The sequence below is a fragment of the Erythrolamprus reginae genome, chromosome 5, assembly GCF_031021105.1.
Source record: "Erythrolamprus reginae isolate rEryReg1 chromosome 5, rEryReg1.hap1, whole genome shotgun sequence".
Lineage (NCBI taxonomy): Eukaryota > Metazoa > Chordata > Lepidosauria > Squamata > Dipsadidae > Erythrolamprus > Erythrolamprus reginae.
In genome coordinates, this window is record NC_091954.1 from 71,412,334 (window position 1) to 71,482,065 (window position 69,732).

The 69,732-nt window shown below is 38.5% G+C and overlaps 3 protein-coding genes across 13 annotated transcripts; 1 reads left to right on the plus strand and 2 right to left on the minus strand.

The window, feature by feature from the left end:
- Window positions 1-3,955: 3,955 nt before the first annotated feature.
- AIRE (autoimmune regulator) lies at window positions 3,956-33,526 on the minus strand. 7 transcript variants are annotated; one of them, XM_070753051.1, is made up of 14 exons: window positions 24,565-24,629; window positions 21,736-21,886; window positions 19,801-19,975; window positions 19,256-19,405; window positions 18,414-18,485; window positions 17,758-17,876; window positions 14,754-14,869; window positions 12,926-13,022; window positions 11,662-11,817; window positions 8,742-8,863; window positions 7,546-7,642; window positions 6,456-6,524; window positions 5,984-6,072; window positions 5,055-5,139 (listed from the first exon to the last, which is right to left on the minus strand). In XM_070753051.1, the coding sequence occupies exons 1-13, from the start codon at window positions 24,576-24,578 to the stop codon at window positions 5,992-5,994; spliced, it is 1,419 nt and encodes a 472-aa protein (XP_070609152.1). In that variant the 5' UTR covers window positions 24,579-24,629; the 3' UTR covers window positions 5,055-5,139; window positions 5,984-5,991. The 7 variants fall into 7 exon arrangements, 3 of the variants coding, with proteins under 3 accessions (XP_070609153.1, XP_070609151.1, XP_070609152.1); XM_070753052.1 differs by lacking the exon at window positions 24,565-24,629 and adding an exon at window positions 25,504-25,554 and having other exon boundaries at window positions 3,956-6,072; XM_070753050.1 differs by having other exon boundaries at window positions 3,956-6,072.
- LOC139167920 (uncharacterized) lies at window positions 28,073-33,389 on the minus strand. Of its 2 annotated transcripts, none has more exons than XM_070753058.1 (2): window positions 32,985-33,389; window positions 28,073-30,645 (listed from the first exon to the last, which is right to left on the minus strand). In XM_070753058.1, the coding sequence occupies exon 2, from the start codon at window positions 30,611-30,613 to the stop codon at window positions 29,744-29,746; it is 870 nt and encodes a 289-aa protein (XP_070609159.1). In that variant the 5' UTR covers window positions 30,614-30,645; window positions 32,985-33,389; the 3' UTR covers window positions 28,073-29,743. The 2 variants fall into 2 exon arrangements, with proteins under 2 accessions (XP_070609159.1, XP_070609160.1); XM_070753059.1 differs by having other exon boundaries at window positions 33,157-33,382.
- A 652-nt stretch (window positions 33,527-34,178) lies between the features above and the next one.
- On the plus strand, window positions 34,179-56,301 carry SCLY (selenocysteine lyase). 4 transcript variants are annotated; one of them, XM_070753054.1, is made up of 14 exons: window positions 34,206-34,257; window positions 34,765-34,816; window positions 37,916-38,040; window positions 38,569-38,681; window positions 39,412-39,512; window positions 39,739-39,925; window positions 41,828-41,955; window positions 42,981-43,145; window positions 44,812-44,918; window positions 52,320-52,356; window positions 53,301-53,384; window positions 53,998-54,100; window positions 54,635-54,710; window positions 56,059-56,301. In XM_070753054.1, exons 3-14 carry the CDS (start codon window positions 37,946-37,948, stop codon window positions 56,201-56,203), a joined length of 1,341 nt encoding a protein of 446 aa, XP_070609155.1. In that variant the 5' UTR covers window positions 34,206-34,257; window positions 34,765-34,816; window positions 37,916-37,945; the 3' UTR covers window positions 56,204-56,301. The 4 variants fall into 4 exon arrangements, with proteins under 4 accessions (XP_070609154.1, XP_070609158.1, XP_070609155.1 ...); XM_070753053.1 differs by lacking the exon at window positions 34,765-34,816 and having other exon boundaries at window positions 34,179-34,257; XM_070753057.1 differs by lacking the exons at window positions 34,765-34,816; window positions 56,059-56,301 and adding an exon at window positions 55,531-55,649 and having other exon boundaries at window positions 34,179-34,257.
- The last annotated feature ends 13,431 nt before the right edge of the window (window positions 56,302-69,732 follow it).

Here is a 69,732-nt window from a genome sequence, read left to right on the forward strand (position 1 = left end):
AATCTAAACTGCTATTTGGAAAATGATTTCTTACAGAGGTATTACACTATAATGCTTGCCATGAATGATGTACAATATATATGGTCAAAAAGAAAACAAACTGCAAATAATTATGTATATGGAGGTGTGACTTTATTAGTGGCATATGTGTCTACATGATATTTCTGGAAATACCCTACAGATTTTTATTGGTTATTTGAGATTGCAACTTCATTATTCAGTATCATTGCTGATAGCTACATCCAGGAAACAGCTAAAATGAAAGAAAATATACTTAATAATTCCAGATCTTGTTGTTTCTATGTATAAGATTGAACTCTTACAAGTCAGACTAAAAACAGAATCCGACATGACAATTTACCTATACAGTATTTAAATAAGAGGCAAAGTCTATAAATAATCGATTATTTGATGTAAAAATCAATTTAGGTTGCTCAAGTTTTCTGAACTATAAATTGAGACTTAAAGTAATATTTAAACAGAGCTGTCAGTGGTGAAATAGCATTATAATTTTTTTAATGAAATCCAAGATAATTACAAGCAGGCTTTGTTCTTATGTTTCTCTTAGAAATATATCAGTTCCTCTGTTATTTTCCTTTGCCAGCAGAAGCAAGTGAGCACAACATTACAGGAAACACTATTTTTTTTAGATTTACATGGTGCCTGAATTTGAAATTTGAAACACTGGTGTTGCCCTCTGCTGGATTATTGTATGCTCTGTTTTGAAAAATACAGGTTTGCAAGATAAAGGTTATCTAAAAACATGTGGTTGCTCATGTAACATGTATGAGCAGTTTCTTATTTCTACATCTTTTATGGGCATACTTGGCAATGTTTGATTTAAGGAGGTGCCTAAAGGTGCAATATATTCTCCCTACAAATATCTACATTATAAACATTTTGTAATGTATGAAAGAAATTTAAATTGGAGAGGCTTTTAAATGATGGTACCTCAGCACCAGAAAATTGTCTTCAAATAGACTGATCTGAGATAATATATTATGTCATTTTGAATAGTAGTCATTTTATTTTCCTAGCCCATTTTGTTATATCATATACAGTTCTGGTGTATCAATTTTTTCCCTTAAATTATCCAGAGATTTTTTCTATTGAAAATTACATTGTATGTAGTCACTATAACTTATAAGGTCTCTGATGTATTTACCCAGCTGGTAGATAATGGCCTACTGGAGCAAGGGGGTATAGAAAGGTTATGTATTATTTGAGTATCTAGTATACACTACTTAGCAATAAGCAATGTATTCAGAGCAATTCAAATTTAAAGTATGTTTATTTAGTTCAGCATCATTTCAGATTGTCCTAAAAGTGCTTTTCCAAAAAGCAACTTGAAATTCTTGGTGTCAGGCCCAAAGCATTGTGTGAAGGCAGAGGTTTTGGCCTGACACTTGGTTTTCCCCTTAAAAATGTTTTGCTTCACATCAGAACTGAAGAAGCTTCTTGAATGAAAGGGCAAACGTTTTCAAGAAAAAAGTAAGAGAGTCCAACTGCCTTTTGTGAAAGCGTGACCTGGATGATTCAGAATCTCTATAGACACCATTTCAGACTGCACAAAAGATTAGTCTATAATCCTGGAGGAGTTGGATGTAGAGAACCATTAGGTAGAGCTATGTAGAATTTTCCAGCTTAATATACCGTATATACTCGAGGATAAGCCGACCCCAGTATAAGCCGAGGCACCAATTTTTGCCACAAAAACTGGGAAAACGTATTGACCCGAGTATAAGCCGAGGTTAGAAAATGCAGTGGCTACTGGTAACTTATAAAAATGGAAAACAATAAAATTACATTAATTGAGACATGTTTTAGAATATTTATTTTAAAGAAAACCAGTAAACTAGCTCTGTAAATTTAAAAGAGGGTAAACAAATTAACAATATTAACAATAAATTAAAAAGTAAAAAAAGTAGCTCGATCAGGAAGCTAAAACCTAAGAGTTAAAATCCTTCAAAACTGGATTCCTTCTCATCATTAATTGGATTTACATTATTGTTCTGTTTTTATATATGCTGTGAGCCACCCTGAGTCCTTGGAGAGGGATTGCATACAAATCCAATTAAATAAATAAACAAACAAACAAACAAACAAATAAGTGTATCCAAAGAAGAGCTTCAGCATTAGCTGCTGTGAGGTTATCAGCATAGAAAACCAAATAGATAGATAGATAGATAGATAGATAGATAGATAGATAGATAGATAGATATAGATAGAAAGATAGATAGACAGACAGACAGACAGATAGAAAAATAGATAGATAGATAGATAGATAGATAAATAGATACAGACAGATAGATAGATAGATAGATAGATAGAAAGAAAAATAGTTAGATAGAAAAATAGATAGATAGAAATAGATACAGATAGATGATAGATAGATAGATAGATATAGATAGAAAGATAGACAGACAGACAGATAGAAAAATAGATAGATAGATAGATAGATAGAAAGAAATAGATACAGATAGATAGATAGATAGATAGATAGATAGAAAAATAGATAGATAGAAAGATAGACAGATAGAAAAAGAATTCCTGTCTAGCTCTGCCTCATAACACATTATTAGATCCTATCCAAGCAAGGACAGCAACTACCACAAAATACCATTTTTTAAACAGTTTAAATCCTTTCAAAGGAGGGGGAGGAGAATCTGACAGCAGGGGGCCTTTTTAATCCGACTCACCATTGCAAATGGCTGCCTTCTTTGCTTGAGCTAGGGAGAGGAACTACGGCGTGCCAGAGGGGACAAAAGCTGGTGCCTCCTCGCTCTGGCTCAAGCAATGGCGCCCTCGTGTGGTGACTTTGTCAATGACCCGAGTATAAGCCGAGGCTGTGTTTTTCAGCCCATTTTTGGGGCTAAAAAACTCGGCTTATACTCGAGTATATACGGTACATCATTCAGAATTTTGACTCTCACTCATTAATTTATAATTATCCTTTTTGTTCCATTATAATATTCACCCAAGTGCTACTCCTGCACAGTGACCATAGAATTATCCTACTTCTTGCTGTATCAGAGAAAGTGAAAATAAATATTGTATACATTGTATGTAGAATACGTTATTAGCAGAAAATCTTAAAATACCCTCATGGATATTTACTTTTACAATTATATGAATGTAATAGGTTGCAAAGAAACAGGAAAGCACATATTTGTAAATATATTTGTTATACCAGTGTATATCTGTTTTATTTATGTTTAATAGGATATTTTACATTCACTGACTAGTTAACTGGCTTTTCTTTTCTTTTTTTACTATCAAAGAGCTTCTATTATTTATTAATAGCAAAAAACATAGTTTAAACTAAGAACGTTCTATTAATCTCCCAACGTTATAATTTAATTATTGCGGACTAACTTCCAGTATCCAGTTGTATCTAATCTTAGTCAATATAATTGCTAGAAAATAAAATGCCAGTCTACTTAAATAAATTATTTTCTATTTTGATGATAGGCAACTTGTCTGGATTTCAGCATTTTGCACAAACCAAGAAAATTGTGTGCAAGAGTTACAAAAGTAAGGAATAAAACTGATAATTTTACATTCAACTTTTCAAAAATGGGGGAAAAAATTCAGAAACCCTTAAAAGTTTTGATGTATTTTCATTTCACTACAGAGTTGAGATTTACTATTGGTTATCAGTTCAATATTGCTATTTGCAACAACTCAAACTAAAAACTACAATTGTTGCTGAAATTATATTTCATGGCACAAGCACCTGAAATTTTGTATTAATTATGCAGTAGGTGTTTTCCCCCCAGAATAGTAAGATTATTTATTTATATTTCATATTCCATAGCTGTCCATTTCCATTTCTATTTATCAAAACTAGTGTACTGACTTTTCAAAATTTTGTAACAATAACAAGATGAAGAATAATAAGGAAATAAAAGCTTCCAAAATCCCTTCTATGCTTTATTGAGTGGGTACGAGATTATTTTATTTTTATTTTTTTTAAATAATCTTTATTTAGTTTTATTAAGAGTAAGACAAAACAAAGGCAAAGGGGAATCAATAATACATAGTAATTAGCGTTCATATCAGGTAACATCATAATCATATTGATATTATTGAAAAAAGGGGGAAAAGGGGAAAAAGAAAAGAAAAAAAGGGGGGAAAGAAAAAGAAGGGAAAGAACGAAGAGAAGAGAGATAGAGTAGACGATAGAAGAGGAGAGAGTGAGAGAAGGAATGATAGAAAGCCTAAAGGGATAAAGGGAAAAGGGGGAAGAATTGGGATGAGAGTGTCTAGCCATTTGGCTAGTGTCGGAGTTTATTACGATGTCTGTTTCCATGGTGTATTTGGGATATTATTTCCCATCTTAAAAAAAATTATTTCTGTTTTGTATTGAGGGTCATTAGTTCTAGTCTTTAACTGTTGTATGTAGGCTTTATAAGTTATTTGTCACAATTTTTGTATTTGTTTGTATTTTATCTTTCAATGAAGATTGATTTGTTGAAATGTTATATTTTGTAATGTTGGTAAATATATATTTTTTGTCTTAGCCATTTATACCACTTGTCCCAGGCTTGGTAGAAATCTGTATCATTCCTATCTTGTATTTCCAAGGTCAATTTGGACATATTTTGGCATATTCCATGGTTTTAATCAAGAGGTTTAATATGGTTGGAGTTCCTTTTTGTTTCCAATACAGTATTGCGCATATATGGTCCTTGCAGGGGTTATAATATGTAGTATAATATAAAAGTCATTTTTCTTGAAATTTTGTCGGGGGATTCCTAATAGGAATAATTCTGGTTTTAGTTGTAGGTTTAGATTAGTAATTTGATCTAAGATGTTTTTAATTTCCAATAATTTTGAGCAATTTCACAGGTTCACCAGAGATGGTAGTAGGTCCCTGGATTTTGCCTGCATTTCCAGCATAGAGGGAACGTACAGTATTTGGATATATCTTCGCGAGGTTATTATTTTAAAGCAGAGAGATAGATGAAAGCAACAGCTTAATTTAATTATTTATATTAGACATAGGAGCAGTACTAGAAAAACTGGCAATTTTAGGGTATATTACAATCCATCTGTTCCAAAGTCCGGAATGCTTGTACTAGAAGTACTAGATGAAATTATTGAAACCTCAGCCATATCTGGAACTCCATTAGATGCCTGGGGCAGACCAATAAGATAGGCACATTTATTTCATGAGTAGTATGGCACCAGATCTTCTTTATCAAGTTTTGGCATGATAGAATAATAATAAAACATTCAGAAATTTAGAGGTCACTTTATAGTATACAACTTTTTAACCATGGCAAAATATAATATTACAGTAATGTCCAAAAGTTATAGATCACATTTACTGTAATAAGATAAAAACCCCATCTAAAGTGAGTAATGTGTTGAGCCCTTCTTCTACCAGGAATGGTCCTACGCCTGTCCTAGTCATTAGGAATTCCTGAGCTGTCTCAACTTTTCTGTCACAGAAGGCAAATTAAGTCCCTGGGAACTCCACCACCACCTGCAGATTTTCTGAATGTTTTAGTATAATATGCCAAGAGTTGCGAGAAATTAATAGAAAGATTAATTTGTTGACCTGTTCAGTTACATAATTAACAATAAGCAGGAAGTTCTAGTTTAGTTACTACAATTTGAACTTGGTTGTTAAGCAAAGCGGTCACTAAATGAAATCGCTGCTATGCTTATGATGTTACTTCAGCTTTTTTTTTTTTTTTGCTTTACAGACCCATGAAAGTTGAAAATGCAAAGATTGGTCTGAAGGTACTTTTTCATCATCATTGTAATTGTAAATAGTTGCTAAATAAACACTATCAATATATTATGACAACTAAAAACCACCCCATTTAAGAGATCAATCATATTGGTATAAATATGAAATTAAAATATATAAAACATGAAAACATTTTTGAACATTGTGTTGAACTACAATGAGATTATATCTCATGTTACTGAACAATAGCACTGGAACTAGATATTGGAAAAATAGTGCCACCTAGAATATTATGAGAAAAATCCTTGGGTGCCTGATAATGAACGAGGCATGCTCTGGAATGCCCAATGCAAAATCCCATCAAACGTATTCTGGAAGATTATAGAGAAAATAAAATAATCAGAATCTGAATATAGAAAGAAGAGAATTCATAGGAATAAATTACACAATAAAGGCAAATGTAAAACTATTTTTACAATTAAAAAAAACAGATTCACTGTTCCTGTGCAGGGTAAACCACATCCAATTCTGATCTGCTATGAGAGTCCAAGCAATGGGATAAACTTTGGACGGTTGTCTTTTTTCAAGAAATTTGCAAATCATTTTGTGGCTGAATTTGTTAATCACGCCAAATGCTGAATATTACCAAGAAGGATTTGATTTTTGCTGAAGTTTGCTGATGCATTATAAATTCCACATTAGATATTTTATAGAGCCAAATAAATAAACCTACATCATTATTTACTTGATTTACCTCCCCTAAGAGTGAATCCAAATCATCTTTGTTCAATGCAGGTTCGGTTCCAGCAGAATCTTCCAGCACCTAGAATTAAAAATATTACTATGCCATCTTATATTTGTCTATTTTGAATAAGTTACACATATTCAAAATTCAAAATAACCCTAGCAGCATAGTGGCAGCAGTCAACAATAGCAGTGTTGAAACAGCAAGAACTTTCTAAAATTTCATTCCAACAGAAGCAATGGATGCCAGCATTCAGTAACTTAGCCCATTTGCAATACACCTTAGTTGAAAAAGTTGCCCTGTGATGCATTGTTTCACAGTTAAAGCTTACAGACACAAAATTTTAGTAGTACAGTGATCCCTCATTTTTTGCAGGGGATGCCTTCCAAGACCACCTGTGAAAAATGAATTTCCGTGAAGTAAATAATTTTTTTAATGTTTTTAATGAGTATTTGGACTTTTAAAACCCTCCCTGTATTGTTAACAATCTACTGCTTCTGACAGCTGAGAGAGACCGGCCTCTCTCAGTGGTCAGCAGCGGTGGTAGCAGCTGAAGGAAGCCGCGCTGCAGTTCCCCCCACACACACACACACAAACCGTCCCTGTCCCGGTGTTTCTAAGCCATAAATCCCCTTTGAAAAAACCCGTGAAGTAGCGAATCCGCGAAAGATGAAACGCGAAGTAGCAAGGGATTACTGTATATAGGTACAATCAACTTTGCAAATGGAACTATATTTACTTGCAGATGTTTTTCTACCTTATCTCTATGTTCCTATATTTGTTGTTGATTTAAGATTGTAAACTTCAAAGATATTGAAGCAATATTTTTTTCTAAAAAACCAGAAGGTGTTCAGCATACTGATGAAGACTAATAAAGAAAGTCTACTAGATTTAATAATTGGAGCTCAGGGAAGTTATGCCTATTAAAAGAAAATTAGATTGCAACTCTCATTAATCTCAGATAACAATGTATAAGCCAATGATGGGAATTGCGTATCACATCTGAAGCATGAAAAGTCATGAAGGTCGTCTGTGTATATACCAGAGTGTCTTTAATCCACTGGGCATAATAAGGTTGGGGGGAAAAGGAAAATCTGACCTTTACTGCTCGTAGTGTTTGAGCATTGGAGTGCGAGTCTCCTTCCAAGCCAATAACTGTAGAGTTGTCAAAACAGGACTTACATACCAGGATTCCACTAGAACACAATGTAAAAATAATCTTAAGCATTCCCTCAGAGCATAAGTTGATTTCAGATTCCATGGTTGTTAAAGTGGATATTGCTATGTTAGATTACAAGTAGATTTGAAAATGCTTTAAACCCCCACCAACATCACCACATTTTTCAGAGTATAAAATGCTCTGGACTAAACGACAGACTTACCTTTTGGGGGGAAGAAAACAAGAAAAAAAATCTGCTTCTGCCTCTGCCTTTCAGTAATTTGCCTCCTTACAGTAAACAGAAAACAGCCTGTTTCCATTTCAGTACAGCCCGATTAGCACAAGGGAGAAAAAGTCTGCCTCTGCCTCCCAGCAATTTGCCTCCTTGCAGCAAATAGCAAACAGCTGTTTCAGCTTCAGCACAGCCTAATTGTCAATTGTCGGCCTCCTGACGATCAGCTGTTTCAGGCTGCAAGGAATGCCATAAGCAATTGCCTCCTCCAAGTACTCCATTTTCAGCGTGTGGTCTACATTCAGTATGTAAGACACATTCAAATTTTCACCCTCTTGGGGGGGGGGGAGGAGTGTCTTTTATATTCTGGAAAAATATGGTAAACCTTTTATCTAATCAAGCAGCATAAACATTTGGACTACAGTATTCTACTTTATCATCTTGTTTCTGATATGTAGGGAGATTTAGAGTGAAGGTGATGTGGTGGAATAATAATAATAATAATAATAATAATAATAATAATAATAATAATAATAATAAATAATTTATTGGATTTGTATGCCGCCCCTCTCCGCAGACTCGGGGCGGCTAACAACAATAATAATAAACACATGTACAATCCAATAATAAAAAACAACTAAAAACCCCTATTCAGTTAGGTGAATTTTTACCTGTACTTTGTAAAAGGTGGAGATCAAAGTTTTGTCTTAACTAAAACTTTAAAACTGTCTTGGAAAAAATATGTCTTTAGGGGCTATATTAACCACATTAATTTAGTGCACCTGACATAAATATTTGCCACTCTCCATCCTTCTCTTCCTTATTTTCAATGGTAACAGCTGGGGGCCATGGCTTGACATATATAAGAGATAAATGAAGATTTATTCTTGGGCACAATTAATACCTGATTTCATCTGTGTGGGCAGGAAAATGGCAGCGCCAGTGGAAAGCCCTGAAACATTTATTGCAGTAGATCACATCTCCTCCTTTCCGGCATATACCGCATTTGTCACCAATGGTTAGTTTCTGGAAAAAATACAATTTAAAGTAATTTTCTAGCAAAAAATGGTCCTTTTTTAATTTCTTGAGAATAATTTTGTACTTTACATACTACTTTTCTATCCAGTATTTAACAGCTCTGTCGTAATTGCTTAGAAGTCTACTTACAATGCCATTCTTAGCTTTATAGCACACAATAAAATGACAAAAAATAAAAATAAAAAACTTAAAATTTTTAAAACCTGAGCAGTAATAGGTTGAAACTGCCTGGTCCACTCCCACTGCCAGGAGTTGATCCTGACTAGCTCAAGGTTGACTCAGCCTTCCATCCTTCCAAGGTCAGTAAAATGAGGATCCAGATTGTTGGGAGCAATATGCTGACTCTGTTTAGAGAGGGCTGTAAAGCATTGTAAAGTGGTATATAAGTCCAAGTGCTATTGCTATTTGGAATCCAGGGTAATTTAAAAAAAAGCAGAGTATCATTTCATTGCAACAATTGAATATTAAACACTAGAAACAATTTCATGACTGCTTGACTGTTTATTATATTTATAATCTATCTTTTCTAACAGAAGTTCCAGGAAGCATGTATGCGCTTTCTGAAGCTCTTCCTATTTTTCCCCACAACATTTTCAGGTAAATTATATTGAGAGACAGTGGCTGGTCCAGTGAGTTTTCATGGCTTTGCATGGACTAGAACCTAGGGCTCCCTATTCCTTAACTAGTACTCTACATTAGATCTGTTTGATTGAACCTAGTTTATATAGGGAAGAAAACAATTTAGAATTTAAAAACAAGTACAAACAAAACCCTGGGATCAGGCTACCTCAAGTTACCAAAATGCTAGAATTACTAGATATGATAAGGTGAACATCAAATCATAGTTGCCTTAATAGGTCTACTGCACCTATTTACCTCATCCCATGGATGAAGAAAGAGGGATGGACTCTTACGTAGATTTATAAGAGTGGCACCCTACAGTTCTTTCAAAAATAACACAGGAAAGAACCATCATATTCACATTTTAGCTTTCAATTCATTCTCTAGAAATGACCCATGGTGGCACAGTGGTTAGAGTGCAGTACTCTTGACTGCCAGCTGACTGCAATTTGTTAGGCGCAAGGTTAACTAAGCCTTCCATCCTTCTGAGGTGGGTAAAATGGGGACCCCAATTGTTGGGGGGAATATCTGTAAACCCCTTAGAGGGCTGTAAAGCACTGTGAAGTGGTATATAAGTCTAAGTGCTGTTGCTATTGCTAGCAATTGCCTGGACTAGTTCCTGTACTTTTGTTGGCAAGATTTTCAGAAGTATTGCCTGATTCCTAGTGCTGAGAATGACTTGCCTAAGATCACCTAGCTGGCTTTGTGCCTAGGTTAGCACTAGAACTTACAGTATTCCAGTTTCTATCCTGAAGTCTTAATCATTACATCAAATTGGCTCTTGTATTCTATTTACTCAAATTTGCTTAATATTGAGAAACATAATTTTAGCATTTACTTAAATTAGTTGTACTTAAATTTAACTGAAACAGTTTCAGAGTTTCAGTTAAATTTGGAACACAGTATTCCAAATGTGGTCTCACCAGCATTCTATATAGCGGGATCATAATCTCCCTCTTCCTGCTTGTTATACCTCTAGCTATGCAGCCAAGCATCCTACTTGCTTTCCCTACCGCCTGACTGCAAAATGGGTGAACAGTGCAGTCAGGCGGTAGGGAAAGCAAGTAGGATGCTTGGCTGCATAGCTAGAGGTATAACAAGCAAGAAGAGGGAGATTATGATCCCGCTATATAGAATGCTGGTGAGATCACATTTGGAATACTGTGTTCAGTTCTGGAGACCTCACCTACAAAAAGATATTGACAAAATTGAACGGGTCCAAAGACGGGCTACAAGAATGGTGGAAGGTCTTAAGCATAAAACGTATCAGGAAAGACTTAATGAACTCAATCTGTATAGTCTGGAGGACAGAAGGAAAAGGGGGGACATGATCGAAACATTTAAATATATTAAAGGGTTAAATAAGGTTCAGGAGGGAAGTGTTTTTAATAGGAAAGTGAACACAAGAACAAGGGGACACAATCTGAAGTTAGTTGGGGGAAAGATCAAAAGCAACATGAGAAAATATTATTTTACTGAAAGAGTAGTAGATCCTTGGAACAAACTTCCAGCAGACGTGGTAGATGAATCCACAGTAACTGAATTTAAACATGCCTGGGATAAAACATATATCCATCCTAAGATAAAATACAGAAAATAGTATAAGGGCAGACTAGATGGACCATGAGGTCTTTTTCTGCCGTCAGACTTCTATGTTTCTATGTTAGTTTTGGATTTGCCCCATTCTTGTTCCTACCCCAGTGATGGCTAACCTTTTTGTCGCCGAGTGCTAAAAGCGCACATGCCTGCACCCATAATGCAATGTGTATACACCATCCCACGTGCCCCAACCACCATATGTGCAATTCCCATATGCACTCCTCCCCTGCGCATGAGCATATGATCCCCCCATACGCCCCTCCACCTGTGCATTGCCCACCGTGCATGTGTGGCAGAGACCCAAAAACCAGCTGGCCAGTGTAAGTGTATGCATGTGTGGTGCATGCATGTGTGCTGGAGCTGAGCTGGGACGACAGCTCGCGTGCTCGCAGAGAAGGCTCTGCATGCCACCTATGGCACATGTGCCTTGGTCAGTCATCACGGTCCTATCCCTTTCATCTCTTGGAGTGTGATCTTCAGTCTGCCAAAGTTAAGAACACACCCCTGCTATCTGACTTTTGCATACACTGAAATGTAAAAAATCCATGGAAAGAAAATTTACTGACCAGTTGTTTCTCTATTCCAGCATTCTGTACTGTGGATGGGGCTGCCACGGACATAGAGAGCAAAGATGGCAGGGGCTGCCTGAAGGAGGCACACAGAGGTTCTTTGATAAGGACTCTCCTCCCATCTTCAGTTGTTCTCTGGACATAAACAGCACCCTGAGGAGATAGGAAAATTAAATAGCACTCCAGTCCTTATTCAGCTGCAGCAGGAAAACATTTGTATGGAGAAGGAATACAAACTGTACAAACTATTTCAGATCTGACATATGCTGATCTCATAATGTTCTTAAAGTGACAGAAGTTATTTAATTACATTGTACACCAAATATCTATGCACAGCTTTGAACAACATTCGTTCTCTGTTTTCATTTTTCAGAACGGAAACTGGAACTGTGACATAGGAGCAAATGGACAGTCAACCATTGGGAAAAAAAGCAGATTTTAGAACTACTTAGATAGACAGCCTTCCCCAAATTAATATGCTTCTGACAGCGTTCCCCGTAAGCTGCGCACGTGTGCAGGCGCGCGCCCCAAAATACCCCCCCTGAGAAAGAGAGAGAGAAAGAGGGGGAGAGAGATAGCAAGAGAGAGAAGAGAAAGAAAGCAAGAGATAGGAAGAGTGAGAGAGAGAGAAAGCAATAGGAAGAGAGAAAGAAAACAAGAGAGAGAGAGAGAGAGCAAGAGGGGGAGAGAGATAGAAAGAGAGGGAGAGAAAGAGAGAAAAATAGAGAGAGAGAAAGAGGGGGAGAGAGAAAGAGAGAAAAATGACTCTTGATTTAAAGCATATGGTAAAAAGCACCCAAATAATAACAGAGAGAAAAAACCCCAGCCGTTTGTGTGTGTTTTTGTGCGTGTGTGTGTGTGAACTCTTGAACCATTTCCAATAGCTCACCTGTTATTGGAAATGGTTCAAGAGTTCACACACACACACACAAGGGGGGAGGAGACAGGGATGGAAAAAGAAGATAGTAATAATAGTAATAGATTTTGGTTTTGTTTTATTATTAATTTCTTTTAATAAAAAAAGAAGGGAATTTTTTTCTTATTCATTCATTCATTCATTCATTCATTCATTCATTTATTTATTTATTTATACTTCTATGCCGCCCAGTCCAAAGGGACTGCCGCTCAGACACTATACTTTTCCGCCCACACCAAAAAAAAATTAGAGGGAACATTGGCTTCTGATATCTGGCATGATAACTCCTATCAACTCCAGCCAGAATGACCATCTGACATGGAAAGTCAAAAATCATCCTTATACCTGACTATGAGTAAAGGACTCTCTATTCTTCTCCTCTTCAGTGCCTTTGTCCTCTCTGGTTTTCCCAGATGAGCAGGAATCACACCTCCACGTCCCACTGATGAGTGTTCCAAGGTAGAAAAACAGGTGGATAATCAAATATACAAAGTAAAAAAGAAGGAAAAATAAATTAACAAGCTTCTTAAATCTTGTATAATTTGTTTCTTTCATGCAAAGTAGTTGCTGGCTGAAAATATTTTGCTTTCTTTCTCAATCCACATTTTTTGAGGCAGTTTTCAGTTGAATCACATTCAACGCTGCTATAAGGGCAGCATTCTCCATTATATTTAACTTAGGGTCTCACAAGGCACATGGAATTATGTCTATCAATATCTGCTGCTGTTGCTCTCTGTACGCAATACCTGCTGTTCATGCTGGCTATCAGATTCTGCCCATCTTGACCTTCCTCACACACACACTGAGTTAGTACTGTTCTCTTATCCTTAAAATGACACAAAACAATGCATAAAATTTCTGTCCTGTCTTACTATTTTGCAGAGGTGGGGAGAAGTGGGATGATTGTAAATATAAGGAAAATGACACTAAAAGCTCTATTAGTTGCTTTATTTTCTGGAGTGAAATGAGTGAGGGTAGGGCAAAGGAGTCATGTTGACATGGGCAACTATAGACACAAAATAAGTATATAAAGTCAGAACTATGTTTTAGAATATTTTGTTCCAGCATACTGTATTTTCTGAGTATAAGATGCACTTTTTTCCTCCCTTAAAGAGGCTGAAAATTTGGGTGTGCCTTATATTCTGAATGTAGGTTGTGTTTTTTTAGAATATTTTTTCAGCCCTAACTTGGTGTTAATGATCTTCCCAGCTCTTACCCATTTGCAAGCTCTTTCATTGTTACTCTCTGCGAAGAATGTTTTCAAAGCCCTGTCTTTGCTAACCACTTGATAGCTGATGAATAGCCTATCATTCTATATGTCTAATAGTATTTGTTTCTTATTCTTGGTTTGCAAATGGTTCTGTCATTCAACAACAACAACAACAACAACAACAACAACAATAATAATAATAAATCCCAGGAGACAGCAGAATTGAGGAGAAGCAGCTAGAGAAATTAGTGAAATACGAAGATCTAAAAATCGAGCTGCAACGACTGGCATAAACCAGTGAAAGTGGTCCCAGTGGTACTTGGAACGCTGGGTGCAGTACCAAAGGATCTCAGCGGACATTTGAAAACCATCGGAATTGACAAAATCTCCATCTGTCAATTGCAAAAGGCCGCTTTACTGGGATCGGCAAACATAATTGGCCGCTACATCACGCAGTCCTAGGTGCTTGGGAAGTGCCCGACTGGTGATGAAATACGAAATCCAGCATAGTGATCTCGTTTGCTGTGTTGTACTGACATAATAATAATAATAATAATAATAATAATAATAATAATAATAATAATAATAATAATAATAATAATATATTAGATTTGTATGCCACTCCTCTCCGAAGACTCCTTTGTTTGTAAAGAGTTCAGTCTTTTTCACAATTATTCTTCATTTTTTACTTTGAGAAGGTATTGATAACTATATTTTTTTAATTATAACCCAAACATTTGTCATCTTTTATTTGTTTAATAATAATAATAAAAGCCCTTCTATAATCAGCCACCTAAAATTAATTACAAAACTCAGTGAGAATATGCTAGATAGGATTACAAAACTAAGTTAAGGAACTAATTGTAAAGGCTACAAAGAACCATAATGACACAAGAAAGCAAATGGCTGTAAATCTGTATCCAAAACTATATTCAATTTTAGATGGATAAAAGTTGTTTTTACCTTGGAATTTCTGTCAATGGTGGTATAAGGCAACCAAGATGAAAGGCCTTAGGGCATCCATCGCAACAGATCAGCTCTCCACCATCCCTACAGATGGCACATTCATCATCATTTTTCTGGCCAGCAAAATTGCAGATTGATTAAAACAAAAGAACATTACAATTTGAATCAATTTCTTTCCATACAACTGAGGTTGCTTTTGCTGATCGTATTAAATCACCAGACCTTTGTTAAAATTATCATTTCTGTTGGTACTATGTACAAAACAGTTGGGTTTGCAATATATAAACAAACTAACAATGAGTGTTTGTTTGTAATGTAGTACTATAGCTTTAAGAAGTAGTGTTGCAAATTGCCATAAGAGGGAGCCAGAAAACTTGATTCTTTCTCTGTTCTTTCTACTGATTCACTATGACTGATGTAATAAGCTCTGTGTGTTCAATGGTAATTTAATGTATTTGTAAGCGGTAATGTATGTCTGACATGTAAGACAAAGACAGGCTTGTAATCTTATTATATTGAGAGATATTGATTGATCTGAATGTGAATGACTGGACTGTTTAACTTGACTGTGCTATTTTTAAAGTAAACACTATTTTATACAATTTAATGTACAGTGGAACCTCGACATACGAGCAGCTCTACTTACGAGCTACTCGAGATAAGAGCTGGGAGGGGAGCGACATTTTTGCTCGCCTCCCGAGCTCACATTCGGGATACGAGCGCCAAGGAGCTGTCTCGGCTTCAGGAGACAGCTCCTTGGCGCTCGTATCCCGCGTGTTTTAAAAGGTTGCAGCCGGCCTGGGGGGCTGGGGGGGGTGCTGGCAAGCCCCCCAGGCCGGCTGCAACCTTTTAAAACACGCGCGCCGCTTCGCAGCTGTCTCCTGAAGCCGGAACGCTAACTTCCGCGTTCGGCTTCAGAAGACAGCTGCAAAGCGGTGCGCGTGTTTTAAAACGTCAGAGCCGGCCTGGGGGGCTCGGGGGGAAGCCCCCGAGCCCCCCAGGCTGGCTGCCATGTTTTAAAACACGTGCGCCGCTTCGCAGCTGTCTCTGAACGCTAACTTCCGCGTTCGGCGGCAGCGGTTTTTGTTGTTGTTGCACGGATTAATTGACTTTACATTGTTTCCTATGGGAAACAATGTTTCGTCATACGAGCGTTCTGACTTACGAGCCTCCTTCTGGAACCAATTAGTCTCGTAAGTCGGGGTTCTACTGTATCTGTCTTGTATGACTAAATAATTACTCATATCTTGTGGATACCAGCTGGAATCCCACATTTTCCTCTGTGCATGTCCTTGAAAACCCAAGAATTCTGCACACTCCTTAACAATTTCTTAGTTTACTTTTGACCAGTAACCTATTTTAAATATCTTCAAGATCCATGAAGATTTATTTACCAATAGGCTTACAGTCTTCCTTCCAGAAATCAGTATACCAACGTATGTAAAGTCCTGTATAATGCCTGATGTTTTGTAAAGCCTGAGTCAGATATTGCAGAAATCAGTTGTCCAGTTTCTTTTGTAACCCAAGCCAAAGCAGCCATGGAGGACAGTGAATATTGACCAAATGCCATCCTCAGCAAGCCAATAGACACTCACTAGATGCAAACACCTGACAGCATGAACGTCACAATCATGAATAAGATGTCCTAATCTCATTCATACTCTAAGACGTGTGAGGGAAGATGGAGAATATTGTTTTAAAACTGGAACAGCTAAGGACAAATTTTGGCTCCCTTCTCCCTGAACTGGGAGTGAAACTAAAACTGCACTGTAAAAACCCTCAAGCATAGATAACAAGTCATACAGAGCCCTGAATCTCTGCAAGCTTACTGATTATCTCTATTCAGGGAGAAGCATAAATCTAAAAATTATTCAGATGAGAAATAGGGTAATTATATGGTTTAAATTACTTGGGGAATTCCATCCATAAAAATGGCACATTATCTAAGAAGGGAGAAAAAATACATCATAGCCAAACTCACATCTTTGAATCTGATACCAGTTTAAGTAGATAAAGGAAACTGGGACTTCCCACTCTGATGTATTCAGCAAGTTATACATTGAGTATATACTAGACGTTAGGAAAAATCTAGACTATTAACTACTAGTAACACACAGGACAACTCCCATCATGCCCTCACTTGTTTCCTATCACAGGAAAGTTTATGGAATTTTTTTGTTTATATTAGACTATTGTCGTACATACATAGTCCATGACTTACAAACATAATGGAGCCCAGAATTTCAGCTGTAAATCATCAAGGTCATAATCCAAGGCATTCACATGTTTGGATTATGACTTTTGTTTTTGCCGCAGAATGCCATGATCATTCAGTGACTCAACATATTCCTATGGGTATTTTTTGCCAGAAATCAGTCAGAAAGACCAGAAATCTGCAAATAAATAAATAAATGAATACAATATAAACCACAGTCATATGATCATGGATTGCTGCAACTGGCTATAAAATTAAGCTGCAACTGGCTATAAAAAATAAATCCCTGAAATATGCGTATGGGATTGCGGGAGTTTGTGCACCTGTCAGAACTCCAGAATTGGGTCGTAAGTCATGATGGGGTTTCCAGTGTAACTTCGAATGGATGCTAGGTGACTGGTTGTAAGTTGAGGACTTCCTATACAGTAAAGGACTAGTGTAGTCAGTAGAAAATTAGTACGAAAATATTTTTCTTGCTGTTATTCACCTATTCATATTGAATAGTCATATTCACGCTTTCACGTTCATTTGAAAGTTTTGCATCTTAATATAGATTGGCAGATGAATGCAACACTTGTTGAAAAGTACTTTCGTATTGGTGCCATATAACAGAAGCTCTTGGATTTCCTATTTATCTCATGGATGAAAACTCTGTGTGGTCACCATAACCTTGCCATAATGAGACTGACTCTAAACAGAAAAACAAGCCCAACATAAATTACTCCTTACTACTAAAAATTTAAAGAGAATAAGAATAATAATACATCATTATATATACTCAGGAACCTGGGGTTCTTTGTTATTCGTGCTGGGCTTCTTTTCATAAGCTTTATTTTCTCCAAGTTCTTCCGATGTGCTTGATGTATAACATTCATTCACAACTTTAACAAATTTCTTAGCATTGCCTGGAAAAAGACATATTTGATATCATGAAATCATCCAAAGGCAGCTTAGATCAACTGCTACAATGAGAAGTTGACTCAGCAAAAGTTACTGAGTAGCCTTTAGTTACATTTCTTTTTCAATTTAATGTAATATATAGGCCCCCTGGCTGAACAAATAATTTGTATGCTGAACAATACCTTATCCATTCAGAATTCTACTGTCTTGGAATCATATCTGAGTGAGCAATACCTCAAGGCATAATATAAAGATAATGTTGGATAGATTAGTCAAAGACTAGCAACCAACGACTTCAAAATTAAATCTAAAACTTGACCAAGTCATGTGATATTTCATTGACAAGACTCCAAACGAAGATGTGAAATTCTTTATTCCTTTTTGCGATCACAGAGAGACATTTCAAAATCTAATGAAATCTGATAATGAAACAAGATTGTTCATGGTTTTAAATTTTATTTTCATTGGTAGATCATTTCACAGAAGTAGCTGAAAAGCTTGGATTAGCATATTCAGCAAGCGTAGCAAAGCGATAAACTTACCATTTGGAAGAGGGTATTGTTGTACCTCAGCATTTTCTGATTTCTTCACAGCTTTTGTTTTAGGAAGAGGCCCTGTTGATTTATAAGACAGTTTGCAATATCAAAAGCAGAAATTGTCTTTTTTGTTTGTTTGCAAAATGCACAATACAGGTAGTTCTAAACTTACAACCACAACTGAGCCTCAAATTTCTGTTGCTAAGAAAGGCAGTTGTTAAGTGAGTTTTGTTTCATTTCACAGCCTTTTTCTCCACAACTGCAGTTGTTAAGCGAATTGTGTGGTCATTAAGCAAATATGGCTTCCTCCATTGAGTTTGCATGTTGGAAGCCTGCTGGGAAAGTTACAAATGGTGATCACGTGACCCTAACACAGTGCAACTGTCATAAATAAATGCCGGTTGCCAAGTGTCTGAATTTTGATCACATGACTGTGAAGATGCTGTAACAATCTTAAGTGTAAAAAACAACCATAAGCCACTTTTTCCAGTGCTGTTGCAAATTTGGTCACTAGACAAATAGTTGTGAGTCAAGGACAACCTGTAACAATTAATCTTATTATATGTTATTTATTAGGATGATAGTAAGAACTATACTTTTCTCAGAAACTTGAGAGCCATTAGTAGAGAAAATAAATGTAAAAATGTTTAATTCCAACTGCATGCCTTTAATCTTATAAAAAGAGAAAAATGCAGTATGATGTTATTACAATGGATTCCTCTTCTGAGATGCTTAAGTATTGGGGAGGGGAGGGATTTCCTTAATTCTTTAAATTCATTCTTTTTATATTTTAATTAAACTGCAATATACCACAAGATACAGTAAAAACACAGTAAATAATTTTATACCAAGGTGCAGATCAATTTTCCCTGAAGGCTGAGTTAATTGCAAAGGGTCTTTTTCTTCTATCTTTCTCTTTCCCTGGGATTTGTGCTGAGTCACAGTTTTTGGACTAATGGCAACTTTCTTTGTTTTGCGATACTTGCCGAAATCCATATCTGAAAATAAGGAAAATACTGAGACTGACTGAGATTCTTATCTACAATTGTGGAAATTTATCTCCAACCACATAGAAGGTAACTTTTTCCTTAGCAAAGACAGATTACATGCTACAAGATAGATCTTCTAAATGGGCTACCATCATTAACTCACATTTTCATCATTGTATGAAGTGGCTGGTTTTAAATTGAACTTGAACTTTATCTTGTACTAAAAATACTTTTATATGCTAGACATGTCCCAAGTACACCAATTTTAGTATGAACCACATTCAGCCAATTAAATACAACTTGGATTACTCCCATATTTCCCAATTTCTATACTATCTTTATTTACAACTTCTCATTGTCCCGTATACATTTCATTTTAAGGCCATAATGACAACATCTTATACCTTTAGGAAAGCTGCTCCAAATAGACTGAAGCTTGGAATACTTCTCCAAGTTGTACTCTTTGAAAAGGACTTTCCAGAAATCTTCTATGGAAGATAAATCCTGACTTAGCAACCATGTCAACATGGTATAAAAAGCCCTGTGGCAACCTTCAGTTTCCTTCAGGTGGAGAGTGTCCTTCAAGACAAAGAGAGGAAAATGCAAAATTGACCTATGGTAATTCTGAAGTATATTTTACTCCTTTAAAATGCTTAACGTGCAACGTGCAACATATATTATTTCCTGTAGTCCATCATCTTGAGTAGTAGCTAATTAGGAATGGTAATAGCTTCAACATCTGAATATTCTATTTTATAAACAAAGAGTGAGAAATAATTTTGATGCAATTTATCTAATTTGCACATCACAAACTAATACATGAAATTAAATTTTGATTATTTCTGAATTTTGCAGTATAATTTAAACCTGGCCTGAAAGGGTATATATATTTTGGGATGACTTTTAACCTTAACATATAGTATACTAGATGTTTTATAATCTATGGTATTTAGATGTACAAAAAGCCCTTCAACGTTGCTTCAAAACAAGATGAAAAGCAATTAAATTAAATTAAATAAATAAAAAGAGATTTAGTACACAGAAAATTTCATGCAAAAGAAATGTATATTGGGGAGATGGTATAATAAATACCGGTAGAACCCAGCATGATACTTAACGAATACAGTATTTATAAATTTAACCAGTTATTTGCAATATAGTAAAGAAAGGGTTAAAATTAAATTTATTTTGGAGGGAAAACTAGAAACTGAGGAAAATGGAATGCAAGTTTTTTGGAATTATAAGTAGTCTTGTGCTTTAGAGTGGGGAAAAGTTACCAATATTCCTCAGATTACACTCTACTAAACCAGTGTTTCTCAATTATTTTCTGTTACGCCACCCCCTAGGAAGAAGTAAACATTTTGCACGCCCCCAACTCTCTCTCGGAATGATTCTTTGCAATATTCAGCATATTTTCGCTGAAAAAACTCAAGCGGCTTATCAGAGTGATTGAGGTGTAATGTATTTACGTGACGCCTTAATTTGTTTGGCTTCATGTTGTCCACTGCCAACATTTTTAGACACAGTAAACATACCCGTCTTTCCTCATCTCTCACCATACTCACAGTGAAGCCAAGTACTACATACGCTTCACTATATTTCCTCCTCTTAGCTTTCGGGAGACTTATGTTTGTCTCATTATCTCTCGTCCCTCTCCTCCTTTCTTTTCATCCCTGTTAAATATTTTTCCTTGGTGTTTCTTAAGGATTTGTTATATGCACTTCATATCTCCTACTCTGTGCTGTGTGTTATTGTTCGGTGCAAAACCCCCCTATTCCCTGTGGCAGAAAAAGCACATTCCCCCGGGTCACGACCCCCCCTGGCATCGCTCTGTGGCCCCCCAGGGGCCCCTGCTCCACTATTTGAGAAACACTGACCTAAACTAATGTCTTTAGAGAGGCATTTCTTTTTAGCCATTGGCAGTTATTTAAAACTATATCCATCAACTTTGGTGTATAAATTGGGAGACAACACTTTTATTCATATTTTGATATTAAAAGTTAGTACCCAGGATATACAGTTACCGACACTGTTGATTTTTCATCCTACCTGCCCAAATAAAAGTTTATACAAAGTAGTCTAATAAATCATCATGTATCAATAATTTGCACAGAATAAAAGAAAAAAATGCAGTAATGAAAAATAAAAACACCAAAGCTAAAAAGTGAAAGATCAGCAAAATTGTTGCTGAACATGAGCTATACATAATATTGTATAAAACAAAACAGCAAATATGCAAATTATTGTAACACAGTAAATGAATGGCTTAAAAGAAACTGATATATTCCAATATGATGTACTGAAGAGCTACACAGTACCCAGATTTGTCCCCCTCTCACCTTGAACATCTCTTCAGTGACAATTTCATGATCAGCAAGCCCATGAAGTAATGGGAAGACATCATCCACTGCCATCGAAATCTCTGTGCGATAAATCTTCAGTAATTTTCTCAAATCTCCTTCCACTAATGCTTTATTGGAATTGAACATCCTGGAACAGAAACATATGTACAAAAGGAGTAAAGTAATCTTCCAAGTGTATTTCTGGAACAAATTTGCAGAAATCAAACCTTATTAAAATGCTTCAACATAATTTAAACCCCAGTTATTCGGAAGGATCATCACTTATTTTATGAAGCTTTCTGCCAGCCTCACTAGCTTTGGAACATTAGACTTGCAAACATAGTTTGCAAAAAGATAATGTTTCTTGCCTATAATTTGTCCTTTCCAATGACTCCTTGGTTGTCATTTTTCATTTCTTTCAATATTTCTAAGTATTCATCTTTGACATGCTTAGCTAGCTGTCCACGTTGTTGGTCTCACCTCCTAAATGGCAATCAACACAATATCGGTTTTCTGTAGTTCCTTGTGCGCTTTATATTGCTCCATTTTGAAATAAGGATAGATGAGGAGGGAGGAGGTGGAACAAGAGCAGCAAAATTTGATTTAAAATACAAACAGAAACTCAGTAATAACACTCTGATGAATCTGAGAAATAAAAGCTGTTTCTAGTAAAGCCTATTTAGACTTGTTTAATTATTTGAAATATCATGTTTCTTTCAGAGTGTTTCACTCCACCCTGTGCCATCTGCACACATTGTGTATTACCTTACTTGATTAGAAAATGAGAAGGTTGTACTGTGGATGGGGAAGTGTTGGGACCCCACCTCACCCCACACCACCCATGGTCCTTTACATTTCTGATAAGGCTGAGGCTCCATAACTTGAATGAGAGACTTGCCAATTAATTTTTTTGCAAAGATCTTTGCAATGTTGCAAAGATATGGTTATATTCAGGAATATAATAATATTGAGCTCCTATATTCATGTCATTTGAGAAGTTATTGTCATAATTTAATTAAAACACAAATACAAGAGGGCAGGCCAACAGCAGTCAGTCTAGAGCAGTGATGGCTAACCTTTTTTGGACCAAGTGACCAAAGTGCAAACCTCCAAAATGCAATGCGTGCGCAGCCCCCGCATGAAGCCCTTGTACTTGCACACGCCACCCCATGTGTGGTCTGCCCCCCACGCATGCGTAGCAAAGACCTGAAGACCAGCTGGCTGAGAGGAGGCATGCAAGCATTCACAGTGGAGCTGAACTGGGGCAATAGCTTACGTGCCCACAGAGAAGGCACCGCATGCCATTCGCCATCACAGGCCTAGGGCATTCTTCCTTTAGTCTGTGATTTCCATACAGAATTGGAATTCTGGAGCTATAGACTTCACACATTTGAAGGTACCAGAATAAGAAAAATCAGTATAGAGAGAATATGATTAATTGGAAGTGACCTAAGAATAGCATCTAGTGGTTTATATCCAGTAATGGTCGGCCAAAACCTTTACTGCAACACTGTGGGTGTGGCTTATTTTGTGGGTGGGGCTTGCCGGCCATGTGACCAGGTGGGAGTGGCTTGAACAATCATCATCGTTCAAGTGAACTGTTAAGTCCTCGACTTACAACCTCAACAGTGTCACTCGCTGGGATGACAATTTGCTTCCCGCGCTCTCCTTCCTGGGTCGCCCCCCCTGCCTCAGGCTGGGTAGCTAGGCGAATGGGTGTTGATCAGCTGTTGAGAAAAGAGGGGGAGGAAATGGGCCTCCTGCAACTCCTGCCGGTGCTGGTCTCCCTGCCGCTTTCCGAGGAGGAGGATGGGAGGGGGGGATGGTCAGCTGGAGCTGGGAACACAGCTTCATTTCCGCCAGTGGAACTGCATTCCACCCTGTCCTGCCTGCTGCCCACCCAATTATATTCCGAATAAAGATGAACTTCTCAGTACCTGTATATAGATAGATGTTGGCAGATGATCAGCAATATTTGCAGATTTGAATATCGTTATAGTTGCCAATTAAACATTTGTGATTGAATATTATGGCTTTAAAGAAAGCTAACTCCCTCTCTCTTTGGCAGTTTTTCAGCATTAAATTATGTTTTATTTCAGCTGATTTGGAAACAAATTGCTCAAGGAAGAAAGGAAAAAGAAAAGCTAGACTTTTCAGATCTTTTCCATACTATTTTAAGTCTTCGGAGTCTTCGGAGAGGGGAAGCATAGAAATCCAATCAACCAATAAATAAATAAATATTGTTAAAGCAATTTAATAATAATGCAATGTTAAAGTGTTTTTATTATAGTAATAAAATAATGTGGTAAAAGCTATTTGTTAATAATAAAATCTTAGGATCATCTATGCATTGACTCATTTTTCAGAATTTCAATAGACTTCCAAGAATTTTAGTGTTTTAGAAAATCTAATTCTACTTTATTGTTTTCAATCCATGAAAATCAGGTGACAACTAAAAGCTGTGAGTAGTATTCTTTTATATGGTCAGAAACTTCACTTCATGCAAAATAAATATACAATTACTCCCAAGTATGTAATTGGTTTCGAAGCACTTTAAATTATTCTTGACAAAATTTCTGGACTTTCCATGGTATTTAATCATTATATTTCCACTAAAATGAAGCTAGCAGAAGTACACAATTATGATCACCAAATAAATAAAAGTATAAATCTGAAATCATCCTGAGGATTGCTGATATATTTTTTTTATATCCAAAAATGTCCATTCTATTTTAGAAAAACTAACTTGGGTAATTATTTTTAACAGTGAATTCCTTTTAACCTCTACTCCAATAATGCTTTGTTATCTAATTCTCCATTTATTACCTTTCTGCAAACATATTAGCTTAATTTTTCTCTCACTTAAGAACCGTATTTTTCGGAGTATAAGATGCACCAGAGTATAAGACACACCTAGATTTTAGAGATGGAAAACAATTTTGAACCAAATGGTGTAGTAATATATTATTTAATAAAATACCAGTGTAGCAGAATACTTTTTACAACCTTCAAACTCAACAGCTTAAAACCTGTACAACTCCCAGAATTCCTCCTCTAGTCATGCTATCTCAGGAATGGGAGTTGAAGTCCACAAGTCTTAAACTTGCCAAGTTTAAAGACCCTTGCACCCCTTATCCCTAACCCAGGAGTCTACAAACTTGACAGCTTTAAAACTAGTGAACTTCAACTCCCAGAATCCCTCATCCAGTCATGCTAAATAAGGTAATTAGAAGGCAGAAAGTCCCATTTTTGTGAAAAATGGCCCATTTTTCAGCACTTTTTTCACAAAACCTGGGTGGGCAAAGGGTCTGGGAAGCCTGCAGGGAGCTACTGGATGCTGGGGTATGGCAAAAATGGCCCTGTTTTTGTGAAAAGCGGGCCATTTTTCACCTATTTTTTCATAAAAATGAAGGCATTTTTACCATCCCCCAGCACCTAGAAGCTCTCGGCAGGCTTCCCAGACCCTCTGTCCAAAAATGGATTTTTTGGGGGGGGGGGGCTTCAAGAAAGCCAAAATGGCTGTATTCACTGTATAAGACGCACCAAAATTTCCACCCCTTTTTAGGGGGGGGGAGGTGCGTCTTATACTCTGAAAAATATGGTATTTTGAACACGCTTAGAGTGAAACAAAACATGGCCACTTGGCCCTGTATCACAACTATTGAAAACATATTCACATTTTTCACATAAATCCAGAAAACATACCGGTACATATTAACCTAGATAATGATCCATACCTCCATTTTTAGAACTGTGCATACTTACATGAGTGTGTTTATTGTGGTACCTCACCCAGATTCATTAATGAAGTGGGAACTGCAAGAAACAGAAGTATGTACTATATTAGAACTTCAAGTGAACTCATTAAAAAGTGCTAATAAAATTGCTGTGAGCGAAATGGTCAGTTTCTAAATTTGATACCCAAATCTAAATAAATAAATAAAGTTTAACAGGTTTCAAAAAAGTTTCAGCATTTAATCATTTTATTCCTATAGTTCAGAACAAGCTAACATGTATTTTTCATCAAAAATAAAGCTTTGCCATCATCTCTAGGAACTGTGTTAATGAAGAACTAGAAAAATAAAATCAAAATACTGTCACCCATCACTTCAAAATGAAGTGTAAAGATTGCACTATAAGTAACAATGGTATATTGAATTGTATACAATGAGTGGGATCTTTTATGTAGCATGTAACCCCAGATTTTATTCTCCTTTATGCATCACGCTGTATCTGGCAACCCTTCTTTGGTGATGATGACCAGACTCCATTATTTTTTACTTTTAAATAAAGCTAAATGATAAACTGATTTATTACAAATATAGTACTAACCTTAATCTTATTTTCAAAACTGCCACATTAAATGAGATTACAACCCAGTGCTATGAATATGCATGTTTACCCCCAAAAAACTAAATGCAAACTAAGATTACGAAGGACATCTTAATGGCCCTAGGGAATGGTAGTGATGGTGGGATGTAAATTTCATATATATTTTGTAAAAGTGCTTTTAGCATCTCGGAATTGCAAACATGGTCCAAGCAAGTTAACATTAATGCTCTATTGAATAACGTGAATGTCTATATTTAGAAAAATATGGACAGGTATAAACATACTTTGGATAGAGTTCCTGTTCCCAAAAGCTGGACATATTTTGTAGCAGCAGCAGATTTTGACAATATGCTGGAATGATTCAGCTGCTAATCAATGATGTGAACTTGGTATCAAAGTTCATATTTGCAATCCCAAGTGATCAACAAATTCTGACCAGAAATTTGCATGGCCTTTTAACTTGATTGATAAGACCATGTGTGATATATTAGAAACTGCTTTGTGAGGAAATATTCTATTCATTCGGGCTAAGCATCAAACTTCTGATTCTATTTCCATATAATGATGAAGAAGTAGGATTAAGAGGCAGGCCTTCTAAGTAGTTATGGTTAGAGTCCCCTCAAAGGTAGGATTGACTCCACCCAATCACTATTTCAATGAGACATCAATTAGACATCAATTATTATTATTATTATGCAATGCAACAGTAGATTATAAAGACTGTTGTATCATAAGCATTTATTTTCCTCCCAGGATACATGATGAATGCTTTCTATAATATCAGACCTACAACAGGAAACAGCAGCAGTCAGAAATGTTTATTCACATTGACAGAATCAGTATTAGAAACAGATTTGCAAGTTAGAAATCAAAACAAATAAAAGGAAAAACTGCAAAGATTTGAGAAATAATAAAATTGTGTTCAATCTCATTTCGACTTCAAAATATTGACAAATGGAACAGATGCATCTTCCAATTAAAGTTAGATTAGGGAGATGCTGATCCTGTTAATATTCATAAAGGCCATAAAGCTTTAATATATTGATAAAAAGCACAGCAGACAATCAGAACACTGCTTTTCCTGGCCAGGAAAAAAAACTTCACTCAGTTTATAAAACAATTAAAACTGTTATTTGAGAACCTTCTTACATTTGTATGAAAATTGTATTAGTCATGCAATTGATTATTTTGTAGCCAATCATGGTACTGCTCAAGTAAGCTTAATACAGACAAAGTTAACATACGATCATTTTCCTTTAGCTGTAAAAGGTAGATATAAAGGAATTAACCTAGGAGGCATATTTTTCCCATTATCAAGATTTCATTCTTAGTTTCCATTATTCTAAAATTTTTATACTATACATCCTATATAAAAACATCTTAAGTGGTTTATTTTGTATATTCCTTAATCTTCAGGACTTTCAAAGAAAAATAAGGCCCATGATTCATTTCCCCCATTTACTGTACTAAACTTCTCAACTAAGTCTAATTTTCTGTTATCTTCATAACTAACACCAGAATCTGAGATCATCAGGTGAAGGTGAATGGCGGGAAATTTAAGAAGCTATTCCACATTATACACCACTTAATTTAATCATATAAATTCATTTTTATAAAACATTTTAGATTATTTTAAAGGAGGGTTCAAAACATTCTTGGGAGTATCAGAATACAAATAAATAGAAGTTATAGGGCTTTAAATACCAGAACTTAGGATAAAGCTTTATTTCTGAGGACTATATAGTTTTCTAGGCAGAAGGTTTGTCACTGCCGCTTTTCAGGATATGTTTATGCCTCTGAATTCCAGTATCTAAAGAACAATTGTAATATGAGTTATTATCAACATACAGCACCTTATTTGGAGGGTTCCCAGAGGCATACAGTTAACCAGTATGTTTAATTCCACGCTGCTTTTCTTAATTTTTGTTGCTATTTTAGCATTCAAATTGATATTTTCCTTACAAAACAATTACAAAATTAAAACCAGTTTGGACTCACTTAATCGTATATTCACTTGTACTGTATGTTTATTTTAGTAGTCATGTTTTAGGGGAATACATGGAAAATATAATGCTAAAAATACAGAAAAAAGCTTTTAGATGTGAAACGAAACAAAAATATGTAATAGCAATAGCACTTACGCTTATGTATCACTCCATAGTGCTAGTACAGAACTCTCTGAACAGTTTACAAATATCAGCATATTGCCCCAACAATCTGGGTCTTCATTTTAGCAATCTCGGAAGGATGGAAGACTGAGTCAACCTTGAGCTGGTCAGGTTTGAACTTCTGGCTGATGGCAGAGTTAGCCTTTAATATTGCATTCTAACCACTATGCCACCACAGCTCTTGTAATTTTTCTACCTAATTTATGCAGAATTATTCTTAAAACATCATTGAATTTATCTTCTGCCTATCTCACCATGGGACTACGCTAGATTTATAAGGTAAAGATTTGAAACTATTTTAAGTTTTAAAACTTGAAAGATTCAACAATTTATGTACAAAGTCAGTTGGTATGACTAAGTAGCTAGATACTTCTGTTTCTGCAAACATCACAGTTTACACATTCAAAATAATCAGAGACTTTTTTCTTTAACCTTCAGGCAAGTTCACCTTATGATGTCATAGTGTTTTACGCATCTTCCTATTACTTTTAACTACAGATTTTTTTACATAATTACCACCAATATTTAATTGCCAAGAATTCAGGAAAATGATAACTTTCACCAGTACATTGATATGTAAAGCCATTGTTTAAAATTCCTTTTTTCCCCAATAAGATATCAAATTATCTACAAGAATTGATTTGCCAAAGTGTAGGGTCTCTTAGTAACTAGTAACTTAGTAACTACTTATCTACTGGGTCAAATAAGCAACCCATTGTGCAAATACCTAAAACCATTTCAATCTCAGTGTATCAACTGCAAGTTATATATACTACATCTCTTAGGGCCAGACAGGTTTTTGTTTTCTTTTTGCCCTAGAAAATAACAGCACTTTCTGAATCACTGGGACCAATTATTATTTTTCCTTAAGGGACACCATTTTAGTTGTCATGGTTTGAGTTTGCTGTTTATTTTGATCCTCAATATTCCAATGTTACACAAATACTATGAATTATGTTCCTTTCAATAACCATGCATTAATAATCAGATTAATAAATTAGATATGGTCTTCCAATCTCCAGAGATGCAGAGCTGGAATGCAACATGTTATTTAATTAATTTAGTCTTCATTTTTTTTCTTTCTCAGACCTCCATATTATGTTTTTAACAAAAGATTTTTAGTATGCCCAGTCTGATTCAAATGCTGTACATAACGGATAAAGCATTATCTTCCTATGCAGTTCGTTGAAATACATACATTATTCTCATGGAATGTAACCTGTTCATGTCTACTTTATTTTTTAAAGTTTATAAGCACTGGAACTTCAGATTTCTTTTACAAATGTTATAGTTTTTTTCATAACTAATATTTTCTCTTTGTGAATATATTGCTATAAAACTAAATGACTATTATCTTAACCTTTTCCATGGACTATTTTTAACCAATCCTTTTGGTGCTGCTGTTGCACAATAATGGAGCCCAACATAATTATCTACATCAACTTTCAAATAATCTGGGTACTTTAAAATCTAAGTTAATTCCTCCAGAGTGTTCAGATACCAAACTAGCAGTTCTTGTGTTTGTCAAAAGTCTCATAGAATCCTGGTCTGACTTTTCTGATATTCATACGTAGATGCTGATTTTCAGAAGGAACTGATTCCTTGTAAGTGGTTGAAGTTGCTGTCCCAGTTACCCAACAAGATGATAGACGCTTTCTTTTTGCTTTATCTGAAAACCCACCAATTCCCTTGTTGTATTCAAGACAAGAGTCATCTTTATTCTTATTAACATCTTCAACTGGCTGTTCATCCCTGTTTGAGGTCATTTCTTTCCGCTTATGAGCTTCTTTCTCTTCCTCTGCAATTTTCCTAAAATGCTCTAATGATTCAACCTTTCTCCGTCTTTCTATTGTTTCCATTTGTTTTTTGTCCACAAAGTCCTCAAAGTACATTTTTCTCTCATTCCTCTGATCTTCAAGGAATTTCCATTCAGTATCTGTCATCTTAACACCACTGCACTGCTCCAATTTCTCTCGTGTAACAGTGTCTGTACAAAATATATCAAAAAGCTGTTCTGAACTCCTATTGAAATCATCTGCTCTCTGAATAAACAGTTCATTTTTTCTTCGCTTTCTGGATTGGTATAACTTTGAGAATTCTTCATATACTTTCAGAATATGCTTCTTTATGCTCTGTGTTGCTATGGTATATAGATTGCAAAACAACCAGTGTTCCTGCAAAAGTTCAGCAAGCAATTGGGCAGCATCTTCTTTGGATCGTTGTGCTTGTCCAGCCCTTTTTGGATGCAACAAATACAACATGTTTTGAATGACATCCTTCTTTGTAGGCAGAATTCCTTGTGCAAATTCAGATGATTCCACATAATCAACAGTTCCCAGAGTCTTTTTTGCTTTTATTTTATCCAAAGCTGCCATAATTCCTGTTTAAAGTCACTCTATATCAAAAGCTGAAAAAGAAGGGAGACATTAGCTGAAATAACACCAACAATGAAAATGAGAATTCTAATTAAAAAATACTACACAAGTAGTTCTCGCTTAACTATCGTAATATGGATCGGCAACTCAGCCACTAAGCAAAGCAGTCATCAAGTGGGAAATCACAAACTATGCTATCCAGTTGGAAGAGGCAAGACTGATCAGTTTCACACCTTTAGCTTTCCTTTGCCTTCTTCCCACTACCCCACCCTTTGGAATGCTCAAGTGCCCGCTTACTATCAAAAGCAATGTAATCACTCACACTGGCAGCCTAAGACTAAAAGTTGCAGGCAAGCTATAGTTTACCGTACTCTTGAAATCTCTTCCTCCTCCACTCTGCTAAAAGAGGGGGGGGGGACACTCTTTTATTTCACCCTTTCCTGCTGCCAGGATGATTGCATTGCTTTTGATGTGTAAATAAATAAGCAGCTTACCGTTTCATTAAACTGAATAAAACATTACTATATTATTTTATTTACCGAAATAATTTTATTTTCATTTATCTTTATTGATAGAGATAACTAATATTTTCCCAAACAATTACAGATTTACAAAACAATATTTATGTAACAAAGTATATTTTATTAAATTTATATCCTGCCCATATCACCATTACAACACTGAGGGATATAACCTAAAAGACAAAACCATGTCATTCCCATCTCCTAATTAAATTGCATTATGTTTTACAGGATCTGCCTTTTCAAATTATTCTGAAGCTACAGTTGGACCAAAATGACCATTTGTCTACAAGTGAGAGCTACTTTTCATACATAATATTGGAACCTATACTGACCAACAGGCAAATTCGAAATGAATTAAAACTCAACTTCAGCTTAGCATCCAATAAGATCTGAGAGACTAAGCATGCACCTATCATGTAAGCAACGGTTATCTTGGCAGGGTCTAGGAGGCATGTCTCTTCCGTTTTCTTGCCTGCTGAAAGCAATCCAAATTTAGATACCACGTAGTCTTGTCCCTGACCTTATTTTTTTAAAGGCTCTTAAGACTTCACTTTTCCCACAGGAACTGGCCAAAAGGTTTTATTTCCATCTTGACTATTTTAAAATTATTTTTGATTCAATGAAGTTGTCTCTGTATGTTATTATATTATAACATTTTGCAGTTGTGTACTATGCCCTAATTCATATGACAACTGGATGCCTATATATATTAAAATAATTCAGGAACATCTTGAAATAGCATCTATCTATTCAGGACAAAGACCTCTATTTGGATTGCTGAAGGTTCCTTTCTCTATACAAAGTCTAAGAAAAAAATAAGGACATCTTATCCCTCAGTGGAATGGAATTTATCCATTTATTCTTATCCTTTGGGAATTCCTTAAAAGTGGACCTATTTAGAAAAGAGTTTAATATTTCCAGCGCATATATCTATTATATCTATATCTATTATATTTCTGGTTATAATTTAGGAAAAATAATAGTTTTGCCATTATTTCTCAATTAGTCTGCTTTTCTGTTATAGTAGGCAAGTCTTAGTGTGTATTAAATGAATAAATATGGTGGAAATTGCAATACTCCCAAGTAAGAATCCTCACAAAAGTATTTTTGGAGCCCTTTGCAGCTGAATGTTAGAAGTTATTAATCACAAGTACATCAAACCTGCTGCTCTACACTATGAACTTTTAACTATTTATGCCGTTCATTATATACAATGGAAATTCTCTGCATCTTTTCAAAAGCTGTAGTCTATGGGGGGAGGGAATCAACATAGCTACAAAGCTTATTCAAAGTAAACATGAATTTCCAGAACTGTATACATACTTAAATGTTAATCCTGCATAATTACTCTTAAACATAAGTGCAAAGAAATGCTGCCCTAAACAGAATTTACTTTTCTTAAGGAAGAAAACGCATGGAAACACTGGGGAGAGTAATCGGAACTCCCACCTACATTGCTCGATTTTTATCCAATTATGCAAAAAGCCCTCAAAATACAAACTTTTACATTGTGGAGCTAGTTTATAGTTGTATAATTTCCAGCAGCTTGCAATTTTTATTTTATTTTTTTAAGTTGTACGTCTGCAGGGCAGGTGGCCAAAGAAAACGTTAAGGCAAGAAGAAGGGTGGAATAACTCTTTTAAGGGATGAACAGGATAATACATTGTATTAGTATTTGGGCGCCACAAAGCTCTTAGTGTCTTCGCTGCAACCCATAAATTATAACAATTATTCAAATTGTATACCGCCCGATTCTGTTCTCTAACCTAGAAAGCTTTGCAAAACAGGGCAGACGAACCCCCACCGGCCACCTCAATCTACCCTGCTGTCAGCAAACTCCAGAATACCTAGATAGGCTCTTTATTTGCTCGCTGGGCTGCGAGTGAACTGAGCGCTGTCCTTCCAAAGAGAGAATGAGCAGCTTCTCTCCATTTGGCAGATCCCAGTCGCTCCCTCACTTCAATTTGGCTTTTCCCAAAAACGAGGACGCTACGTAGAAAAAGCAAAGGGCCACCGGACCCGTAAGGAAAGGGGGTGGAGCGGCCTCGTCAAGCCTCTGCCCACTTGCGTGCACTGTACAGCAAGCCGTTTGAAGCCCAGGCCCTTTCTTCCCCGGTAGGCCAGCGACGGCGGAACCCAGTCCGGCGAACTCCCAATTCCGCTCATTTTCCCCTCATCCCTCCCCTCATTACCAGAACGGCGAGGGGGAAAAAAAAACCAACGGTAAGGCGTCACTTACAGGCCCACGCGCCGTGTGCACCATCCTTTTTAAGTGAAACCCCGCGAGACCTCGAGGCCGTGAAAAGGGAAAAAGCGAACCCACCTCCGCCATCTTGAAGAAGGGCATGTTTACGGCTCGCTTTCGGGGAGATGCCTTCCATCTCTATGGTCCAAAACAGGCTTTTCAAACGAGCGGCCGATGAAAACGGCATTAACGTACCAGGAATCGTCAGCTATAGCTTCGTTTTTGACTCGTCAGCGGAGGCGAAACGTGGGGAAGGGCCTCCCAAGTTTTGGAAAACTGACAGGCCCATTTTGTTTTTTCCCTATAGCGGGAATGACAGAACAGTAAAAAAAAAAAATCACTATCTAGTAAGGGGCGTCAATAAACGACATCGCGGTTAAAATGAAGGGGGTTCGCGTCGGGTCGGAGGGGGGGAGGGAGGAGTAGATTATTTAAAACTGGGTGGCACCATCTTCATCGACGAAAGAACTGCCCGGCTCACGAAACAAGTAGGCTCTTAGCCAATGGGCTTTCGGTGGGGAGAAACTCGATTGGAGAGAACCTGCTTAAATTGCCGTTAATCGAAAACTAGATTCGAATATTGGCCAATCAGCTCTTCTCTGGGAGCACCGTCACCATGCCAACGAGGGCGGGACTAGAGTGAGTGCTTGCCGTTCTTCGTTTGATATGTCAGTGCTAATTTCTCTTGCTGCGTGTCGGGTTGGTTCCCCCCCCTCCCCCCAATGGCTGTAATCGCAGCCAATTGCTTATGGCTGAAGTAGGAGGGGCTCGGACTGGTTTGCGTGGACAGTATTTCCCTCAGTAACCAGCGACGACGCCGTGAAGTTTGTGTAACAATTGTCTCGCCTAGTGGAAGTCTTCGACATTTAACCTTGGTGAGAAGGTCCCTTTTGGTTGTGTGATTGACGGCTCCTGCGTTTTTCTCTCCAAGATATTGTACACAGTGATGGCTACGGATTTTTTTCCCCCTGGAGGGAAAATCTGCTTATCTTTCGATTGACATTTTGCCTTTGTTTTTGCTTAGTGATAGAATAGAATTCTCTTCATTTTCAGATTAATTAAAATTTTAAACGCTAACCTTGGCACAGATTAATTGAACTTCATATTGTAAGATTAATATTAATATTAATATATTAATAGTTGATGTTAAATGTAGTGCTATTAAATAATGCGCTCGAGGAATCCGAAAGTCTGAGCCTCCTGTCCCAGAGGAATTGCAGGTTAAAAACAGAAGGAAGATGGAGATAAAGAAAGAAAACATTAAATTATTTTAATGACAGTTGTTAAAACTGAATTGCAACAGAACACTGGGATTGGAGTGTTGTGTCAAATATTTAATGTGCTAATTTAATTTTGAGGGATGTGATCCAACCCTTTACTAGGTTACCCCTTTCTTTTGGATATTAAGGAAATTGAAGTTCAGCATATCTGCAGGTACTAAACTTTGATATAGACATTAATAGGTATATTTTAGATGCTTGAAAGACTCATGTTACAGCCCACTCTGTCATTTAGGAAGCAACCATTTCCAACGCTATTTTTGATAAACCAGTGATGCTCTTAAGGAGCAACTACTGAGTGATAGCAATTAGAAAGAGATGAAGATGGAAAAGTTGAAAACTCTCAGATTTGGTTGAGCTTATACTACCAGGTATATGAGAATTAAATGATCTGTATATTATACAAGTTTTCATTGTTTAGTCTTATTCAGTGCTGCACTAACAATGTCAGCTGATTTTAGTAAGGCAATGTGAATTCCCTTCCTGCAAAACTAAATTGTTAGATAGGTTCCCTATTACAGTACAGTTACAATATTGTTGAACTGTAGTTTTCAATACGATGACCAGTGTTGAAGGATGCTGGAAGTTATAATTTAATTATATAAGGAGAATCATGAGTTTCCCGTGGAGCTAAAGAGTTCAGTTTGTACGTTTTGTCAATGACTATCAAATTAAATGTCTTTAAAAGAGAGAGAAAACTGAGGGTGAATCAGTGAGTTGCTCCTTATTGTTATAACTCTGCTATGTCCTAAATCAGAGTGACAGAGCTTGAGACATAACAGGAGGCTTACTCTTATGCCTTACTGTTTGTTTCACCACTGACCAGGGGTGGATTGCTACCAATTCAGTGAACCAGTAACGGCAGTGGTGTGCAAAGGGCCGCACAAATCCCAGCGACCAGTTAGGTCCCACAGAGTGGGCCTTCTCCGGGTCCCGTCGACTAAACAATGTTGTCTGGCAGGACCCAGGGGAAGAGCCTTCTCTGTGGTGGCCTCGACCCTCTGGAACCAAATCCCCCCGGAGATTAGGATTGCCCCCACCCTCCTTGCCTTTCATAAACTCCTCAAAACTCACCTCTGCCATCAGGCATGGGGGAATTGAGACATATAGTTTATGCATGCTATGTTTGTGTGTACGTCTTGCTTTTTAAATAAGGTTTTTTTTTAGGTATTTTAAATATTAGATTTGTTATATATTGCTTTTATTATTGCTGTAAGCCGCCCCGAGTCTACGGAGAGGGACGGCATACAAATCTAATAAATAAATAAACTAAATAAATAAACTATTGTTTCTGAACTGGTAACAAAGTTAAGTAGAACCTAATATTGCAGGGGTAGACAAAGTTGGTTCTTCTATGACTTGTGGACTTCAACTCCCAGAATTCCTGAGACAATCATGCTAGCTCAGGAATTCTGGGAGTTGAAGTACACATGTCAGAAGAGCCAACTTTGCCTACTCTTGCACTATTGCTACTGACAAAAAAATTGCTAGATTCAAAGGGATTTTGAACAGCATATATACAAATTAATACCTAATTTAAAATCTAATAGTTTTCTTTCTGCTTTTGCTTGCACTAATGTGTTAATTTGATATGACTTGCTAATATAACTAATGAATTATGTTCACTGTTGCAATCTCAGAGGTCATCTCATAGACTTTCAACTTTTTATACAGTCAGAAAATTTATTGTTGGTTCGCTTAACCCAATATTGGCTCTATTTTGTCATATACTAGTTCTTTGTAGCCCTCCCTAAGAATAGTAATGATGCCAAACATTTGACATTACCTTTGTACTCTGAGAGCATAAGGGAAGATTGATTGTATATACTGTATCCACATATTATATATTGCAGTTATCCAGCTTCTGTGTATTCCTTCCTGAAACTGTTAAGCTCCAGGACCTGGATAAACTAACGCACTATGCATAATCACCAAAAATTATGAAGGCCCTTGAGTGCAATTCCTGGGAGAAGATTTGAAATTCTTAAATTATCATCTGGCTAGGTGTCTGAGCAGTCTCAATACTGTAATGATGAAACCAGTTATATAGTGCCTCCTAGTGGTCAATTTAATCTAGGATCTTGGGGACACAAATGGTTTGAGAATTAACTATGGCAGTGATGGTTCATATGCCAAAAGAGTGTGTGTGGGTGTGCTAGCATGCGTGCCCCTGCCCACACCTCTTCCCTCAGCCCCATGAATGCATGCACTCCCCATGCTGGCCCCGCGCATGCGCACAATCCCATCCCTGTGCATGTGCACTGAAGCCTGGGACATGCAAAAACGGGCAAACTGGAAGTTCAGAAAAACGGACTTCTGGTTTGCCCGTTGTTGTTTTTTTCACTCCGGAGGGTTCCTGAAACCCCAGAGTGAAAAAAACAGCACAACGGGCAAACTGGAAGTTCGGAAAATGCAAGGTTCTTGCTGCTATATCAGTAGGCAAAGAAAGCTCGTTCCCACTCACCGGTCAGGGTCCCTCCCAAAGTCAGGAGGTTGCTCCACTGGTGGATCTCCCTAGCTATCACCAAGGGGAGCTTCTTCACGGAATTGGACTGAGTGATTCTCATGTCTGATGCAAGCCTCTTCAGTTGGAGGGCTCACCTGGGCAGTCAGAAGCTCAGGGCCATTGGTCAGTGCAAGACTTAGCCAACAGCATCAATTGGTTAGTTGCGGGCAATCTATCTGGCCTTCCTGCACTTCCAAAACCAATTGCAGGGACCTCATATCCTTGCGCAGGCAGACAATGCTGATCTCAACTGGTAAGGTAGGACTTGATCCAAATGCCTCATGGCAGAATAGCAGCTGATAGGCTGCTGAGCGGAACCGACTACCCTCTCCCTGAGGACGGAGCACACTGTTGGGACTGTAAATATATAGGCACAATATCTAAGCAGGATAATGGTGGGCAATGCCGAGTGGCGTCTTTACCTCACCTTGTTTCAGGACATTTGTCACTGATTCAGGACTCCCCAAGTGGATTTATTCACTGCACCTTAACACCCAACTACCTTCTTCTCAAGGTTGATTCTCAAGATCAACTCCTCTTTCCACCGGGCCCAGGAGTTGGTTCTGCTAAACTTTTACCCTTGGCCTTCTCATGCCTTAGAGCAAAGATGGCATAAACTGGACATTCAGAGGGCTCTAAAAAAATTATATCAAGTAGACAGCTTCCTCCAGGAGAATGGAGGCTATCTTTGTCCCTTTCCAACCCTCTTCAATGGGCACTAAGGTTTTATCTACTGTTTCAACACAGGTCATTGTTTCACAAGGAGGCTGATTGAGAATGGAAGAGACCACCTTGAAGATGATACTAGTGGAACAAAGAATGGGGACTAACGAGAAATTAAACTGTAAAGGAAAAAATATCTCATCAAGCAGGTATGTAACTTATTTATTACCAATTTATGGTCTCTGCTTTTAATGTAAGTATTAAGATCTTGCTATTTCATGTATGAATTATTTTATAATAAAACATGTTGAACTCTGTGGGGCTTGTTTTAAACTGAGTTTGCATGGGATGTGGTTGAAAAACTCATTCAACAACATTATCCTGGAATTGAATATCCAGATCACCAAGATTATTAGTCAATTTCAAATGTCTGATTCAGAGTTATAACTATATACAAAATACTACCAAAATTAATGAATGTATCAAAGGGCTTTCATGAAGCAGCCCATCTCTTCGATTTTATGACAATTTTCAGAGAAGGTATAAGCATTCAATTTTGTAACATTTGGAGATGAAATACAGTACTATCACTGCTTGAAAAAGTGGATAGCAATGGAAAAGATTTGTCAAAGTAGATTTTCCAAAATACACACTGCAACCCAGTGTGAAGGTGATGTTATTAATCTATGTGGTTACTCTTTCTGTTGACAACCATTTTTAAATTCTATTTCCTATAGGAAAATTTATATGGATTACAATGCAACCACCCCTCTGGCACCAGAAGTGATTGAGACAGTTAAAGAAGCCATGTATGAAGCATGGGGCAATCCTAGCAGTTCCTACGAAGCAGGTCTGATAAAGTTAATCTGGAAGTATTTTGTGACAGCATCTTTTTGGAGTACTGCATAAGCATATCTAGTGGTAAAGGAGGGCTCTAATCTTGAAGGGTTATTGGAGTAGCAGTTAAGGATTTATCAGAAGACTTAAACATTGCATCATTGCAGCCTTTAGTCATGTCTAGTAGTAACTATGGAAAATAGACATAGTGCTAGTAACATTTAGATCTGACTGTTTGCTGTTAAATTATATATACTGTCCATACACATGGAACATTGAATTCCTTCATTGTTTAAAAAATAATACATGGGCTTGCTGCTTGGAAAAGATGGTAGGATAGCATTCAATGGATGCGTATGTACATATAACTTAACAGCAAACTATCAGATTTTACGTGTTACTGAAAAGATATACAAATAAAATGTAAAACGTGTGTAAAATTAGTCAAACCATCAACCACACCTGGCATTTACAGTTCAAAGCAGCAAAATAGCTTACGTGTTCTTAGCATTTGGTAGTTGTCACTGGATAATATAAGGATGACTTAAGACTCTGTCGCTCATGGAATAAAATGAAAATAATTTCATGGATATAAGACTGAAAAGTGGTGTTGCCAGGACATCTCTGCATAATAATTAGATGCAACTGAGGAGAAAAACCATAAAAGCATGTGCCTTTAGTGTGAAGAACAAAACCCGCAGGATCTAATTTATATGATACAATTTTGTGTCTTGCCTCCACAGGTCAAAGAGCAAAGAAGATCATAAACGAAGCCCGTGACAATCTGGCTAAAATGGTGGGAGGACGGTCCCAGGACATTATTTTCACTTCTGGAGGGACAGAAGTAAGATATTTGATGTTGTTTAACACTATTTTGATTTGGCTTTTATTTTTAAAAATGCCTTCAATTTCTAGACTTAGTTATATTTATTTTTATTTTCTGAAAATGGAATTCCGGATGAGAAAAATCAGCAAAAAATAGTAATTAGCTCAAAGAAAAAATATTTCTCTATCTTATCATTTAGTAAATGACTTTTTGATCTGATTTGTATTTCTTTCTTTTTCTCCAGGCAAATAACTTAGTGATTCATACTGTAGTGAAGGATTTTATGAAAAACAGCAAACAAAGTACTATTGGAACAAAAGAAAGCCACGAAGAAAAGACTTTAGGGACACTTCCACATATCATTATATCTTGCATTGAACATGATTCAGTTCGTCTCCCTGTAGAGCATCTGGTGAAGGAACAAAAAACTGGTGAGTAATTGACATTTTATAGCTAGGGTGGGCATCAACACTTTTGGTGGCATTTTTGAAATGGAAGATGTTTCACAAAATGGCTGCTATTGTGGGCATGGCTATTCACAAAATGCAAATTTAGTAGAACATGAACTTATGAGTTTATTTTTTAAAATCCTGGACATAAACTGTTTCAACTCCTACCCTCAAAATGTTGCTATAGAGCAGTGTTTCCCAACCTTGGCAACTTGAAGATATTTGGACTTCAACTCCCAGAATTCCCCAGCCAGCGTTTGCTGGCTGGGGAATTCTGGGAGTTGAAGTCCAAATATCTTCAAGTTGCCAAGGTTGGGAAACACTGCTATAGAGCACTGCACACCAAGACAACTAGACACAAGAACAGATTTGTGTCTGTCTGTCTATCCGTCCATCCATCCATCCATCCATCCATTGGATTTATATGCTGCCCCACTCTGAGGACTCGGGGCAGCTTACAACATATAAAAGACAATGCAAACATATTAAAATCTAATTTAAATTTAAAAGTAACCAATTTAAAATCCAAGTTCATTAAAAAATAATCACTCCCATTCATACAGCAAACATATATTTCATTCATTGGCTAGGGGACAAGTAATTAATAGCCCCAAGCCTGATGGGACAATAATAATAATAATAATAATAATAATAATAATAATAATAATAATAATAATAATAATAATAATAATTTATTAGACTTGTATGCCGCCCCACTCCGAAGATTCGAGGCGGCTCACAACAATAATAAAAACAATATTACAGTGGAACAAATCTAATATTAAAAGAGAAGAAACATATAAAACCCCATCATTTAAAACCAAACAACACATACCAAACATAAAATATAAAAGCCTGGGGGAGGTATCTCAGTTCCCCCATGCCTGGCGATATAGATGGGTCTTGAGTAATTTATGAAAGACAAGGAGGGTGGGGGCCGTTATAATCTCCGGGGGGAGTTGATTCCAGAGGGCCGGGGCCGCCACAGAGAAGGCTCTTCCCCTGGGGCCTGCCAAATTACATTGTTTAGTCGACGGGACCCAGAGAAGGCCAACTCTGGGACCTTATCGGTCGCTGGGATTCGTGTGGTAGCAGGCGGTTCCGGATGTACTTTGGTCCAATGCCATGTAGGGCTTTAAAGGTCATAACCAACACTTTGAATTGTGACCGGAAACTGATCGGCAGCCAGTGCAGGCCACGGAGTGTTGTAGAAACATGGGCGAATATGAGAAGCCCCACGATGGCTCTCATGGCCGCATTCTGCACGATCTGAAGTTTCTGAACACTTTTCAAAGGTAGCCCCATGTAGAGAGCGTTGCAGTAATTGAACCTCGAGGTGATGAGGGCATGAGCGACTGTGAGCAATGATTCCCTGTCCAAATAGGGCCGCAACTGGTGCACTTGAAGTAAGTCTTCAAATTCTTGCGGAAGGTGAGGAAGGTGGGGGCGGTGCGAATCTCTGGGGGGGAGCTGGTTCCAGAGGTCTGGAGCCCCCACAGAGAAGGCTCTTCCCCTAGGTCCCACCAAACGACATTGTCTAGTTGATGGACATGAAGAAGGCCAACTCTGTGGGACCTGACCGGTCATTGGGACTCATGCGGCAGGAGGCAGTCCTGTAAGTAATCTGATCCAATGCCATGTTTTTTCCCGAATGCCATCACTCTGCTAAACAAATAATTCCCCTTAATACTGTCAAGCTATTTACTAAATCTGCACTATTATTACTACTAGATACATTGTGCAGTCTCTGTTGCTTAATGGTTTGACTGGAACTTACCAGATATCCACTGTGGCATCCTTCAAACATATTGTAAGAAAAATAGCAACTGTTTTTGATCAAATTGAACTGTGGGATTACTTTCTTATTTTTATCCTGGTTTGCAGAAGCCACTTTTGTGCCAGTATCAAAGGTAACCGGGCGAGTGGAAGTAGATGATGTTGTTGCAGCAATCCATCCAACTACCTGCTTAGTTTCCATAATGTTAGCAAATAATGAAACTGGGGTTGTAATGGTGAGTTGTAAATTTAATTGTTATAGTTCATAAATTTAAGAAAGATAGTCGGATTTTCAATTGATTGAGATTGCTCCAGATGTTAGGAAGTACTGACAGATATTTTTGTGAAATCTTTTCTATTGTATTCATTCAGCCTGCTTTAGTCAGCGACTGATGAATTGTAAATAGCACATGATTGTGACAGTCAGGTCATTTCAATTGGTTGTAATCCAAGGATGAGGCAATGTCTAAAATGATGTTTAGATGACAAATAAATAAATAAAACCACCAGGAGCAGTTTTATTTATGTATGAGAATATAATGAATGCACAGAAATATATTTATATTTTTGTAACTGATGGACAAACAATATACAATATTTTATACATTTACCATGTTTTATAAAATTGTGAAACTTTTTCTTTTAAAAATATTAAAAATTAAATAAATTATATATATACTTACACACACACAGACACACACACAGAGTTATTTCTGATCTCCCTTTTGCTAAACTAATGCCAAAGATGTTCTTTAGGATGGCTGCTCTTAAAATTTAATATCTTCAAATTTATTTATTTTTTGTTATGCCAGTGTTCTTGATCCCATAATTTACAACAATGACCTTATTTTTGCCAGAATGGGTTATTAGATTTTTGTTTATTAAAATGCTAGATATGTATGCAACATTTTTTGGCTTAGTTTTTTATTATAAACTTTGCTATAGTAGAACAAGATCAATGTAAAGTTACAGTACTAGGTAGATTTAGTTATGTTAATGTTATTATGGAGGTATGCAAATGTTAACAATAGATTTTATCATGTAGAAAGGTAATACCATTATAACAATAGATCTATTTGTCATAGTCTATTCTATTATGAGAGATTAGAATTATATCCAATATGATAAACAAAGCATATTAGTTGATGTAATATATTTTCTATTTTAGTAGTTCCAAAAATGAATTACTAAACACTAATAGGGAGGGAAAGGTAGTGTTTTTGATAAAACTGTATCTCCTGACAGGATACTTTTCTCTCAGCCCATCTCAGAACTCAGTCAGCAGGTTGAAGTTATCAACCACAAGAGAAAGGCCTCTGGTCTGCCACAGATCCTAGTGCACACAGATGCAGCCCAGATGATTGGAAAGGGGCGAGTGGATGTCCAAGACTTGGGAGTAGATTACCTCACTATTGTAGGGCACAAGGTATATTTTTCTCCGTTTGGGCTACTATCTCCTTGTTGTGTCCTCTTCTGAACTTTGGAGAATTTCATACGCAAGAACAGCAATTCTCACTTACTAAATTAGAAGCCACTGTACCTCTAATTTGATTTGTCATTTCTGGAAACTATTCTTTTACAGATCTCATGTGACATGCTTTTGGAATGTCTTTTGTTGGATAGCTATATAGTAAGAATAATCTTACTATGCATATTGATATACAGAATATAAAGCAGTGAAACAATAGTAATAAAGTATTTAATTGGGACTTCCGGTTCCCCCTTTGATGAGATAGGAAGCTGGGACCACAACTTCCGCAGCCGGCTCTGAACACTTCATATCTAAGGGTACGAATTCAGATCTAAGCCCCCCCACCCCATCCCCACCCCGTAGGGGTGGCGAAGGGGGACCACCAAGAGGGTAGAGGGGAGCTGCATTTCCTCTTCCCAAGATGGAAAATCCCTAGCCAATGGTGAGAAGCTGCAGCAGCAAATAATGAGTTTTTAGTTACTTAAATATTAGATTTGTCATTCATTGTTTTGTTATTGCTGTGAGCCGCCCCGAGTCTATGGAGAGGGGCGGCATACAAATCTAATAAATAATAATACTAAACATAGCTGCCACAAAGCCGAAGGAGAACCAGAATCAACATGACTGAGCAGGAGGAAAAGTGAATGATTTGTGTTCTGGGACAAAAAAGACTGTTTTTGAAAACAATTCCCAAAGGGAAAAAAAATGAGAGGGAGAAATGAAGCTAAGGATTAGCAGCAGGTCAAGCATGTTAAAACTGTGAAAAAAATGTTTTGAAAGGGTTTTTTGGAAGATTTAAAGAATATATGGCTTTGAATATCCTATTTTAAAGAATAAAACTGCTGATATTTGGAGCTGTTTTTGATTTAATATAAATTAACTAACATTGAATTTATGAAAACAACAAATTGAGAGCACAGAACAAAGAAGAGGAGTTATATCAAGAAGTGGAAGTAGTGTAAGAGAAATGACTATATAAAGCTGAGATTATGCAGAGAGATGCTTGACTCCCTTACATTGGATCATTCAAGCAGAGATTGAGTAGCCATGCAGCACTGAGCCTTTTACTTTGAATTCTTACATGGAATAATAGACAGCCCAATTCAGTGCCAAAATGGCTTCATCCAGCTCTGTAATTCTGTGATGAGAATCATTGTTTGATTTTATTGATACTTCAGAGGGTCTTTTAATGATTCCCCAGCAGATGTCCCTCAGGCATAATTTTTATATGAAATCTTTTTTTTTTAAATTACTGAATTCTTCCACATGACAGCTTTAGCATGCTTTCTTCCACTCCATAAAACTTCAATCATTTTGCATTACTCCCGTTACATTTTCTACTTAATTCTTACAGGAGGACAAAATTATAAAGTTGGAAAAAAACTTCATGACATCTGGTATAATATCCTTGCTAAATGGAGGGTCTGCAATGCATTCTTCTTTGGCTAGTGGCTCTCATGGCTTAAATGTGTCTTCCAATTATCTGCTGAAAAAGTCTCTTCCCTCATTGCTCTGTTCAATAAGTTTTCTTGTTAGGAACCTTTTATTTGCATTGTTAACAATAATTTATCTGCCTTCAGCTTTTATATATTGGGTTTACTGTTGTGATTTATAATTGCAGTTTTATGCCCCGCGTATTGGAGCCTTGTATGTGCGAGGACTTGGTATGAACACTCCCCTTCACCCCATGCTGTTTGGAGGCGGGCAGGAATGGAGCTTTCGCCCAGGGTATGGTGAACAGAAGCACTGGGTGAACCAACTGAATTGTTAGTCAGAAATGTATCGTGTCACTCTGGCAGGGTGTACAACTTTCTTTGGTTCAAAAGCATGTAGGCAATGCTTGATGACATGTTCAGGACTGTAATCTAAAAAAGGGCAATGGGGCAAAATACATCACGAGCAGGAATGGAGTATTTTGTATTTATTTGTATTAATTTTTATTTAGCAAGTAAAATTAAATAAATTTAAAGTACTCTTTCTCCAATGCACTTGCAAGGAGAGTCCAACGTGGGTAATTCTCCAGTCTCATTGGAGGGACTGAGTTTTAATTTAAACATTATGCAGGTACCGCCCCCTAGCCTACCAGTCATCAAAACTCAGTCGCAGTAATGGGACATTTTTTGAGTTTCTCCTCATAAGTATTAGTAGTAATATATGATTAAATACCTGTGTGATTGTTTTTTTCTGATTACTAATGCTTTTCTTATTCTTTTTTCTTGTTTGCAGGTTTTCCTGTATTGGATTGGCTTCTCCTTTACAGCGACGGATCAGGCCCTACGGGGGTTCTGTCCGTCTGACTGTTGCGCCCTGCCCCCCCCCCCTCGTTCCATGGCATTGGCGCTCACGGGAACCGGAGCACAGCCGTGGGGGGGGGGCGTTAATATGATAGGGCGACCAGGTTCCCGGCCTCCGAGGTCGCACCTGGGGATAGGAGACGGTTGCCGCCGGAAAGGGCCTGCCCCGCCCGGCCAATAATACCATAGCCGAAGATCCGGCGACCAAGGGAAGGCTGCGGTTTAAAAGCAGGGAAAGTTAACATCGGATCCCTGCATAAACGCCAGAACGGCGTCGGAGCAGCCTTCGGGTAAAACGGCGGGAGCGGCTGTTGAGTTTCCCGCCAGTTGCCATGGCAACGGCGCGGCGGCCATTTTGTTTGGCCGATAGCTGTCAATCACTAGGGGCGAGAGGAGTGAGGAACGCTCCGAGACAAACCCCCCCCCCCCCCGTTTACCCAGTAACACGCAGCCGCATTGAGGTCACAGCTTCATTGCTTTGTTAGCTGCGTTACGATCGGCATTATTGTCCTTGTATAACCGTGAGTCCTTCAAATATGACTGACAATTCGGCCCATCTGGGGGAGGAGGGGGCCATTTCCATCAGGCCCACTACCCCCAAGGACAAGCCTTCCTCCGAAAAGGCCAAGGCTAAATCCTCTCAGGCCGCCTCCCTTAAGGAGGCTGAAAAGAGGATACGGGCTCTGGAGAGGCAGCTAGAGATGGCCCAGAAACAGCCACCAGCGCCACAGGCCCAATCTAATTATCTTCGCCCCCCCCCCCCCCGGCCTCCCCTTTGCCAGGCATTGCTGGGGTTGTAGGCTCGGCAACAGAACGTGATTGGTCGCCTGAACGCCCCCTATTGTCAACTGGACCCCAATATACCTTGCCCATGGCCAGCAGCACGGGTGCTCAGTACAACCAGCCCACAGCCACCTTTACACCTTCTGCTGTGGGTCTGAGGAGCTCGTTTGATACATGGCAGAGCATGCCTCAGGATCTCCAGAATTTAATAAGCAGTGTTTATGCCCAAGGGATCACAGTAGGGGCACAACAACAGACCCCTGGGGTTCCCATTCCACCAAAGCATAGAAATGTGTGGGCACCTCCTGCTCCGGCCTCCTTCCAAGGATCCATGGAGGAGGATCTCTATCCCAGAGAGGAAGACAGCGAAGAAGGCGAGGGTTTGTCGGGGGATGAGCAACCACCCGAACCACCAAGCCTTGTAGGTCTCTTCAAGCCCTCTCTCTTTCGTATCATGTTAAATAAGGCTAAGCTGGTCTTTGAGGGAGCAGGAGAGGGGAAGTTGCCTGCAGAAAACACTGCACAGGCCTCTAAAGGGGTCTTACTTTCAGTGCCAAAGAAAGAACCGGAAACCATCCCCTCATCCGATATTTTCCTTGACAATATTAAAAGACCTTGGGAAGCGCCAGCAGCAGCACAAGGCCCCTCTCTGATTGATAGAAAATACTACACCTTCGATCAGGAGATGGAATAGCTTTTAACACCTCCAACCATAGACACTCCTGTGGCAAGTTTGGTGTCCAACGCCTTGGTCCCTTCTGAGGTTTCGGAGGGTCTGAAGGCGGAGGACAAAAGAGCCGAAACGGTAGTCATGAAGACTCACCAAATGGCAGCCTGGGCCTTGCGAGCCGCCTCGGCTGCCTCATTTTTTAATAGGGCAACTATCCTGTGGATACAGGACATGCAAGCACGTGCAAGTCAGGAGGATGGCAGGTTCCGCCAGGATTTAAATAAACTGCTGGCGGCAACAGAGTTCTCCGCAGATGCTACAATGGATGCGGCAAAATTTGCGTCCCGTGCGCTGGCATCCTCTTTGTCCTCCCGGAGATTGATTTGGCTACGAAGCTGGCAGGCGGACGTAAAATCAAAATGGCGCCTAGCTTCAGCCAAGTTCCAAGGGGAACAGTTGTTCGGCGATTCCCTTGAGAAGGTCCTTATCAAGGACAAAGATAAGAAGAAGGTGCTCCCAAGATCTAACAGGAGAGCAGAAAGATGGTTCACCCCTTTCTATAGAAGGCAGAACTTTCGTGCAGAGCCCTCCTCAACCGTCTCTCAGGGTTCGAGGAATTTCTCTCAGGGCTCCTTTCACCAGGGAGGTTTTCGGCAGGACAGACAGTACTTCGCGTACCGGGGAAGACCCTACCAGCAGGGACGCCGTCCATACAGAGGTTCCAACTTTAAGGGTTCCAAATGTGGAAAATGACTCTTCAGGCCCCTATCCTCTGGGGGGCAAGCTCCTCCACTTTGCCAACGCTTGGAGGGCTGCATCCCTCGATTCCTGGGCCGTGGCCACAGCAACACAGGGATTGCGGATCAACTTTTTCCGTGTACCCCCACACCGCTTCATTGCTTGTCCTCAGGTGACAGACCCCCAGAAGAGGGCACTGTTACACCGGGAAATAGAGCATCTCCTGGAGATAGAAGCGATAGAGGAGGTCCCCTTCCACCTGAGGGGACAAGGTTTCTATTCAATCGTTTTCCTAGTCCCCAAATCTTCGGGCGGGGTCCGTTTGATTTTAAATCTCAAGCGGTTGAACCTGTATGTGCGTTATCAAAAATTCAAAATGCACTCCCTCAGGTCTATTCTACAATCCATACGACCGGGAGACCTCCTCTCCTCCATCGATCTCAAGGAGGCCTACCTCCATGTACCGGTATTACAGGAGCACAGACAATTCCTCCGGTTTTTCGTCAACGGATCTCATTACCAATATCGAGCGATGCCGTTTGGTCTGTCGTCAGCGCCGAGGACGTTCACCAAACTTTTGGACGTCCTCACGGCCACCTTGAGACACAGGTCAGTGCGACTCATGGCATACCTCGACGATGTCCTGATTCTGTCGAAGTCCTGGGACCGGGCACAGCAGGATCTCCGACTAACCCTGTCGACCCTAAGAACTTTCGGGTTTACCATAAACCTGGAAAAGAGTCAGTTAATTCCATCAACCAGATTAGCTCACCTGGGCACCATCATCGATACAGACTTGTGCCAGGTTTTCCTATCGGAGGACAGACAGGCCAATATCCGTACTCTACTACAGACCCTGTCTTCTCAACCAAGACCTTCCCTGGCCTTTCTCTCCAAAATCCTGGGCACGTTGGTTTCTTGCATAGATGTGGTTCCCTGGGCCAGGTTACACATTCGAGACCTTCAATGGTTTCTCCTGCCCTATCAAAGGAGAAAGACCAGCCATACCAGGACGCAGGTGATTCTCCCTGCAGCGGTCAGAAGATCCATGCGATGGTGGACCTCAACCGCCATTCAGAGGGGGTCACCCTTTCAGGGACAGGACTTTATCACTCTCACGACAGACGCCAGCCTGTTCGGATGGGGTGCTCACCTTTCATCCAATGTAGCCCAGGGCCTGTGGACTCCTCGGGAGTTAGAAAACATCAACATCAATTTCTTGGAATTGAGGGCAGTGTCCCTCGCTCTGCTGAGTTTCTCTCACCTGGTGCAGGGCAGCCATGTCCTGGTCCTAACGGACAACGTTTCCGCTCGCTCTTACATCAACCACCAGGGCGGGACGAGATCCAGGCGCCTGATGCAGGAGGCAAACACTCTGTTCAAGTGGGCAGAGACCCACCTGGCCTCTCTCGCAGCCGAGCACATCTCAGGCCAAAAGAATGTAAGGGCGGACTGGCTGAGCCGCAGGACTTTGGACCCGGGGGAGTGGAAGCTGGATCCAGGAGTGTTCCGGACACTAACCTCTCAGTTCAGCACACCGATCTTGGACCTGTTTGCAACGTGCCACAACGCACAGTTCCCCGCTTCTTTTCCCGGTTCCCATCTCCGGGTTCAGAAGGGGTGGATGCACTGCGCCTCCCCTGGCCAGAAGGGCTCCTGTATGCATTCCCTCCTACTCGCATACTTCAGAGAGTGCTGCACAAAATCATACAGGAACGAGCCGAAGTACTGCTAGTAGCACCTTTTTGACCTCGGCGGGCTTGGTTCTCGGACTTGAAGGAGCTGTCCGTCTCCCCTCCTTGGAGAATCCCAGACGATCTGGTAGTCAGGGGTGCATCGCGCATCCGGAGCCTCAATGGTGGAGCCTGACCGTGTGGCACTTGAGGGGGACCGCCTAAGGCAATTACGTCTCCCTGACACGGTCATCGCTACCATGCAGGCGGCGCGCAGACCATCTACAAGGAGGATTTACCAATCCACGTGGTCAGCCTTCTGCACCTTCTGTGAGGACCGGCAGCTCGATCCTGTAGCAGCCTTGCCTGGTACGGTTTTAACCTTCCTCCAGGCAGGATTAGACAAGGGACTGGCTCCGAACACGTTACGACGCCATGTGGCGGCGCTGTCTACAATATTGAACCACGACCAATACCAACCCTTGTCAAGACACCCTTGGATTCGTGATTTCTTAAAAGGAGCGTCGAATATTAGACCGGCTCCAGTCCATAGGTTCCCCTCTTGGGACCTATCGCTTGTCCTTAAGGCCTTGACAGCTCCACCCTTTGAACCGTTGAGGACGGTATCGCTGCGGTTTTTATCCATCAAAACGGCCTTTCTAGTCGCCATTACCTCAGCCAGGAGGGTGTCGGAGCTGTCGGCCCTGTCAGTAAGACCTGACCTTTGTCTTTTTCATCCGGACAGAGTAGTTCTTCAACTGGACCCGTCTTTCATCCCCAAAGTGAACTCTGGCTTTCATAGAACTCAAGAGATTATATTACCTGATTTCTGTACACATGGCACGCATCCATCTGAACTCAGATGGCATAAATTGGATGTGAGACGGGCGGTAAAAATTTATATTCGTAGGACACAGGCTTCCAGGGCATCGGAAGCTTTATTCATTTCCTTTTCATCACATGAACAAGGTACTAGAGTGTCGTCACGAACTATCAGTCGTTGGATAAGGGTCTGCATCACTGAGGCCTATAAAGGGTCAGGACAGACTGTTCCTCAGGGAATTACTGGACATTCAACACGAAGTGCGGCTGTTTCGGCAGCATGGTCTACATAGGCTTCGATCGAAGAGATTTGTAGAGCCGCCACATGGGCAGCTCCATCTACCTTCATCAAGCATTACCGGATTGATACCTTTGCTTCCGCGGAAGCAGCCTTTGGGAGGAGGGTGTTACAGAGGGTGTGCTCCACTTGACCGCCCTTGGTCCTGTTTCCCTCCCTGTTTATGTCTTGGGTATATCCCACGTTGGACTCTCCTTGCAAGTGCATTGGAGAAGAACCGTTGAAACTTACCTGAACGGTCTTCTCGATGCACTGCAAGGAGAGTCCAAAACCCACCCAATTGGTGGACCAAGGGCCTCTCTTTTTGTCTGGCATTGTTAAGAAATTTGGCCCGGCGTGTGCCTTCCAGTTGTTAATAAAAAAAGTTATAGTTTACTGCTCCTTCGTTTCTTTATGACTGGTAGGCTAGGGGGCGGTACCTGCATAATGTTTAAATTAAAACTCAGTCCCTCCAATGAGACTGGAGAATTACCCACGTTGGACTCTCCTTGCAGTGCATCGAGAAGACCGTTCAGGTAAGTTTCAACGGTTCTTTTAAACCCTGCTTATACTGCCATAAACCAATCCATAGTTCTCACTCAAGGCAGAATAACCTAGCTGAAAATATTACGTTTTAGACAAATCATACAAAGACCTAGCTGTCTTGAGAAGGATCACTTGTAGGAAAGGTAGAAAGAAAAAAAAGGAAAGACCAGCAGTAAACTGGATGGACTTAGGTATGATAGTGATGGGTATGCCATGGAAAGACCTGAAGGGTCAGGTTGGAGACCTATTGTCTTGCAGAAGGTCTGTCTATATTGTCACCAAGAGTCGACACCAACATGCTGGCACAGAATCAGTTAAAAATGGTAATCATTAAAAATAAAATTTCCATTACAGAAACACATCCATCTCCCTGCCTCCCCCCAATCCAATTTATAATTCAGTACAAGCACTAAAACACCTCTCTATTTCTCTGAATCAAAAAGTATGGGAAATTAAATAGATGGATCCCTATTTCAATGCTCTGCTTTTCAATTCCAGTTGTCTGATTTTATCTTAAATAGCAGAAAAAGGAAATACAACTGATAAGAAGAGGGGAGGAGATAAACAGTACAGGAGAGAGCAGGCCATGCTGGGAGTAGCAGAGAACCAGATGAAACATACAAAGGAAGGGGAAAGCAGCAGGATAAGGATTTCAGAAGAGTATAAAATGAATATAATTGGGAGAAGGTAGAGAGGAACTGGACTGAGGCAGCAATGATGGAAATACAACAGAGAAGGAATATGAGTAAAGATCACAGGAACAAAGGATGAGAGTTATCTAGGTAGGTAGGAAGCAGAGGCGGTATCAGATAGGTTAAAGTCACAGAAGAGAAGCTGCAAGTAAAAGTAACACAGAAGGTACAAAAGGTGACGGAGGTAGCAGCATAGTAGAGGAAACAAGGGAGAAGAATTTGGAAGAGCAGTAGAGTAATAGGCAGTTATGAAGTGTAGAGGTCAGGATTGATGTCTAAGAAAATGGTTTGAAAAGGAATCATAGATAATACTGACATCTGCCATGCCACACATTTTGCACTTCTATGCTGTAATGAATAGTACATAACTTTTAAGAGTACTGTATGCAAGAAAGGGATTAAAAGGACATATTTGAAAGAAAAATGCAAATTTGAAAAATGAGGATTTTCTGTTTCTAGGTAGTATTTTGATTTTCATTAGAAGTGTTTATTTACTTCATACATTAATACATATGAAATATTGTAATATCTTTGTTATGCTAAGTGTGTATGTAATGTGTTAAACAATTTGCACAGTTGCAGACCTTGTATTTGTGCGATTTAAAGTGTATGAATAAAAGCTACTTTTTTTTAGGACTGAGAATACTCCAATGATTGCTGGTCTTGGCAAGGTAGGCTTAAAAATGGTAAATAATACAAATATGCAATGTGAATAAAAGCTGTCTTATTGAATAGTGTGCCTTTACTATATTTTTAAAAAATACATATCAGCAAGTCATAGATTTAAACGTAGCACATATATAGCCGAAGGAAGGCAATTCTCCAGATTCTCTTAGATTTCTTTGCTTGGGCTTAGCTGGTGCCAATATTCTTCCATTTCTAGACTCTTGAGCCAAGTATCCATAATTTGTGCCAAGTTTTCTTTGTTTGCATGGGGACCTAAAGTTCTAGACCTAGACTTAGACTTTCAGGTTAGTTTAACATATAGTGAGATTATGATAGATAAATGTTGCAATCAGATGCTTAAAGCAATCTTACCCATTTATTTATTTTTTTAGCCTCTTGAGGTTTTCAGTCTCTGCAACTGCACAAGTAGCTTATCAGACTAAAAATAAGACATCAAGATAGAATATAAACAAATGGCAGGGAGTGGAGTCCACAGGAACCAGTGCTTTTATCCTAGGGAATGGCTCTGATTGTTGAATGTGCGTACTGTATTACAAAATATGCTTTGTATGCTTTAAAAATCATTTGCAAAAAAGAAAAAAAACACTTTTTGGATCTTCGTTGTATTGATTTTAAAAAATAGGTTTTGGAGTACCTTGAAAAAGAATTTCAAGTTTCTCCCAATTATTTCAGAAGTCTGTACAGCCATACTGCAGAATACCCCAACATTTTCTATTACTTTTTGTCTTTAAGATTATTTTGTAGGTATTGGGTTCAGTAGATTGTGAAATTTAGGGGATCTTGTGGAGGAAATTCTACCATATTGGCTTTTTGTCTACTCTGGCTAATGAAAATAAATATCATATGGTCAGGTGTACAAGGAAAATGAGTGATTCCTTTTGAATTTGGCCCTTAATATTTAACCTGACATTGTCACCTTCTTTTGCAGGCAGCTGAATTGGTGAATAAAAACTGTCAGCTATATGAAGCTCACATGAGGAATGTTCGGGATTATCTTGAAGAAAGGCTTGAAGTAATTTCAATCATTTGCCTGTTTTCAGTATAGTTCTGCAGTCTTTTATATAGGGGCAGGAGATGACATCAGAAAGCTATATTACCCAGTACTAAACACAGTCATGGGGCAGTGATGTCTTTCAATCTAAATGGAAGCAGAGCAAAGGGCAAGGATGCTAAAAATAGCAAATGGACAAATGACAGAAGGAGCACATTGGTTCAGATTATAGATACATGTATCATGTCTGGATTAACCCAATGACTATTGCAGAACTGCCATTTTTACGTATTGGGATAGCATTGAGGCCTATTTGAATGGCCTTTCTTGGAATTCATTACTACAAGAATTGTGACAAATGCCCTACTTTGATTTGCCAGAACAAGGTAGACATAAAACAAGACCTTTCAGATAATTCTCCCCACATCTGTGAGCAAGATGATGGTTAATCTTGTTAATGCTATACTGAAAGTTATACTGCCAGAAGGACAATATTACCCATATATATATATATTTATTTCTTGATGTATCTAAAATTATAAGATGCTTTCATTTATCTATTTTTTAATTCAGTGATATCTCTGGTATGTGTGTTAGTTGACATTTTATAAAAAGTGTTAATTTCATATTCTAGACTATATTTGGAAGACAAAATATCCATTTTAACTGTCGAATGGAAGGCTCTGAACGACTTTGCAATACCTGTAATTTTTCTATATTGGGCTCAGGTCTACAAGGTAACATCTATATCTATACTTGCACAATTTTAAGAACCAGTCTAGGATTGATTTATGGGATTTTGTATTTGGTGATCGATAAAATTTTTAGTATTACCGTAATTGCTTTTAAAGCTAATCTGTGCCTTAGACCAAAATAAGAAGTTATTGTGTGCTTAGTCAAATTTGCATTGTAATTTCATTAGGAAAATGAAATGAAAATTACAGATGCAATATATAAAGGTATTTTTTTACAAAATGAATTCTGTAATTAGTCAGAAGGCATTTTGCTGTTTTGTCCCTGAAATGTTTTGAAATATATATTTACCATGTTCTAATTTAGTCGCAGCAATTTTATATGTGTAATCCTAACATTGGTTGTCAATATTCATGACATGCCAATTCTACCAAAGTATGAACTGGTTTTTTAAAAATTATATCCTAGTTATATTTGATACCATAGACTACAAGCAAATTGTATGTGTTTCTTCCACACATAGATCCATAGGTACTTTATGAGAAAGGAGCAGATATATATCTTTGTTTTTTCTGTAGGTTGGCTGGTGCTCACACACTGTAGGACTTTGCTGGCCAGTGTTGGGGCAGCTTGCCACTCTGAAAAGGGTGACCAGTAAGTAGCCGATATTGTGGAATTAGGTTCCTGTAATTAGAGGGCATATATAAAAAAGTTTGTGTGTGTATTTTACAAAGAATTAACCACTTAGAGTCATCACAGCTCCAATTTCTCATATTACCCAAGAATTATGGAGAGTGGTAATGATAATGTTAACATCTGCTCTGAAGGAAGACATTATTTACAGTATTTTGTGCCATTTTAGCCATACTTTTAGAATTTCATGAGTCACAGCAGCCATACCTTTACAAACGTTATGTTGCCACATTGGTCATAAGAAGCAAGCTATGCATTGGTAACAATATTAGTGCTCCTGTTAACTAATTGCCATTGACCTACTGCATGTTTATTAATTATATTTTTACCTTATTAATTATGTTTATAAGCTGCCCGACTCTTGCCAGACTATGGGCGGCATACAACATGTAATAAACAATATAAAAACAATATAAAACCTGTAGAAAACCATTTGTCTTGTTTAGTGGCCGGAACAAGATGTTATCAAGTTGTTCCATGGCTACAGACTTAAAATCTTACTCTGAAACCTATAGAATATTTGTTAAAATTGCCATAGCATTTTGGAATGCAAATAAGGTAGCTACAAAATACTAAGACACTTATTCTAGTAGTTTTGCTGCCATTTGTGACTTGAATCCATAATCTGGTTTGTTATTGATTTGTTTTTCTCTGTCTCACCGGTCAGTAATCAAATCTGAATTATCTGTTCTTATAGTTAAAATGGTTAATTTTAAAAAATATTCTTTTTAATATAATTATGATTTTTCTGAATTTTTTCATGCTGGCTTCTCATGTATAGGTGCTCCATTTTAGCTACATAAAGACCTGGATTTGAAGCTTAAATTTGTTATTAGCTGGTGCAATAACATACTGTATTAAAAATCTACAACCTTTCATCACAGTTGGTTCCATAAGTCATTAAAAGTATGTGTTTTATATAATAACTTTGAATTTTCAAGTGCTAACAATAAATAACAATTCCAATTTCCCCATACTTAAAAGTCCTTAAGATTTAGCTTGTCATCCATATAATATTTGAACATTAATCTCTTTACATTAATCTAATTACATTCAGTAATTCTGAAGGAAATTTCAGAATTACTGAATTGTGTTTATCATCCTTATGAATTCTGGAATTCTGTAGACTTCAGCAAATAAACTTACCATACTTGAATTTCTATTGAAACAAAAATATCTTAGAAATAAATGTCTTTTGGACAGGAGGAGCTATGCATAATTTGTTTCCTTTCTCTACATGCTTCTCAGATCACCATGGTAAAAATATTATCAAAGGTCATATTTTGCTTGAATTGTGTCTGTTCTCCAGGCCCTCGGCTGTTCTGCTTAGCTGTGGAATTCCTTATAATGTTGCACAGAATGCCATACGCCTCAGTGTGGGTCGTGATACAAGCAAAGAAGATGTGGATCTGATTGTAGAAGATTTGAAACAGGCTGTGGCTGGGTTACAGTAGGCAGGATACTTACTGTATAATCAGCAACAACAACAAGATTCTGTTCATCAGTGTCAGGAAGTGACCTTATCTAGGCCTGATATTCCATCTGACATATTGTGAGCTATTGTGTTCCCATCAATTCTATGGAACAAATGTTTGTTTAAAATCAAGTAATTTGTTTACATGTATTGAATACCTAGGATAAGGTGACCAGATTGTGACTTCGGTAAAGCGGGACACCATTGACGGGGGGGATGGGGGGACTGAAAAATTTCTACAAAATTTTACCTCAGTGTTTGTTTTCCCACTTAATAGTGTTAGGGTGGGGCTTCACGTCAAAGAAAGCGTTTTCCCTACCCAACGCTGGAGAGGTGTGCGCTTGGACTCTTCTCCAACCCGCTGATCTCTGTCTCTCTCGCTCCCTGTTGGGCATGCACAAAGCAACCTGTAGTAGACAGGGCCAAAGTTTCGGGCCACTGCTTCATTTTTTTCTTTTCCCCCTCTCCACTTTGCATCGGCCAATTTCAGGCAGCATGGAAGCTGAGCTGCTTGCCGGACGATCCCTTCAAGCCCTCTCATCGCCTGGCATAAAAGGATGAAGAGCCGGTCCTTCCAGCTCCAACGCAATCTCCCAAAATTGGGACTTTTTAAAAATTCCGCAGGACAAATTGCTCAAAAGCGGGACTGTCCCACCAAAAGCAGGACATCTGGTCACCTTAACCTAGGAGCACTGTTTGCATCTATGAGCACTGGTTCCTCCACCTACCCCCCTCAAATTTAGCACCAGTAAATCCAATTGGTGACTTATACCTTTTAACAGGCTTTACCAAGTAGGAGGAAGAACAAGGAAATATTTCTACTGGGTATTTAAAGTTGGTGCTGAGCAGAAAACAAATGTAGATATAATGGTTGTCCCAAAGGTGCTTTTTCCAAAAGACAACTGAATTTTCTTTCTTTTTCATTGAAAATGTTTACTTCTCATCCAAGAAGTTTCTTTACTCATATCTGTGGAGATTCTCAATCATCGAGGTCATGGCTGTCCCAAATTGTTTTTCCCCCAAAAGCAACTGGAATATATTTTGGTTTTTTCTTTTCTTTGAAACATTTCACTTCTCATCCTTCTTCAGCTTTTTGAATGAGAAGTTTTCAAAGAAGACACCCAAGAAAGTCCATCTGCTTTTTGTTAAAAACACCTTTGGGACAATCATGACTGGAAGAAGGAGAATCTCCATAGATATGAATGCAATACATAGAAAGTATATGTATTTATATACATATACATGTGTATGTGCCAGACATATGCATACATATATGATCAAGCAAATCTTTAACTTTGAAACAGGGATTTGCCTTTGAGATGTCAGTGTTTAATCCAGAGATGTGTAATAATAAATTGTTCTATTCTAATAAATACATGTATGCATATGCACTAAGAAAGAATGCATAGTACAACTGTCAAGTATAATATATCTGTTAGAATTAAGAAACAGAAAAACGGAATATTGGTTACATATACGCCTGCTTCCTTTCATTTATAGTTTTATGTTGTCAACCCTGTTGCCTTTAGTTTTGCAAAATAAATTAATTAACTGAAAAGTAAATCATGCTGGAGGCAACTCAGATGTTGGGGATCTGAATCGGGTTGTTACTGTCCCTTTCTGTCATGAATGGCATGAGGGCAGAATTACCAGCAACAATAATTCAGTTTTTGAGAGGAAGCAACTGCTTTAGTAGAAGCTGGCTTTCACCAATGGTGTTACAAATCATAAAAAGTCACAAAAATAAATAGGAGACCTGTTCTCACTTGAAAAATCCTACACAAGTAGGGATTATAGCAACTGGAAATATATATGGTAATTTTAAATGTTGAATTTTAGAAATATGTTGTAATTGACTGGAATATGTAGAATAATATCTACTGTTTTTGTGTTTTGTTTATTTTTACTGCATCGACTGACACATTGTTTACTAATAGTGATGGAGTTAAAGATAATGTTTGGTTTATTAGTACAGTAATACCTTGTCTTACCAACTTAATTGGTTCCCAGAGGAGGTTCGTAAGGCGAATGTCCCCTATTGGGATTCCCCAGCTCCGTTTGAGCCTCCCGACCGGCCCGACAGCTCCGCGGCTCTTTTGCAAAGCTGACAGCTGGACGGCGGGGCTTCTCAGTGTCCTCCTGAACCCGAACGCCAAACCTGAACTTTTGCTGAACTTCCTGGTTCGGCGTTCGGGAGAACGCCGAGAAGCCCCCCGGCTGTTTCAAAAGGTGACAGCCGGGCGGCGGGGCTTCTCGGTGGCCACTTGAACCTGAACTTTTGCCAAACTTCCGGGTTCGGCGTTCGGGCGGCGGGTTCATAAGACGGAAAAAGTTCGGAAGAAGAGGCAAAAAATTTCCAAACCCCGGGTTCATATCTCAGAAAGTTCGTATGATGAGGGGTCCGTATCATGAGGTACCACTGTACTTGCTTGTTAAGGTTTTAATAGGAAATTCTCCAGTATTACTTACAAACTGACCTTTCATAGTATTATTTGTTTTACATGGTAGCATGACCTGCTACTAAATGGTCAAAATGGGTTATATTCTAAATAGATGTCCTCAGTAAAATGTAAGGACAATTATGTCTTGGCATGAAATACAACTGCTTATTTATTTATAGAAAGATACAACATGCAAAGAAGCAACCAATTCATGTATCTGATTTTATGTTTACTGTAATTTAATGCTAATATAAGCATTTTATTCTTCTGTATTTTTAATCTCATTTTTTTAGAGTTGGCCTTGCCCGTCACCTTTAACTACTGTATGATAGTTACAGTAAGTAACTAACTACAGTAGTTTATTTGTTGAATCTCTGTCTAATCTCTGTCTAATCAGAGGGATTGTCTCGGTCTAATAATGTGGAATCTGAAAAAAAGACAATTTATAGGAATCTATCAAATATTTTCTAATCTTCCAGTTTCGTTCATGTTCAACAGTTCTGTTTAAAAATACTGTATTTGCATCAAACAATAATTATAGAGATCTATATCCAGATTTGTGCAGATTCGAGGATATTTTATATAACTGTAGTTTTTGAAAACAGTGTGATTGAATCTCTTCTCCATTATCCACTCCCTCTTCTCTTGGAGAGATGTGTTTGGAAAATGCAGTCTCTTTCCACTCTCCACCCAAACCGGTTCTTGTTTTAAAATCCAATACAGTTTAAATCCAAAATATATTTTAATACCAAAGACCTGGGGTGGCGCAGCAGGTAGAGTGCTGTACTGCAAGCCACTGAAGCTGACTGTAGATCTGTAGGTCAGTGGTTCAAATCTTATCCCCGGCTCAAGGTTGACTCAGCCTTCCATCCTTCCGAGGTGGGTAAAATGAGGACCCAGATTGTGGGGGCAATATGCTGGCTCTGTTAAAAAGTGCTATTGCTAACATGTTGTAAGCCGCCCTGAGTCTAAGGAGAAGGGCGGCATAAAAATTGAATTAATAAATAAATATTCTTATAATTTGGAAATATGTATTGATTAGCAAAAGACACATGAAACTGTTTCCTTTCTCTGGCTGTTGTCTTGATCCCTCATCTATTTCTGTCCCTGATCCAAAATTTGGTTTATTTATTTATTCATTTATTTATTAAGAAATTTATATATATATTTGGATAAACTTATAAGGAATGTTTGTGACGGAGACACTGTGGGAGACCAAAACATATGTTTAAGTTATCAACTATATGGTTCTGAGTTGCTTTCACAGTATTTCAACCTGTATGTTTTCTATGAAATTAGATTGAATGACAAATAAAAAAATATTGAACTAAAATTAATTATGAAGGACTAAGCTGTTTGTGGTAGGAAAACTGGAGCTAAATATATGATGAACATTAGAGCAAAAAAATTCTATGTCTTAGTAGAAAATTGTCTAAACAAGGGACGATAAAGAATATGGTGTAGTCTGTCACATGAGGAATTAATACTGAAAAAGATTAAAATGTTTGTATGTAACAGATTGCTTCTGCCAACTTTTTTGTTTATTGAACTTGTATAAGCTATTGTATTTGTATCGAGACTAAAATTATTCCATCTCAAGCGATCCAGAAAATGATGAAAATATGGGATTGCATTAAAGTGCAAATGGAGACATAGGAAACTCAAAAAGAAAAATAGTAATTAAAAGTTTTTTGAGGTTTTTAAAGCCTATAATTGATGAATACACAAAGCAGATAAAATTGCAGTTCAACAGTGTGACTTTTAATTTTTGCTATTTTATAAATTAGAATGTAAAATGTGCTTTACATTCTATCAGTCCATTTAAAGTACATTTGACACTTTAGGAGTTAATGTCACAAGAGAAAGGAGAATTAATAAAATTGAAAAATCTGCTATCTCTTACTAGGCCTGTGTTCCTTTCTTAAGCCCACAACAGAAATAGGGGTTCCTATCATCTTTTATCAGAAATATTCATCACCTGCTTGATATACAAAATAAAATAAATCAGAAAGTAAGTAAAACCAGTAATAAAGCTCAGATAAATGGGAAAGCAAACTGTTGTTGTATTAGCTACCAAGGAGCAAAGCCAGCTGTTTATAGCAATCAGAATCCAATAGTGTCCTGAATCAGGACCTAGTCTTTTCATACATGATAAGCAAGCAAGGAGGATTTTTTAAAATCTCTGGCTCTGCAAGCAAAGCTTCTTGGGAACCAAAAATAAACAGTGGGGCAATTCCAGCATGTGATAAAGCAACTTGCCAAAATACAACAGCTGAAGAAGGTGGAGAAAATAGTGTGAAAGTAAGTTGATAAGGACTTTTTAAAGCATACACTATAGAAACAAGAAAAGAATTGAATGTTGTTTATACCATACATAATTGTAGTGCCTGTATACATATAGCTCTTCCATTAGCTGTGAATGCCAACAATTGTTGGATTTTACTGCTGTGTATATTTAACCCTCATCATTGAAAACTGCTTTCTGGCATTTATCAGTTGTTCCTCATTTTGAGAAGTGTATTCTAAAATAGGATTGTGGATTTGGAAGAGCCTGCTATACCTCATGCACCACTGTGTGGAAACAGACATTGCAACAGACCAAACATTTCTCGTTTGTAAAGGAAACATTTTACATATCCCTACAGGATTGAATAGCAGCTGTTCAATTAGAGTGGACAAATATTAGGACATTGCTAGGATAATGCAAAATGTTTTCTTCCAGCCATTTATTCATTTTCTAAATTATAGTACTGTATATCCCTTATTCATTTTCTAAATTGCAGTATATCCCATCCTTCATTAATTTACAGATTGTATGCTGTGGACTAAATGTCTGTTGAATTTAATGGGAAGTAGCACTTAGATTTATATACCACTTCACAATGCTTTACAGCCCCCTCTAAGTGGTTTACAGTCAGCATATTGCCCCCAACAATCTGGGTCCTCGTTTTACCCACCTTGAAAGGATGGAAGGCTGAGTCAACCTTGAGCCTGGTGAGATTTGAACTGGTGAACTACAACCAACACTCAGCAGAAGCAGCTTGCGGTACTGCATTGTAACCACTGCGCCACCAAGGTTCAATAAGCATTAGGCTTTATGCTGCAATCTTAACATTTTTATTTGGAAGTAAACGTTACTGAATATTATTGAGCCATCTAGTACATATATACAGTATACATACATAGAGTAAAAAATGCATTATTATAGTTCTGGGCATGTTCACCTAAAATTATGTGCTACTGAAATTAAACATATATGCGGTTTCTGTCTACCACGTGATATTTTGTACGATTTTGGCAAGTAGGAAAAAAAATCAACCTTAAGATTTTATAACTTTGTCTCAAAGTGGGGGCATCTCATCTTACCATCATTAAGTCTGCAGAGAGGGGCAGCATACAAATCTAATAAATAAATAAAGTCTCACCAAGCTTAAGTGTAGGAAACACATTACGATCTATATGAAGAATGGCAATTAAGATGGGCAACGTATAATAACCACAAAGAAACAGATCACTCAGATCCAACAAAACCACTTTTAGGAGTGTAGTTGCCCTGAAAAATATGGAGCCACCTGAATAGAATCAGGCCAGGCCAGAACTAAAGCAAGACACTTTAAGTGAGGAATGGTGTGTGACTATGGCACACCAGAACAAACTACTGTATAACACACATCATTCAAGAATGTCTCCGCAGGAAATTTCTGGGCACCAGGGATGATCTCATTCCAGCCACATCAGAAACATTTCAATGGTTAGCTTACTTAGATATTGAATTATAACATCTATCCCATTGCAATTCTATGGTTCCATATTACAATGGTTTTATTATTGTTTTATCTTAATATCTCCTATTGATGGAGTAGAATTGGGGTAATTGGATGGAGCTGAGTATGTAGTAGTCAGATGCCCTTTCTGACACAATGCAGGGTTTGCATCAGATATTTTTTCTTTGCGCCTTAGGAGAGAAATATCTGCTGCTATCTGGGATTGAACTCAACCTTCAGAGTGGGAGGCAAGCATCTTCACCACTAGGCCACCATGCCATTCATTCTATTATCAATGTAATCTCTCTATATAATCTCTCTATATACGTGTGTGTGTGTGCTGATGCTTTATTTAAAATAAATTTGTATAACCTCTGTAGATGCTATATTCTATATCAGTGATGGTGAACCTATGGTGAGGCATTGCTCTATGTTTTCTACCCATCCTGGCCATCAATCTGAGAACTATCATTCCAATATTTCTGGAAAGAATATATTGGGGAAATCATGCCTTCAGTCATGAGGGAATGCTCAGTAAAGCATTGAAATGGCTACTGTGGTTAACTTTACATATTGACTCTGCAGTCCTAATCAAGGGCTTAGGTTTCATTGAACAAAGCATAGAAAATAGCCTGAGATTTGGAATAGGAAACCAGAGCCTCTGTCACCACTCAGGTTCCTAATAAAATATTAACAGAGGGGGGAGGGGGGGCTCCGCCAGATTGTTTCATGGCAATAACTGTGGTCCCACAAACTAATTTAACAACTACAGTGATTCACTTAACAAATATGGCAAGATATAAGAAACAATTGAGGTTTTTTTTAAATAAATCTTATAAATCTTACATTCTTGTGATGGGGGAGGAGATTTGCTAAAATGATGGTTGTATAATTTTATAATATATTGGATGAAATATTGAAACAGTGGATACAAGTTCTGCCTACTGGGTTGCAGTTTCTTCCCTCCATCCGTAGAACATATCCACTATTATAAAGAGCCAAAAATTGATGCCTTTAGATGTACTTTCCATTTATCTATTTATGCAGTTTGTGTACCTGACCCCCTCCCCCCTTAGACAAGTGACTCAGGGCAGGCAACAATCATAACTCCCTTCTCCGGTTCTCCTGGTGCACCAGTTATGGCCTTATCTGGACAGAAAGGCTCTCCTGACAGTCACTCATGCCCTCATCACCTCGAGGATCAACTACTGCAATGCTCTTTACATGGGGCTACCTTTGAAGGATGTCCAGAGACTACAGTTGGTTCAAAATGCAGCTGCGTGAGTAGTCATGGGTCTTCCTAGACATGACCATATCTCACCAACACTCTGTATGGGGCATTGGTTGCCAACAGGTCTCTGAACACAGTTCAAAGTGTTGGTTTTAACCTTTAAAGCCCTACGTGGCTTAGAACATGATTACCTTAAGGACCATTTCTTGCCTCACGTATTCCAATGACCGGTTAGGGCCCACAGAGTTGGCCTTCTCCAGGTCCTATCAGCCAAACAATGCCGGCTGACGGGGCCTAGGGGAAGGGCCTTCTCTGTGGTTGCCCCCGCTCTCTGGAATCAACCCCCCCCCCAGAGATCCGTTCCTATTCTCCTGGCCTTTCGGAAGAACTTGAAAACACATTTATGTCGACAGGCCTGGGGTTGTTGAACTGGTCATCTATAAATGATGTACGTTACAAGCAGTGTGTCGTCATTGAATTTCTCACTGGAGAAAGAAACTGTTGGGAACATTTACAAAAGTTTGTGTACAATTTATGGAGAATCTGCAGTCGACAGAAGTACAGTTAGTCTCTGGGCACAGAGGTTCAGTGCAGAAATGGCTTCGTAACCATAACAAGGAGTGGTACCGACAGGGCATCCACGCCCTTATGTCTCACTGGAGAAAGGCCTTAGAACAGGACAGAGATTATGTGGAAAAACAGGTAGAAGAAACATCATTCTTTCTTGTGTATAAGTTTCACTGTGTTCAATAAATAATTGTTGAAGAAAAAAATGTGGTGCATTACTTTCTGGGCGACCCTCGTATAAGTGAAGGTTTGACCTATATGACACGATTGAATTGGAAATTCTTTAGGAAGCATTATCCCTAACCTTCAAATTCTAGATTCTGAACAATAAAATGAGACTGCTTCCATCACAAGAATAAGTAAGTGTTCTTGCTGCCTACATTTTCCAAATGCAAGAAGTAAAAAAAATGTGTGCATTCTAAATTCATTGTCAGGCACTGTAGCCACTGCACTTTAGGGTTATATAATCCAATCCAGGACAAATTTTACAATCAATTTGACTGCTGATGTAGATCAGCTGCATGTCAAGAAGACAAAGAGACATGATATCTCCAAATTAAGAAAAGGAGGATACATTTTCTGAACCTTCTTTCCTTTGTCACTGGGTTCTATCTATTAAATTGTGTGATGAAAAGACCTGTCAGGTAGAAAGTAGGGGGTAGAGTGGGATAGGCTGTCCTGATGATAGAAGGCAGTCTTCTACTGGCAACTTAATTTGCCCCGTCTCTCAGCAGAATATCATTTGGAGTTGGTCAGCAATAAGTTATCTGACACTGGCACTACCACCATGGCTGAGCAATGGAAGGTTCCTTGCTTATAGGTAATGGAGCAGAGGCAAGTACAGTGGTACCTCATCTTACGAACGCCTCTTCTAATGAACCTTTCAAGATACGAACCCGGTGTTTAAGATTTTTTTGCCTCTTCTTCTATTTTCACCTTACAAACCCAAGCAGCTGCTGCTGGGATGAAGGGGTTTCTTCCCCCCCCTTTTTTTTGAAGAAAGGGAGGGGCGGCTTGGAGGAGGAAAGATTTTGCAGAGAACAGGGTGCTTGCAAAGGCACTGAAAGGGTGTCTTTTGAAGAAAGAAAAGGGAGGGGCAGCTTGGAGGAGGAAAGATTTTGCAGAGAACAATGTGATTGCAGAGGCACTGAAAGTGTGTCTTTTGAAGAAAGAAAAAGGAGGGGCGCCCCTCTTGCCTTTCTTCCTTCCCATTCACCCTTTAGCCTAGCCTTGCTTCTTCCACCCAACCCTTTAGCTGCTCCTCCATGCCCTCTGTTCGCCTCCCTTCTAAAGTTTGGGATTTTCCTGAAGGATTTGCACGCATTATTTGCTTTTACATTGATTCCTATGGGAAACATTGTTTCATCTTACAAACTTTTCACCTTACGAACCTCCTCCTGGAACCAATTAAGTTCGTATGATGAGGTACCACTATATCTCAATATGGTTGCCTCAGTGCACAGGGATCTAATATCTCTTCCATCCATTGTGAACAAAGATTTCCAGAGGGCCTGAAGCTCATCCTTGAAGTTTTCTGCTCTTTGCTCTCCTTTTGTTTTTGTGATATACATTCTCAGAGTAAGCAAGCAGTTCCAGCAACAAGGAAAAGCAGCAAAGCACCAATCACTTGTTGGGCCAACCTGGGTTTGGGCCTGATTCTACAGGAAAGAGTGTTGATTTCAGTGTCAGAATCAAGGATGTGAGCATAGTTGGGAACCAATCCAAGTAATAACGTTTATATATTATATATTACTATACAAAGCCAAGTATGCATAATACATAGTACATGTTGTATTGTTGTTGTGAGTTGCTCCGAGTCCTCGGAGAGGGGCGGCATACAAATCTAATAAATTATTATTATTATCATTTGTTGTGGTTAGCTCTGGTCCAGCTCCTGCCCCAAGGAATGTGCAGGTGGATGTGGGGGAAACATCCACATGCTGCAGGCCTGTTTTGCTCCCGGTGGGTCTGCCGACGAAGCCTCCTCTGACCAAGGAAGCATGAGTGACAGGGAAGAGGGGAGTTTGGCAGACAGCCCAGGAGGAGATCAATCATCTGTATCATCCTTGGATTCTGAACAAGAATTAATGACACATCCATGCATGCGTAGAGTAGGAGACAACAACTGAAGGATTATTACAAGAGAAAATGAGGCCACCTGTGGTTGGGTGGGGCTGCTGTAATTAGTGCTACAGATAAAAGTGCAACCTGATGTTTTAGCCTCATGGCAGTTTATCTGATTCATTGTTTCATCAAGATTGCGGTTTTTGTGCTGTTCAAGATTGTGTGTGGACTCTCTGGACTTTAGAATTGGACTCAATTTCCCAGTTATTGGGTGAGCAATTGGATTGCATTTAACCTGTGCCTTGTGTGTACCAGAAAATCCCTTTGACATTTAAAAAGGGAGCTGTTTCTGTTTTTCTGTTTATAAAAACTTTTGGGCTTTCCATTTATCGTGTGGTGTGTGTCTTCCTGGACTAATTACCCTGTAATTTCAGGCGGTTGAAACACGCCGGCAGAACATGATGATGATGATGATGATGATGATGATGATGATGATTATTATTATTATTATTATTATTATTATTATTATATACAATAGGGAATATCTAATCCATTTTTGCCAGCACTCACCCCTAATTTCTCATCATATTGTGATAATAAATAAATAATAGCCCTCCTGTATTCTCCAGCTATTGCTTCTACTGTCAACCCTGAAGCTGACGTGACCAAAGTGATCTTGGAGCTTCAATGTTGCCACACTGGAAATGAGGCATAGGGAAAGGGGATTAGAAATAGCTGGGGTTTTATAGCCAAAATAAAATCTCTTGGGAAGGAACCAAATACATTCTGACATCCGGTCTGTGGAAGGAGGAGTGAGGTCACCAGGGAACCCAACAGCATCTTGATTGGACCATATGACTGATTGTTTGGGGTTCAGGGACAGTTTTCTCTTTTAATTAGGGGAAAACCATGGGAAGCTTCAGAGTTTGTTTTCACCAAATTTGTGCCAATATGATATCTCCAGTAAATGTATTCTCTGAGGAATTCCACTGCCTCTGAGTTTTTCTTGCTATGGGTCTATTACTTGGAACCCTGGCATCTGCATTGGTTTAGATAGCTGAGCTGATACCTTCAAGAAGGCCATGTATCCTATCTGAGACTACAGAATTCATCAATCTTTTATGAAGCACCAGTGATCTTATTTTATCTGACATAGCACAGCTTGCCCTTATACATAATAAGGTATGACCCTGAGTCTGCGGAGAAAGGCGGCATAGAAATCTAATAAATAAATAAAAATCTGGTACAACATGATCATTTCAACCAAAGTTTGAATCTTGGGATCATGCCTTAGGATCATGCCTAAGGATCTAACTGAAATACATTTTGAATATGAGGTTTCTCATAGCACTCCTACGTGATCTAAGATTTCAAATAACCTTGGTTAATCTTCCCATTCTCTTATTGGTTAAAATTCTAATTTCTGTATATCTAGAAATGCCAATTCGGGGAAGGCTGATCTAGACTATATTTCATTTCAGAGGACTACATAAACTTTCAACGCTATAGCGATGATCTAGAAGGTTGCCGACCAAATTACAACTGAAAATAGTTGGTAAATGATTATACAATTAAGTTTGGAATCAAATTCACAAGTGCCTGTTTTTTCCAAGACAAATGCACCTGTCTTTTTCCTATAATTTCTGCTGTTTAATCTTCAAGTATTTTTAATTCGAGTCCTGATCTAAGAGGAACTATAATAAAATGTTTACATGACACTTATACACAGAGGTGGTAGGCCAAGTGATTTTCCATCTGAATTAATACATGATTTTCCGGCTGATTTAGTAGATATTTCAGAATTGCATGTTAAAAGAACAGTACAGTGATACCTCATCTTACGAACTTAATTGGTTCTGGGACGAGGTTTGTAAGGTGAAAAGTTTGTAAGATAAAACAATGTTTCCCATAGGAATAAATGGAAAAGCGATTAATGCGTGCAAGCCAAAAACTCACCCCTTTTGCCAGCCAAAGCGCCCGTTTTTGCGCTGCTGGGATTCTCCTGAGGTTCCCCTCCATGGGAAACACCACTTCTGGACTTCCATGTTTTTGCGATGTTGCAGGGGAATCCCAGCAGCATTAAAACGGGTGCTTCACTGACAACAGTAGTCCGGAGGTGGGGTTTCCCAGCGAGGGGAGCCTCAGCAAAATCACAGCATCACAAAAACACGGAAGTCCGGAGGAGGAGTTTCGAGGACTTCCATGTTTTTGTGATGCTGCAATTTTGCTGAGGCTCCCCTCGCTGGGAAACCCTACCTCCAGACTTCCGTTGCCAGTAAAGCACCCGTTTTTGCGCTGCTGGGATTCCCCTGCAGCATCACAAAAACACGGAAGTCCGGACGTGGGGTTTCCCATGGAGGGGAGCCTCAGGGGAATCCCAGCACTGCAAAAATGGGTGCTTCGGCTGGCAAAAGGGGTGAGTTTTGGGCTTGCATGCATTAATCGCTTTTCCATTGATTCCTATGGGAAACATTGTTTCATCTTACAAACTTTTCACCTTACAAACCTCGTCCCAGAACGAATTAAGTTCATAAGACAAGGCATCACTCTAAAATAAAACTCAATTCAAAGAGTTATTTTGCACATAGGTGCAAGATGAAATTAGAAGCAACCAGCCAATGTTTGGCCATTTGTTCAACCTAGTTCAATTCCTAAAGTTGGAAACCTGAGCATTGTCAGCAAAATAGGTGTTCTTTGTTGGCTTCCTTAGCTGACTGTTTTCTTTGTTTATAAAATGTGTATATTTTAAGAAATAAGTGAAAAAGATGGACAGCCAAGGTAGTCAGACAACACCCTTCTTCACAATGCCAATGCTCTAACCCTTCGTGTCACTCAGCCATTTGATGCCCAGACTTCAAATATTAATGCAATGCTAATTGTGACTTCCTGACCTCCACCCTTTCTGCTGTGACTGGTACACGGTACATGTTATGTCTATCTCCAGGAAGAATGATGGATTCTCTAGCTTTGCTTCCTTCTTTCATATTCCCTGGTTTGCTTAGAATTTCTGATCTAGCTAGAGAAAACAATATTTGCCTCATCTTCTTTCTTCTCTCCCAAATGGATTCCATAAACAAATGGCAACGCAAGACAGGTATGTAAATCTTCAGCCATGCTTCCAGTTCTACCTAGCTATGACATTCCCTGGCAATGTTTCTTTACTTTTCAGGCAATATGTTGTTTTAATTCGGTCCCCACCCAAGCGAAAGACAATCTTAAATCATGCATTAGGGGAAATTAGGGGCCGAGGCTTGGAAAAGAATCTAAAGGATAGGGACCAGTAATGGGGACAGTCAATTTTAAACCTGTTGCTTTCTGCCCCCTCAAAGGCAGATAGATGGCACTTTAACTCAGTAGTGAGACAAGACTGTTGAATATGTATTAAGTTAATGTAAATGTTTGAATCAGAAATGTGAATTGTGATTGGTTTAGAAATTGACCG

Bases quoted from the DNA above. Each gene is read 5' to 3' on its own strand.
- LOC139167920 (XM_070753058.1), bottom strand. From the start codon at position 30,613: ATGGCAGCTTTGGATAAAATAAAAGCAAAAAAGACTCTGGGAACTGTT.
- SCLY (XM_070753053.1), top strand. From the start codon at position 37,946: ATGGAAGAGACCACCTTGAAGATGATACTAGTGGAACAAAGAATGGGG. The intron at 44,919-52,319 runs GTATGGTGAACA...ACTTTTTTTTAG, and splicing joins GAATGGAGCTTTCGCCCAGG to GACTGAGAATACTCCAATGA. The intron at 54,711-56,058 runs GTAAGTAGCCGA...TCTGTTCTCCAG, and splicing joins CACTCTGAAAAGGGTGACCA to GCCCTCGGCTGTTCTGCTTA.
- AIRE (XM_070753050.1), bottom strand. The intron at 17,877-18,413 runs GTAAGTTTATCG...GTCTTTTTCCAG, and splicing joins ACAATACCCTCTTCCAAATG to GCAATGCTAAGAAATTTGTT. The intron at 14,870-17,757 runs GTTCCTGAGTAT...TTTGCTGGCCAG, and splicing joins CGAATAACAAAGAACCCCAG to AAAAATGATGATGAATGTGC.